The sequence below is a fragment of the Trichechus manatus genome, unplaced genomic scaffold, assembly GCF_000243295.1.
Source record: "Trichechus manatus latirostris isolate Lorelei unplaced genomic scaffold, TriManLat1.0 scaffold00100, whole genome shotgun sequence".
Taxonomy (NCBI): Eukaryota; Metazoa; Chordata; class Mammalia; order Sirenia; family Trichechidae; genus Trichechus; species Trichechus manatus.
In genome coordinates, this window is record NW_004444036.1 from 4,067,641 (window position 1) to 4,139,729 (window position 72,089).

The 72,089-nt window shown below is 39.7% G+C and overlaps 2 protein-coding genes across 9 annotated transcripts in view; both read right to left on the reverse strand.

The window, feature by feature from the left end:
- Nucleotides 1–14,483: 14,483 nt before the first annotated feature.
- Nucleotides 14,484–36,953, reverse strand: EIF1AX (eukaryotic translation initiation factor 1A X-linked). Of its 2 annotated transcripts, XM_004382836.2 has the most exons (7): nucleotides 36,730–36,953; nucleotides 29,115–29,198; nucleotides 26,099–26,202; nucleotides 24,146–24,196; nucleotides 22,705–22,786; nucleotides 21,466–21,557; nucleotides 14,484–19,403 (listed from the first exon to the last, which is right to left on the reverse strand). In XM_004382836.2, exons 1-7 carry the CDS (start codon nucleotides 36,743–36,745, stop codon nucleotides 19,398–19,400), a joined length of 435 nt encoding a protein of 144 aa, XP_004382893.1. In that variant the 5' UTR covers nucleotides 36,746–36,953; the 3' UTR covers nucleotides 14,484–19,397. The 2 variants fall into 2 exon arrangements, with proteins under 2 accessions (XP_004382893.1, XP_023593046.1); XM_023737278.1 differs by lacking the exons at nucleotides 29,115–29,198; nucleotides 36,730–36,953 and having other exon boundaries at nucleotides 26,099–26,597.
- Nucleotides 36,954–47,563: 10,610 nt separating this feature from the next.
- The window catches only part of RPS6KA3 (ribosomal protein S6 kinase A3), a 110,161-nt gene continuing 85,635 nt past the window's right edge, over nucleotides 47,564–72,089 (reverse strand). For 6 of the 7 annotated variants that reach the window (XM_004382840.3, XM_023737280.1, XM_023737281.1 and 3 more), the window contains 12 exons: nucleotides 68,008–68,096; nucleotides 67,791–67,855; nucleotides 67,610–67,712; nucleotides 65,394–65,518; nucleotides 63,150–63,275; nucleotides 60,884–60,973; nucleotides 58,854–59,012; nucleotides 58,306–58,467; nucleotides 55,629–55,705; nucleotides 54,970–55,087; nucleotides 51,634–51,774; nucleotides 47,564–50,771 (listed from right to left, as the gene is read on the reverse strand). In XM_004382840.3, coding sequence (XP_004382897.1) covers nucleotides 50,649–50,771; nucleotides 51,634–51,774; nucleotides 54,970–55,087; nucleotides 55,629–55,705; nucleotides 58,306–58,467; nucleotides 58,854–59,012; nucleotides 60,884–60,973; nucleotides 63,150–63,275; nucleotides 65,394–65,518; nucleotides 67,610–67,712; nucleotides 67,791–67,855; nucleotides 68,008–68,096 — 1,378 coding nt within the window. In that variant the 3' untranslated portion in view covers nucleotides 47,564–50,648. The remainder of the gene's footprint in view (nucleotides 50,772–51,633; nucleotides 51,775–54,969; nucleotides 55,088–55,628; nucleotides 55,706–58,305; nucleotides 58,468–58,853; nucleotides 59,013–60,883; nucleotides 60,974–63,149; nucleotides 63,276–65,393; nucleotides 65,519–67,609; nucleotides 67,713–67,790; nucleotides 67,856–68,007; nucleotides 68,097–72,089) is intronic. The other variant, XM_023737283.1, reaches the window with a different exon arrangement.

Here is a 72,089-nt window from a genome sequence, read left to right on the forward strand (position 1 = left end):
TGGTGGGATGGGGTCATGTGGTGAAGGAGGCAGAACCCAGGGCTTGGTGGCCAATTGGGGAAGGTGAGAAGGAGGCTGGTGAGTCCACTAACGAGAAGGGTGAGGACCAGACACACCCTTCCCTCCACTCCCTGGGCTGGCCATGCAGGATCACAGCATCTCAGTGTTAGAAGGCACCAGTAAGATTACCTAGTGCACCATCTGATTTTACAGAGGAACTGAGTTCTGATGAGCCAATGCCCGAGGCCACAGTTTGTGAGGAGCAAGCGGGGATGAGAAAGTTGAGGTTTATCTCCTTTGGAGAGCACATCCTAGAGAACAAGGAACATGACTAATTCAGCTGGGGTGCCCAGGACACCTGCCCCCAAATGCCCTCACCAACCTCACTTCCCACCACAAAGTTCTCTGGCCTAAACCCATGGTCTGGATCATCGCTGTCCCTGCCAACCTCTTGCCAGAAAAGTTTCCACCATTCACCTAAATCCTGGATATCTCATAGTTTTCTCTAATGATTTGGTAATGCCTCCTAAGTCAATGTGGATTCACCAATCAAGTTGCATAACCAAAGACCCTGGCTTCAGTCTTTACCTTTCAGTCGCGCCAACTTGACAAGCTGAGGCAGGGATGGCGGGGGGTTGGCTGACCACAGGCAACCCAGGAGTGCCAGGAACCAGAAATAAGCCTTGGCTACTGGGTTCCATCAATGCCCTGCAGACCTGATATGAACCACAGGAGCTAACTGCCAAGGAGCTAATTGCTGCTTCTGTTCTTAGCAAGCTGCATGCATCTGAGAGTGGTTGAATGACAACTGCCAAATACCAGAGCCTGTACAGTAGAAACCAAGAACGGATAGGTTTGAAGTGACTTGTTTGAGGCCTGAAACTCACTTCTTATTTCTAATTCTAACTTGGCAACGTTAGTCAACATCTAGTTAATTGCACTGTCCAATATGGGAGCCACTACCACATGCTTAAATGAGCCCTGGTGGTGCAACAGTTAAGCACTCAGCTGCTAACTGAAAGGTTGGCGGTTTGAACCCACCCAGCAGCTCCATGGGAGAAAGACCTGGTGATCTGCTCCTGTAAAGATTACAGCCTAGAAAACCCTACGAGACAGTTTTACTCTGTCACACAGGGTCACTATGACTCGAAATTGACTTGATGGCATACAACAACAACCACATGTTTAAATTTATTCAGCTAAATAATTTAAACTATTTAAAATTAGATAAAATTAAAATTTTAGTTCCTTAGTCACATTAGCCTCAGTGCTCAATAGTCACATGCGGCTACTGGCTACCATATGGGATAGCGTAGACTCAGAACATCTTCATCGTCGTGGAAAGTTCTATTGGTCAGCGCTGTACCTTCTGTGTGGTGTCTCCTACTTGAACTGGCCTGATTATAAGACCCGGAGGCATTCACTCTGAAATCATCTTTACACGCCAAAGTGGCAAGAATCTTTTCAATTTTTTAAGTAGTAAAGATAAAATTATGTAACACAAACAACATTGAACACTCCTCAGTAGAAAGGCACTGAGTCCCCTCAGTAAAAACTGAGAGAAACTAAGAGAGATTAAAGCTGAACAGGATACAGTGAAACAGTATTTCTCTCACTTATTTGTTCTTCTATAAAAAGGGTTAGCCTCATCCCAGAAGATTAGGGATATGTGGAAATTAATGGACCATTAATAAGAAGCAATTATTCTTTAGAAAATAATTTGTGACCGATAAAAACAAAATCAAGTGAAGCAGAAATCTGGCAGGGTGAGGAGGGGAGAAAAGGAGAGTGTGAACATGTTTTACAGTCAGAAAACCACAACTAAAAGAGAAGTTTTTTGCCCAAAGATGTACTAAAACAGCTTAAATAATATTGGCGCTCTAGCTAATGGAAATGATCACTGTTAAATTTTGTTCGTAACACATGTCTCTACGGGGGAAAAAATTACCCAAGTCAAGGAAAGCTTCCATCGAAGGCTGTCATAATATTTCACTACCAATTGTCACCCCTTACTGGTGCTCAAGTGAACCGAACACAGATAACTAATAAGGTAGAAAAGAGCAAAAATTCCTAAGAGGCGACACTACCCCCATGCACAGAGCCCTGCTGGCGCAGTGGTTAAGAGCTCAGCTGCTAACCAAAAGGTCAGCCGTTCGAATCCACCTGCTGCCCCACAGCTCTACTCTGTCCTATAGGGTCACTATGAGTTGGAATTGACTCGATGGCAACGGGTTGTTTTTTTTTTTTTTTTTCTCTAATAAGTGGAGTGCTAAAACTGCATGCCTAGGCGTTGGAGGAACAGAACACAGAGCAATCTTATGGGGGATATGTTTTTAAAAATAAGCACAGCATCAAATATAGAACTTGTTTTGCCCAGTTTACAATTCAGATGATTATTTCAAGTTAATGTCACATTGTAAGGTGTTGTTTTCAAACAGGGACACAGAGCACTGCTTAATAAAGGGCTTCGGGCACTTCGTGAGAGACCTGAGCTACAAGGGCATTTCCTGCTCAGGACTGATTAATTTCACGTATTCAAGTATGCTTGCCCTCCCTTTCTCCTCTCCCTCCTTCCAGAAGAGATTACGTAACTCTGCTTGTATAAAATACAGCAGAAACAAATATGAAATGCAAGTAAGAAAGAAAGAGAAAAAAAGGTCAGGATAGAAAAATGATGCTGAGAAGGAAGTTAATCCAATATATCTACCATAGTAACCGGGGTGCCATACTGGTTGACTTGCTAAACCAATAGTCAACTCTTAAGACCTCAGTGTCCAAAGGTAAAACCAGACCAAATGCTCTGGAGGGGGACAACTTGGTCCAGGCAGAGGCTTGTCCTGCAGGCCCTGAAAGTGGGTGCTGGGTAACTGACCTGGTCCAGTTAAGGCCCTCTATCCAAAAAAAAAAAAGAAGCAAACCCACTGCCATCAAGTCGATTTTAACTCATGGCAGCCCCATATGTTACAGAGTAGAACTGCTCCATAGGGTTTTCCTGGCTGTAATGTTTTAGGGAAGCAGATCGCCAGGCCTTTCTTCCATGGTACCACTGGGTGGGTTTGAACCACCAACCTTTAGGTTAGTAGTCAAGTGCAAACCATTTGCACCACCCAGGGACCTAAGGCCCTCTATGCCCAGCGCCAACTCTCTCATACAATCAAACACTGGACAAAGGAGGTGACACCAGCCTGTGAGTACACAGGAACTGCCCAATAAATAACATGATCCCCAGAGTTAAGGCGTCTGTCCTATCTGCCAACCAATCTTGTTGATACTTCTGTGAACATGTGCTAGGAAGCCACACACCAGTCCTGGGAGGAGATTACCAGACCCGACCTCACGGAGCCCATCACAACTGCTCAACAGACCCCACCCAGCAGAGGGGGTCCCCCACCAGACTCTAACACCAAACCTCATAGATACTGAGCTAGCCAATACTACTCTCTCCTCCCACTGGTACATCTTTTTTACACCACGTTTTTCCTCAATAACAGCTTAAGAACTACTTATGAAGTCAAGCCTCCACCCCTTCCACAGTCTGTCAAGGTCCCCAAGACAACAGTTTCCCCTTTCCCCAAGCTGTGCAAGGACCCCACTGAACACAATCCCAGAGCACTAAAGAAAAAGCAGCTTCTCCCCTTAAGAGTTGGGATCCAGGACTGCTTCATCTTATTGCAGGGGAGGCCATTTTATCAAAATGTCTTCCCAATTCCACTAACCAAATCCATGCAAAAGAGATCCAAGATGGATGCAATACCACTGCACACATAAACCAAAAACCAAACCTTCTGCCGCCGAGTTGATTCCTACTCATAGCAACCCTACAGGACAGAGCAGAACTGCCCCTTAGGGTTTCTAAGGAGCGGCTGGTGGATTCAAACTGCCTATCTTTTGGTTAGCAGCTGAGCTCTTAATCACCAAGCCACCAGGGCTCCATTGCACACATACTGCCCTTAATAACATACTTGATAGCTTAATACCATACTCGATAGCACAGTAACTCCACTTAATACTACAGTACACAAAGGGACCATGAGGCTCATTCTAGACCAACAGAACTTTCTGCCATGATGGAAATGCTCTACATCAGCACTGTCCAACATAGTAGCCTCTAGCCACAGGTGAGTATTGAGCACTTGAAATGTGAATAGTACAAATTGAGAAGTACTGGAAGTGTAAAATATACACTGGATTTCCAAGGCTTAATGTAAAGAAAAGAATGTAAAATATCTCATTCACAATATTTTATATTAATTACATGTTGAAATGATATTTTGGATATATTGGATTAAATAAATCATATTATTAAATTAATTTCACCTGTTTCTTTTTTTTGCCTTTTTTTTTAACGTGGATACAAGGACATTTAAAATTACACATGTGGCTAGTATTGTATTTGTATTAGCCAATATCAACCTAAACTATTATTTAGCAATTTTCTATAAATTGGCTTTATTTTCACTTTTTACTCGTTCTGATAATGTTCCTGAAATCACAGTTTGTACTAGTTATATTTTTATAATACAGTTAAAGAATCTACAGAACTATTAACATAAAATTAAAAAAATAATTTTACCCATGTGCAACCTAAAACCCTCTTGGGTGCCATCATCCTTTGGGAAATGCTGGCCCAGAGCAGACCTACTCAAAGTGTGGTCCATGGACCAGTGTAGCCTCCTAATTGTTCATTATCAATCTACAATAAGGACATAAACTGAGAGTAAGCCTTCAGAAATGTTCACAGCAATTTGACAGAGTGATTTGATATCAACTGATATCCTTGAATCTAATATTTAATCTAATTTTACATTTAAAAGTGTTAATTATGGTGTTGGTGAAGAATATTGAATATACCATGGATTGCCTAAAGAACTGCCCTACACGGTTTCCTAGGCTATAATCTTTACAGGAGCAGATCACCAGGTCTCTTCTCCCACAGAGTTGCCGGTAGGTTCGAACCACTTACCTTTAGGTTAGCAGCCGAGCGCTTAACCCTTGTGCCACCAGGACTCCTAATTTCCTCCTTACTAGGGAACAACGGGAAAATGTCTCTGACTCAGTAAAAAACAAGATTTACCTGCAGAATGCACTGGAAGACTCAACAGGCCTCAGGAAACATACTTTGTAGTTCCATTATCCCAAACCCCTCCACCCATACTTATTTAATCCAATTTGTACATATTTACTGAGCACTCAACCCAGTGTATCTACACCCAGCATAATACAATGGGCAAAACTGGTTATGGACCTATTGTGTTCAACAGTTCTGGGGAAAAAGGGTCGGATAAAGAGCCAGTCACCCTCTATACCTAAGGAGATCAGTTGGTGTCACCTGATATTCATCACCAGGTGGCCCTGAGCGAAGTACATATAACCTGGACCCAGGCCTTGCCCTCAAGCCAATGATCTAATGAAGGAGATGACACAAAACTAATAGTGGCTAACACTCCTTGAGCACTTTCTGTGTGTCAGGCACTGTTTTACAGATATTCATTCATTCATCTTCAAAACAATGCCACAAAAAAAAAAAAAAAAAAAGCCCCTGTCTCCCAGGGTTGTTCCTAAGCCCATTTTAGAGATGAGAAAACCAAAGCTCAGAGATGCCAAGTAACTTGCCCAAGGTTACACAGCAAGAAAGGGAGAGCTGACCTTCACATACAGGTAGTCTGGACCTCAAGCTACTCAGCTGTTTCACAACAGCAGCAGCCCAGAGTCTGGCTCACAGTAGGCACCTGTTGTGGACTGAACTGTATTCTCCCAAAATATGTGTCAACTTGGTAGGCCATGATTCCCAGTATTGTGTGGATGTCCTCCATTTTGGGATCTGATGTAATTGTCCTATGTTTGTAAATTTTGATCTCTGTCTGTGGTTAACGAGGCAAGACGAGGTTAGGTTAAAGAGGATTAGGGTGGGATACAACACTCTTCCTCAGGTCACAGCCCTGATCCAATGTAAGGGAGTTTCCCTGGGGTATGGTCTGCACCACCTTTTATCTTGCAAGAGATAAAAGGACAGAGAGGTGAGCAGAGAAAGGGGGATCTCCTACCATCAAGAAAGGAGGGTCGGGAGCAGAGCTGGTACCCTGAATTCAGACTTCTAGCCTCCTAAACTGTGAGAATAAATTTGTTTGTTAAAACCATCCACTTGTGGTATTTCTGTTTAGCAGCACTAGATAACTAAGACATAGCCGAATGAACGTCTGCTGGAATGAACTAGAACGTTAATGGAACTTGGCAAAATAAGACAAGTGCTTCTCTCAAGGTACTATGGGCACAGACAGAAAGAAGTTCTTTAATTCTGACTGACCGGCGCCTAAAGCAAAGGAAATCCTGAAGCAGGAGAGGCCTCTGTTGGTCACAGAAAGGGAAGAATGGGGCATTTCAAGCAGAGGGGAGCACAGGATCAGTTGAGATTTGGTGATTCTACCTACTGGCTAAAAGTAAGCAAATTGAAACAGGCTCGTGCTCCTCATTTGTTATATTGTGCATATAACACAAGCACTAAAAAGAACAGTGTATTTGGTAATTTTCATCCCAGGGACAACTAAACAGAAAGAAAAGAAGGCATCACTGGTGGGTAATGGAAATATGCACAGGATTTCAGTATCAGGAGAACCTGTTGCTGGAGGAAACCACCAGAGGTATCTGCTTGCTACAACAGTTCCCAGGAAAACCACTCACCAACTCATATCCCCCAACTGTGCGACATGAAACTGGATGAACCAACCTGAGATCCTAAACATCTCAGGCTTTTTTGTCTTCTGTGGCCTTCACCGCACTCAGCATAAGCTTAGGACCAATGGGCGGTTCTCACTAGGAATGGATCCCAGAAGGCCTCGAGCAACCAAGAATGATCAGTATCCAGGGCGGATTATAATAAAACCTCAAGAATTATGACTCTTCTGAGGATGACGTTTATTTTTCTAAGTACCTGGCCTCACTAACCCCTGAAAGAACAAACCATGGTACCACCTGGCACCTAAGTTGAACACTGATTCTTTCCATACCAACAGCAATGTACACAGATGTTTATTTAATACTTTCAACCTTCACTCAACGTGTCTTTCCATATTTCCAATTTCAAATGAAGAAAAACAGCTTTAAGCTAATCTTAGTATTAGTACAAAGCACGTTAAATGGTTCTATAATAAAGTTTTCAACAAGAACAACAGAATCCCCCTTATTAAGTTCCTTCAAATAAATTTAAATACCACAGATAAATTGAAGGCCCAACCACACAGCCCCTCACCTCTTCTTAGTACCACAAAACACTGAAATAACCCATTATTTAAACTCTCGACCAAATAAAAATATAAATTTCAAGAACCTCCCCTTTCCAATGCATTCCTCTTCTACTAAGTCACCCACCAGGGAGGGCCTGCTCGGGTGGGTGGGTTCTGGGTTCTTCCCTAGCAGATACAGCAAAGTTTTTCAAGCAAAAAGGATAAAAACAGAAGTACATATTTTAAATGTGTTTATATCACTACCCTATAATATTTGTTGAACTCTGCCTTTAAAAAAATACACGATGAAAAACACAAACTGGAAATTATTTAAACCGCCCCCTTCTTCTATAAATGAGGCAACTGGGAGTCCAGTCAGAAAATACTCATCCTCTGCCAATGAAAAGCATGTATTAAGTGACTAAAGAACATGCTCCTTGATTTTTTACCCTTTTCTTGGTCCACCTGATAGAAAATACCCGTATCCTCAGTATGTGATAATTCATCCAATGGAATACTTAAGATCTGTGTGCTTTTTTGGTACGCATGTTATACTGCAATAAAGAATGTTTTAAAAATAGCTCGCATTATTGACTTAAAAAAAAAAAGATGTTATCAAGAAAAAAACAGCATGAAATCGGTTTCCACGCTATTCACTCGCCCCCCTCCCCCAACTACCTGCAATCACTTTACATTACCTTAACACAACAAGACGCCAGACCTCCTCCCCTAAAATTCTGCCCAATGTCCTCAAAATCTCCCCCTACTTCCCTGGGTCCTGGGCAGCGAGTCCAAAGCTTCAGAAGGCAGCTGCAGCCACCGTAGCGGGGAGGCTCCCTCGCAGCGCTGACACGTGAGGGGGCCACCGCCGGTCTCTCGACACCCGGCCTGCCTGGCCTCGCGTCTCCTCGAGGTGCGCCTCCTTTGCAGGCCACCTAACCCTCTGTGAGCGCAGCCGTGTGGCGGGGCCACCCGGCCCAGGGCACGCGCCCGCCCATTCGGGACCCAGTCGCTCGCGGGCGCTCCCTCCGCCCTCAGACGGTGGTGACAGGCCAGTTCTACCCCCCCACCCCCACCCCAGAGCCGCCGCAAAGTGCGACGCCTGGCACCTTTTCCGCTCGCGTGCGGATCCCAGGACGTCCAGAGGTCGGACGCACAGGCCGGACGACCCCCAAGGGCCGCTCAGTCCACCCAGTGCCCCCCACCCAAGCCTCGACAAGGACAGGGGCCGACCTCAGGGGCCTTCTCTGGCGTCAAAAGTGGGCCCGGGCACCCCCACCCCAAACACACTTGTCACCCATCCGAAGCCACTCACCCAAGCCACCCCGGGAGGGGACCACGCAGCCGGCAGCGAGAAGGCGCGGGACCTAGCTCTCGCGCCACTCAGCCCCAGGCCGACGGAAGGCTGTTTCTCCACAGCCACCTCCGCCTGCTAGCCCCGGCCCCCACAGCAGCGGCCTGCGCAGCCGCCCCGCCCCCTCGCCTCACGACGCCCAGGGCCCCGCACGAGCGCCCAACGCGCTCCCCGCACCCAGGAGCCCTACCTGTAGGCCGGTTGTGAGGCGGCGAGTTCCGCGACGCGCCGGGGTCGGCCATCTTCCAGGAGAGCCGCACGCGCCCCACAGCCCCCTTGTCGCGCCCCGCAGCCGCCGCCGCGCTCCTTCGGGACGCGCGGGCCGCACAGGCGCACTCCCAGCCCACCGCGCCGCACCGGCTTTCGCGCTCCCGCCCGCCCGCGCACGCGTCCTCACTCAGCGCGCGCACACCTCAAGCACAGACGATGCGCACTCCAGGCCTCACGCAGCGCGCGAACACGCACAGGGCACACACGCGCGATCTCACACAGTGTCATATATACATAATGTGCACACACACAGCGTGCACACAACTCCTCATGCATGCAGTGCTTACCTGCAGCACGCATACACAACGTGCACACTCAGCTTCATCGCACCTCCTCATGCAGTGCACACTTTACTCAAGGCAAGTATATACATAGGGTCAGGGATGGATTAAGCAGTAAGCACGGTATGCACAGGTTTACAGTAAACAAGGTACGCACGGGCTTAGTGGTGTTTACTTACTAATCTGTAGTGCACAATTTTATATGGGTTTCACCACATCAAAGAAAATCGGGTGAAATTGTGCACTACAGGTAAGTAAATAAGCACAATTAAACCCGTGCGTACCTTGCTTATTGGGTAATCCCTTCCTGCGTAGGGTGCATTTTCTCACACACGACGAGCACACGCGCGCTCACTCAGCATGTCCGTGTTCTCACACACCGTGCACACACGTCCACCCCCCCACACCCACACACCCACACCTACCCACCCCCACACAGGGCCGTCTGCACGAGGACTCTACGCTGCAGCTCTGGAAACGGCTCCTGGCTGGGGACTCAGGAGCTCCTTGGGGCCAGTGCCACGTGTGCAGGAGCCGGGAGGGCGGCTCGGGAGACCGCGGGGGTCCACCCCTCCACGCCCAGTTAGGGTCGAGTCCTCGAGGCGCCCAAGTGGCTCACGCTTGGTCCCCTCCTCCCACGCCCTCGCAGGCGTGTGATCACCCAGGGCAGGACTCCAGCAGCCACTGGGGCCAGCCTTCCAGGAAGGGCACGGGCAAGTCGTCGGGCCGACCTCGGCCTCCCAGCCATGTCCCACTTCACCACGGATTCCGCCAGAAAGCACCTCGAAGATTCCGCTTCTCCCTGACACAAATAATAAGCCCTCCAGAAATCTCTGCAAGGAGGGCCTGCCTGGGAGGACACAGAAGAAACTGCTAAACGTGTCGCCTCGGGAGTGGAGATGGGGAAAGGTGACTTTCTTTCCCCTGGAAATCCTTTCACGCCTGCCATGTGCATTTATTACCTTTTAAAAAACATACATATCGAAAAAGGCATCTTTGCATAGCCTTCTTAAGCCTCCAGGTGTTTACACCCAGGCATAGCCTGCCAAGTGATAACCCGCCCTTGTCCAGCCTCCTTCCTTCCTGGGTCACCCCGGGCTGCACGTTTCTCTTTCGGATGGTAACTAGCTGCTTTTGAAGTTTTTATTCCCACCCTTGGGGGGCGAGGTGGGGGGGGGGAAATGCATGATTAAAAACGAAGCTGAACAATGGGTTCAAAGTTTCTTTTGGGAATGATGAAAATGTCCTAAAATAGCTTATGGTGATGGTTGCACAACTGAAAAAATATTCTAAAAACCATTGACTTGTACACTTTAACGGGTGAGCTTTATGGTATGTACATCTCAAAAAAAAAAAAAAAAAAAAGGCAGTAGCAGCTGAAACCCCCAAGAGTGTGTATCTAGATTCTTGGCCAAAAGTTTGGAAAGTATCTTTGCGACACAATAATGTTTCTGCGATGAACGTGTTCCTGATACGCCCAAAGGTGTGCCACGAGGAGGGCGCAAGTGTGGTGAGAAAGCCAGCGGGGGAGTTCAGACACCGATAAGCAGGAAAGCCGGCAAGTCAGGACTAGTGCCCTGGGCCCTGCCGAAAGCTGTTTCTAACTCAGTGAGATTGAGCCAAGTTAATAAAGACATGTGAGATATTTTCCTTTTATTTCTGTTTTCACTTTTTTCTTTCAGACCTTGTGAGTTTAATTCATCCAACTCGAGTTCACAGCCAAGTGACATCGTCAGTGTAGCACCCCTCTCTAGTTTTATTCTATTTTTTCCTCCCTTTACTGTCTATTCCCACTTCCATTCCTCCCCCTAGTCATGACACACCTCTGTTTAAAAACCCTTCCTTGACCCACAGGACATTTAGTACACACCTACATTTTCCAGCTCTCAGGTTATTGGGACCTGTATAACTGATTAAAACGGAAGAAATGGGCATGTACCACAAATTAGTTTTTACAGGGTACTGTATGAGGTAGCGCATCCTGTAGTGGCATGTGTCCCAACAACCTGCACCAGAGTCCACAGGAACATATGTGTTCCAGAGTCCAATAGGACATATGCATCCCACCAATTCTCCCCTCCCGAGTCCAGAGGGACATATGCATCCCAGCAGTCCTACCCCCAGAGTCCACAGGGACACACTCAATGATTCAGCATGCATTCCATTAATGAAAAAAATTTTTATCAACAAAAAAATTTAAACCAAAAAAATAATTCAGTCATGAGAGGGTTTTAATACACTTTTGTAGCTCTGCATTTATTCTTGAAATATACCGTTATGAAGATATGCACGCATTTTAAATTTATACACTTATTTTTCCTTGCTTGACATTGTTTTCAACATCTATCCGTTGCAGCTGTATACAAATATCAGAAATGAACTAGCCATCCAATCTGAGTTACCCTTCTGTAAATTGGCTATCCAATCCTTGTTTCTATTGAGCTTGTCATTTTCTTGTTGATTTCAGGAGTTTCTTGTATTATAGATAACTCCTTGTGGGTTTAAGTGTTGCAAATATTTTACCTTAGCCTGCCGCCCTTTCCTAAGATGAGCAAAACTTATTTTTTATGCCCAAATCCATCAATTAAAATTTTTTTCTATATGGGAATAATTTCAAACTTACAGAAGTTGAAAGAGTAAAAGTTTACAAAGAACTTTTATCCAGATCCTTTACCCACATTCACCTATTGTTAGCATTTTACCCCATTTGCTTTGTCATTTGCACTCATTTATATCTATTTTTTATTTTCAACCGTTTGAAAGTTGCATACATACGCATGGCCCTTTACCCCTACATACTTCAGTGTGTATTTCCTAAGAATAACAATATTCTCTTACAAAACCACACCAGTTATCAACTTCAGTAAATTTTACATGGATACAATAATTTTATCTAATTGAGTCTTAGTATTCCAATGTTGTCAATTAACCCAATAATTTCCTTTATGGCACCTTTACCCCCTCCAGAACAGGATCCAGCCTAGGATCAGGTATTCCATTTAGTTGCCGTATTTCTCAAGTCTCCATAGCCTTTTTTAGGAAATTAACACTTCTGAAGAATACTTTTGTCTGAGGTCTCCTCATCATGAGATTCAGGTTACGCATTCTCAGCGCGAATGCTGCACAGGTGAGGTTGTGTCCTTCTCAGAGTATCCCATCTGGAGGCCTATGTCCACCTGCCCTTCATCAGTGATTTTTTTTTTTTTTTTGACAACCCAGTGAAGGTGTTGTCCAACTTCTCCATTGTAGTAACTGATTTTCTCTTACAACTGATAGGCAGTCTTTGGGAAGGCACTTTAATGCCCTGCAAATATCCTACTCATCAAAACTCCCGTTGACGACTCTTGCCTAATCGTTTCCATGATGGTTACAAAATAAAATCAATTTTACAGCTTATGCTTTAGAGGTCTTGTTTAATGTATACTTCCCTACCACCGAGATAGTCTATTTTTCCCTCATTAGCTTAGATTTACCTTTATTGTCAAGCAACTTATCTGTATAAGGTGTGAATTTTTTCTCTGTACTTCTCCTAGCACCATTAAAACAATCCATCGTTTTCTCAATGTTTGAAGTCACTTTCATCATATACAAACCCCCATATATTCATGGGTTTGATTCTGAGCTCTCTATTCTGATCTTTTTGTCTATTACTGCATCTGTGTCTTATTATGACTATGGCTTGTGGTGTAACTTATTATGATGGAGTTCCCATTTGTTCTTTTTCTAATTCCCCCCAACCCTGCCAAAATCCTATTGGGATTTTAACTGGAATTATATAGGTCAGAGGCTAACTTGGGAGAATTGACATTTTTGTAATGTTATGTGATACCACCCATAAATAGTGTCTTTTTCCTTAAGCCTTTTTTAAAAAATGACATTCAAATAACAGTTTCCTGGGTTTTCGTTAGGTTCAATTCCTAAATGTTAGACTTTGCGTAGTATCTTAAAATCGGTTATATTTTCTATTTGGTCAGTTAAGTCTAGTGCAGCAGTTCTGAAATGTTTTGGTGTCAAACCCCTTTACAGCAGGCATCGGTAAACTATGGTCCGTGGGCCTATTTTTGTTAAAAGTTTTATTGAAATATAGCCACGCTTTACTTGCTTGTGTGTTGTCTATGGCTAATTTTGTGCTACGACAGCAGAAATGAGTAGTTGTAACAGGGATCATATAACCTCCAAAGTCTGAAACATTTACTATCTGGTCCTTTGCACAAAAAGTTTGCCAGCCCCCGCTTACACTTAAAAATAATTGAGGATGCCAAAGTTTTTGTATCCACTAATGGTGGTGGATGCAAGTTTTCCAGAACTCTAATTTTTAGTTGAAAACTAATTTATCATGGGCAACAAATAGCATCAGTTATCATCCTTGGAATGACAAGTTCACTTGTGGTTTACATCTATCAATATTGACCATATTAAAAATGAAAACTGAGAAATATTTTTAAAATATTTATTAATTCAATAGACCCAATGTGTAAACATAAATAACATATTTTTAATGAAAAATAACTATATTTTCCAAAACATTTATCGAGTGGCATTATTTGACATTTTTGCAAATCTCTTTACTATGTGGCGGAATAGAAGAGTCTCCTATGTGCTTTTGTATTCAGCACATTACGTTGAGGTTAAAGCAAATGAAAATCTGGCCTCACAGAGTTATGTAGTTGAAACAGGGAGGAGTATTTTGACAGTCTTTTCACAATTGTGTATGTCTTTGATACTACACCCAATCTTGACAAGTGGTAATTCCTTAAAAGTTAGCTACGATGTGGAATCTAAAACCAAATCAATGAACTTTTGGTACTATTATAATCCGTTGGTCTATGTTGAACTTTGAATGGATTTTGTAACATCATGCATTGTTCATTTGGAAAATTCTGGTTGACCTAGCTATGAAGTTCTTACAAACATTGACACATTTTATTCTACAACATTAAAAGGTCACATTCAGAAGTATCATCACTGATCTCTTCAGGAAAATCATTCTATTATGATGCTGTCAAGCTAATGGTAGTGGATACTAGTTTTCTAAAAAGCTCAAATTTTATCATCAGCCAACAAATATTGTCTTCCTTGAAAGTGACAGGCTCATTTTCTTCGTTTTTGAGAAAATGTTAACCATAAACCCATGTTTTTATAACCAGTTTGTCCGTTGTCCTTAGAAGTAAAATCGTGTTCCATGAAAAAAAAGCAGCCAGTTCAGCTCTCAACTCAAACAACCACACAAGTACTTCTCCTTGAGACAACCAGTACTTTGGTCTGCAGTGGAAATCTTTCCATTCTGTCACACAAAATATTTAAAAACATGTATAGCCAAGGGTTGGGATTAATACTTTTAACTGCTCCATCAGGGACATTCTTAAGTTAAACTTTTTTTTTTTTTTTTTTTTGTTAAACTGAATTGTTTCTGTTTGCTTTCAGTAGATAACCTTTATCAAGTTAAGAAAATTCCTTCTGTTCCTAGACTTTTAAAGATTTAAAAAAAGAAATCCACAAAACCCAGGTCATCCTATACCTGACAGCCCAGTGGGTTAAATCAGCAATGGGAATTTTTTTACTCAGATTTTGTTTCCACGCTTTGATCTACCACTATAAGGTTGTGAATGGAAAAGATGAATTGGAACACAAAAGACTGGCCTTTTAAAGTTACCAAGTTGGCCAGATGTATAAATATCTATTATCTACTTCACCTATACATCTCTGCATAATATGATAAAACCTGCAAAAGCCAGAACCTGTGTAAGGCCCAAGTTTGAGAAGGAAAACTCAAATATTTCCACAAAAATAAGTGATAGAAAAGTGGTAAGACTGCACTCTGTCAAAAGTGGAAAACTTATGAGACCTGGAAAAAACAAGGCAGTCCCGTCGAGTTCTGGCTCTCAAGGGTTTCTCTGTATAAGGTGTCCTGGGTGTGATTTTGGCAATGTGAGGTCATTTCTGACAACTGGATTCACCATTAGAAAATGTTTTCTCCAGCACAGGTTTGTGGCCAAGTTCACTCACCCAGAAAATGCAACCCCATACTTGGAGTATGAAATGGGTTCATTCGAACAACCAAACACAAAAATAAAACACAGATAAAGCACATATTTTCCTCATGTATCAGAATTAAGCCTTAAAAAAAAAAAAAATTATATTTTCAGAAAAGAATCACCACTAATAAAAGTTTAGTTTCTAAAAATATTATAAACAGTTTGAAAAGAAACCTCTAAATTAGTCAGTGATAATTAGCTGTCATGGATCTGTAATAAAAGGATGTAAAAGAACTTATTAAAGACTTAAGAATGAAATATGACCAGAGCTATCAATAACTATAAACTTTCTCTAAGAGGAGCTGGTATTTTGCAAAGTACCCTCAAGCAACTTAGAGATCTTCTATCTGGAAGTTAATCTTATGTTAAATGAAATGAAGTTGGCGGCAATTATTTTAAATATTGTGTTAACATGGATATACAAATATATATCCTACATGTTCTTTCTATTACAGGAATCAAAGACTGAGTAAAAGAAATGCCAAATATAGAATATAAAAGATGTGCACATTCTCTATTACATAGTCCTAAGCAGCAAGTGCTGCCCTACGTGCATTACACGTGGGGCTTATTGAATCCCCCCTCCAATTTTTTTAGGCTGCTTCTATTCTCCTCAACCCCATCTTACACGGGAGGAGCCTGAAGCTGAGACAAGTTGAAGGTCCTGTGGTCACCTGCCAGTAGAGGACAGAGTGGGGGTTAAGGTACAGGCCACCTGACTCCAGGGCCCATGGTCTTCACCTCTCCATCACACTGCCTCTTAATTACCTCGCAGCTGGCGGGGAAGAGAAGGCAAAGTCCAATACACTATCCAAATTCCTCAGTTCATTCTATACCTGATAGTCTAGTGTCTTATCAAATTTGTAATAAGACTTAATTCAGATTCTGTTCTTTTCTGAATAGGAAGCAAAAAGCATAGATAAAATGAATGATGGTTAAAAGTAAATCAAAAACACAAAGTCGTGGGAGTTATTGCTTTAAGGGGTACCGAGTTTCTGTTGCAGGGAAAAGAAACACTTCTGGAAATGAATAGTGGTGATGGTTACACATGGTGAATGTAACGCCACTGAACTGTACACTTAAAAACGGTTAAAAGGGCAGAAAAGAAAAAAAGAAAAAAAAAAAAAACACGACACAAAGTGGTGTGCAATAGTTCATGGGACCCCAAACAGCATAAATGAAACTTACCCTTACCAAGCAGGATAAACATCTCATGCCAATACAAATCTTTTAATCTTTATGACAGGTAACATAAACAACCCCACTTTTACTAGGATACTGTCAAGCCACAGTTAATGGTGGATGTCATTAAATCTGTATGCAATACAAATATCAGTTATAAATCTAGCTAGGTATTTTATTTTATTGAAAACATGCTTTTACCTATTAGAGTTGCTCTGAAGTCAATACTGACGTTTTCTACCTATCAGAGATGTTACTAAACATCATATAGTATTTACACAACAGAGAGATTAAACTACCAATCACAAGGAGTTTTGTAAGCATCTAGATTTATAGCCATGATTCCACAGATGTGGTGAGGAAAACCAATGGCCATTCCTTAATAAAATACAGGATTTTACATCATGCATAGTTTACAGGCTCAAGAGATGGTCTCTTCAGAGGCTGGATGTTCAAGAAAGATTCAACAAACATCTGAATGTTGGTAGGTCGTTTTACAACAAATGCTTACTTAGTTTGGTTATTTAGCCACCTCAGTAATACAACATTTTTATACTCTAACTGGAAGTAGAATAAACACTGCATGAAAAATGCAACCCTATCAAATTCATTAGTAATTAACTATTACACACTCTTAGTATTAAGTATCATTATTGGATTTCTTTCATTTTATTTTCTTTCTGGGCACAGCTTATGTCATTGTATTATAGGAATCAAAGAATATCACACACACAAAAAAACCTTTTCTTGAAGACCACTTCCACTCTGTAGTTGAAATATCCAATCAATGAAACTGTACAGTTTCCATATGAAATATAAGTTAGTAAAATAACTCCTCCGAGTAGTGTTGCATAGAAGCTACAACTATGTCCTAACTATAATTAATCATCACAATTTGAGATCTTCCAGGATATAATAGTACTAGACTGGGCTGTAACTACCTAGCAAGGGAAAAAAATTAAAAAAAAAAAAAAAAAAAAAAAAAACCCACCAGCAAACACACAAATTGCGGTCATAGCTATAATTTGTAGACTTGAGACAAACCATGTTTGTTAGAGGAGGTAAGTAGAAAAACGAATGTTTAGTTGCACTGTCCCTCCCATGACCTGTATCACGTGTGCAGATCACACATTCTTAGGAAAATAATGCGGAAGGACATGTACTATACATTCAGCACAACACTTTTATGTACAGAAGCCTAAATATCTCAGGAGGTTGATTCTGATAAAGACAATCATTCAGTCCACTCTTCAAGGCTGGTTTCTCACAAATATTATAAACCAGTCCTTGGTCTCAGGTACGTTCCATCTATTAAAGCGTCCAGGAATTCCACAGAATAAGAAACAGAAACCACATTTTTGTGCATTCTTAATTCCTATTCTTCAATTTAATGTTTTATTAGTATATATTCTGACCTCCGATTTTTCACTTTTAGGAAAGGAAATTAGAGAGGGATTAGGGAAGATTCGTTAGTTTTTTGAAGCCATGTGAAGGTTTATTTCCCCTTTATATTACTTCTCATCACTGAAAAGTTCTCTGGAGATCGATTCACAAGCTACATGACAGATCTCTTCTTTTAAAGTTGCATAAGATTTAAATATGGCCAGTGAGGTCTAACTAGCCCAGCCCTTATTTTCATCTTAGAGTTGGTAACTTTAAAAACTAAAAAAGGGTTAACTTAAATCCCAATAAAATACGAAGAGAAAATGTACACACAATAAAATACATCCTTAATACAAAGTAAGGATATAATATACTCTGTAGTACGATATTTTCTTTATTAGCTGTAGCTTTTCCATTCAGAAACCAAAGCCTTGTCTTTTCGTTAAGCTGTGATTCCCTCCTCTTTCTCTAGCTTAGGGATAGTTTGAAAAAGACTTAATATGTACAAGGAGCCCCAGTGCGCAGTGGTTAGGCGCTCAGCTGCTAAGTGAAAGACTGGCGGCTCGAACCCATCAGAGGCTCTATGGGAAAAAGATGTGGCAGTCTGCTCTCGTAAAGATGACAGCCTTGGAAACCCTATGGGGGCAGTTCTACTTTGTCCTATAGGGTCACTATGTGTCAGAACTGACTCAACAGCAGTGATGGGTTATGAAATTAGATTTTCATTTATACATAATTTAAGTGTTTATAAAGCACTCAAAATAGCTTATGATGTTTGACTTTCGAAAATAAAATGACACTCTTAACACAACATAAACTTCTTCTGAAAAAATATTCTACGTACATGCATACCATCAAGACATAAATCTGTTTGGGAAATTTCCTATGCATGTGAAAAACTGTCACAATTATATCAATATTTCCAATGTTAAGATAACTGGGTGCCACCTAGCGTTCAACTTCTGCAACTACTAACTTTGCAAATTCAAAACTGCTATTAAAACCCAGGTTCTAAAAACTGCGTTTTGGAAATGTTTTTTCATTGATATGTCTATGGTGGCAACACAAGATCATGAAAAGAATTATATGATATCAAAATTAGTATAAAAATAGCCACATGCTACTTAAATAGGAAAAACAGACCTACTCATTTTGACTTCAAATGCAGACTTTTGTCTCTTTTTAAACTGTATCAAAATCTCAAGGGAGTATCTAGGTAACTGGAATATACAGAAAGACTCTGTACAGTCAACAGACTAATCAAAACTACAGTCAACAGACTAATCAAAACTAGGGCTTAATCCGAATCCATAATGAGTATAGGGCAAATGATTCATTCAAAATATCCATTTCCTGGAAGTGGTCAAAGTAGGAAAGGCAGTATTGCATATTTCTTCCCCCCACTTTAAAAAAAAAAAAAAAAAAGTAGATGTTGTGGTCTTTTATCCATAAGCTCCATTACATCAAAAGAATAAACTGGGTTTAACATTTCATTTAAGATTCAGCATTATCAGTTTTTAAAGAAACACAAATACCTTAACAATAAATCAGTCTGCTTTAACAATCCGCAGTCATGCTAATGAAATTTTAATCTTCTACAACGAGTCAGAGCCAAAATCCAAATTGTACGACAATCCTCAGAAAAAATGGAATGTAAAACGTTGGGTTCAATTTAGATCTGAAAGCGAAAAGAACATCAGGTCAAACAAAAAAATATTCTTATATTATGACAGTCTACTACATATAAGGAAGACCTTTGCCCTCTTAGGCAATCTGGGAAACAAATCTGTTGGAAGAGGAAATTCTGGACACCAGATTTTTCTCAATTCCAGACTACTGCGGTAAACCTTTATGATCTCCTCCTGAACATTCTATGTTATGTAGAATATTCTTAATAAAGTTTAGCACCTCCTTCCTTCCTGCCTTCCTTCTGTGCTAGTGATTAGATTTGTCTTTCGGGGCTGGGAGCAGACATGGGGGAGCATGATTTCTTCAAGAATGGGACAAGTGTGGTATGGCCAAATTCTCCTCCTCTGAGTCAATTTGGTTATAGTTGTTAAGGCCAGAACAGCTGTAAACCACCTGGAGCAATGTCTCAAGGAAGAGGTAGGGTTCTCAGGTGGTTAACACCACAAAATGTTCAAGGTAATCAAATTCTTTTCATTGTCTGTATCATCTCTTCCCCTGCCAGCCTACTGGGCCCAGGTCCTAGGAAGTGTTGGCTCAGATCCAGAAATGTGTGTCAAGACCCTCAGCCTATCCCCTCTGTATATGTGGCTCTGTGTTCATGCACATGAAAAGGTTAGCCTCCTTCATCTTCTAAAGAGGCTTTTGATTCCAATTCAGATGTCAAAATGTTTGGATCTGCCCTTAGCCAAACATTTTGCTGCATGTCAGGTTCTTGCCACAGAATATAACCGGTAACTCTATTGCCAAGTATTATTAACAGTTTAGTCATATGAATTTTCTGGCTCAGGGACTCCAAAGGGAGGTACATTAAGAAAATAACAGAACAATAATTACTTTTTCTCAATCCTTTTCATTTTCTATCTCCGGGTATGTTTTTAAATGTACATAACATTAGCTGAGTGGTATTTTATGTTTAAAAAATTCATAAATGCATATATACCTTGGTGGTATGTACTCAATTTTTAACTCATAGTGTGAGTACTCTAAATGGTTTGGAGATACATTAGAATATAAGATGGACTAATGGATGAATAAATATATGACAAATCAAGTACAGAAACATGTTAATTATAGAATCTCGGTGTGGGTATCACTTGTGATGGCCAACTTCAGGCTTTGCCAAGACCTGCCTTGGTATTTCTGAAAAGCTCTGGTAATTCTGTTGCACAATCCTGGTCGGGAATAACTGCTCTAGGTATTTTAACATTTCATCTTCAAATCAAAACACTCATCAATTTATTATTTCTCAATTTGTATACACAGGGGGCTTCTGAACTACATTTTTATTAAACGAGGTTTAAAAGAAAAGGGTAGATCAGATTTAAGAGTAACCTATCATACCACCCCAGTCATTCAATAAATTTATATTGCAAAAAAAAAAAAAACAAAAAAAAAAAAACAGTATATTGAATTTCATTCAAATACAGTTAACAGCAGAAGGGCAATGAGGCATTTACTCTTGTGGGCATCACTGCTTTATTATAAGGAAAACCAACACATTTTCCTCAAAATAAACACACCAACTCCAAATCAAGAGTTGGCCAATAGAGGCTACCCAACAAATAAAATAACATCACCCGTTGGCAACAGGCCTCCATTTTAATAAGGCTTTTAATGTTGTAATTCCAACGCTTATCAAGCTGGTTCAATCCTTTTTTTTTTTTTAAACATACTAATGATTCAATTAAGAAAAGGCAGGTTCCTTTGAGATCTTGTATTTCTCACAATTCTCTGCTAATGTCTTAATAGCTACCTCTTTAGACACTCTTAAGTAAACATGTTATGATGACAGAGTGCCTAGCACTCATATTGCCAAAGCAAATATTAATCTTTTCAGGAAATGTTTAAAAGAATTATAAGAATTGTCAGAGTATAAACAGTTTGGCCAGCTGGCTTCAAAATAACAGTGTATTTTAATTAAATCCAAGTCTCAAAATACACCCTTATTTAAGTGTTCAGTATTCTCAGATTAAAGGGAGCTAGGGGAGGAGCTGATTTTTCTGTGGAAAATTCACAAACAAAATCGGACAACTCAAGGTTTGTCTACTTACATCATCAATGTCCTCATCATCATCTCCAATGTCATCAAACTGGATTTCATCATCATCTCCAGGACCAAACGTATCCGTTTCATTGATTTTAGCTAAAGACACAATAACAAATATACTCACATACGATAACCAAGATATTATTAAAATGAGTAATCGTCTACTAAAAGTGGATCTGAGATCAAATGTTAAACTATAAAAGGGGATTCTTACAAGTCAAACTTTAATTCAACCAAAGTTTCATGACAAGAAAAATCCTCCCAACTTCTACCTAACAACCCTACTATGCAGAGCAATACTGTTTTTTTTGCTCAAAACGGTAGTTTTGGTAAGAAGGCTTGAATTACACTAATTCTGAAGCTACTACAACTTCTAAGTGCATGCTAACAACTCCTCCTCCTGAGCTAGGAACAGCTGGTTCACCAGTCATCAGACTCATCAAATCATCAGAAAGATTTGCTCAAATCATGCTTAGCCCTAAGCAGTAAAAGCGCACCAGGAAGTTCGAGGCCTAGTCCCAGATATATTAGCACGTCCTGGATTGGAAATGCCAAGTAAATAATCTCAGTAGGATTTTCATGCTTAAATCAAATTATGCTGTTTTCATGAAAAAATGCAACAGAGCCAAAAAACCAAAAAGCTCCCCAAAACTGCAAAGTAAAAAATGTAGACTTACAAAGTAGTATGTATATGTATAATAGTATGTATACTACATTTTCCCTTTGATGAGGTTATGAGGGACTTAATTTTTGTTTTATTCAAGCTTTTTGTATTAAGAATGCATTGCTTTTTATTTAAGGGGGGAAGAACATTAGTTTAAAAAAATCTTATGGGATACTAAAATACTAGGGGTAAAGATGGACTGAAAACTGGCTTTTTAAAAATAAAAATCAACAACGGCATCTAATTATTGTCTTTGCTTCATGTTTAACTCAGATGAACACTGAGAGTCTCTTGATAGAGGATTTTTTTTTTTAAACGTGTTAACAAAATTATTGCTTTGACTGGTATTATACTGAAGTCCAGGGCTTATAAAGCATAACTGTTCACCAAGTGTATTAGAAACAGATTCCAGTTACTTCTATTTTATACTGTCTAGTATCATAAAGTGTAGGCAGGTATACTTAAAACTAATCATGTAACCACACGCACAAACAAATATGCAAAAAAATACCAAAATCCTTCATCCAAACCCCAACAATTATATCACATGACAGGTTAATATAACAATGCAGACATTACCATGCTCTGGAAGCTCGCCATATGCCTTCAGACTTCTAGCTTCATCTGCATTGTATTTTAAAATTACATCAGCTTTGTTATCCTTAAAAAATAGATGAATAACTTTTAGAACTGATGGTGCCAAATTATTATCGGTTATTTCATAAATTATTTTCAAACTGAATAAGAAATTAAATCTCACCATTCTGCTAGAAACACTTTTCCTTTTCTAAATTTTAAAAGTTTCCTCCCACACTTTAAAAAACATCCTTGGGTTTAAACCAGGAGGAAGAAGCTTGCATGCATGACCGAATGATGAAGAGCTTAGGAAAGACTCTTACAGATTTCACTTTAAAAAGAGCAGAACCACGCAGACCCAATCTTTTAGATTATTTAGTACTACCCTTTGAATAGAAGTCTTTTGAAATACAAAAATTCCCTGGGAGCATATTTTGAAGGGCGATCAAACACTGCAATCCAAAAATTGACACTGGTATAATGATTCAAGGAAATTAATATACTTTTCCATCTATCAGTGGTTCTAAAGGTATGTATCAATCAGAACCTCCAGTTGCACTTTTATAGACTACAGATAGATCTGGGGTGAAGCCTAAGAACTTGTTATTTTAAAAAACTCTTTGGGTGTTTCTCATGCAAACATCCAACAGAGAACCAGGGCCTTAGAACGTCCATACTTCCCCATGTGAAAAGAATCTGACTCAGTTAAGGAGGAAAAAGGGGTGTAAGTTGATTGTTCAAAATGAATTTAATGAGCAAAAGCAGGCCCAAAGAAAGGCAATTAAAACCATCACAGTCATGCAAGGGCAGTGTGATTTCAGACCAAACCCAAAACCAAAATCAACCCCACTGTCATCAAGTCGATTCTGACTCATAGCGACCTTACAGGAAAGAGCAGAACTGCCCCATAGGGTTTCCAAGGAATGGCTGGAGGATTTGCACTGCTGACCTTTTGGTTAGCAGCTAAGTGCTTTAACCACTGCACCACAGGTCTCCTGTGATTCAGACCAGCACTTCTGAAACTGCAGTGTGTATGAAAAGTCCATGGGCATTGTGTTAAAACACACATGGAGATTTAAGAGGCCTGGGGTGGGGCCCAAGAATATGCACTTCTAACAAGTTCCCAGGGGATAGTGATGCCACGGATCTCTGGACCACCCTTCAAGTAGCAGGAGCACAGAAGGATCACAGGAGATGAAGAATCAGAAGTGTTGGGCTTGGCTGTCACTTTATAGTAGGGATGTTACTTCTTTCAGAGCCTTATCTGTCAAACAGGGAGTTAATAACTTTCCCTTCTCCTGAGGTTATTGTTATGATCAAAGAAGAAAATGGACATGAAAATGGCGTGAATTCAAAAGTTATATGGTTATGACTTATGTTCTAAACACTAATGGTTCATCAAATTCAAGCAAGTAAACAAAAAAAATTGAAACGCGATTTTTACCTGATAGTCTCGGAGACCAACCAATATGATGTCTGAGGTATTTATCCAGACCTAGAAAGGAAAATTCACTGCACATTATTCTTAAAATAAAAGGATCAAGAGCAACGCTGAATCAGTCTTCCCATAAAATATACATACTATTCACTCACCTTTGGAGGAAATATCTATTTAGAATTAGGAGAAAATAACTATAGTAAGCAGCTGAGCCTGTTTTAAATTTTCTATAATCTGGAGCCCTGGTGGCAAATTGGTTAAGAGCTCGGCTGCTAACCAAAAGGTTGGCAGTTTGAATCCACCGGTCGCTCCTTGGAAAGCCTATGGGGCAGTTCTACCCTGTCCTGTAGGGTCGCTATGAGTCGGAATTGACTCGACAGCAATGGGTTTGGTTTTTTTGTTTTTTGGGATGTTAAAAATATAACAATCTTACTTAAACTACCTGGCAGTTTAATAATTCCAGAGTAACGATTATTAGTTTAGAAATTAAGAGATTTTTAATCATGAACCACCCCGACATGGGGAGTTATCCCTCCCTCCTTCAGTCTATCTGCCTGCCCACCCGCCCACATATACACAGCTTCCCAAAACCTCTTTAGTTTGGTAAGGATTACCAAACCAAATCTCTAGTTAGGATTAACAAGCCAAAATGTTTAAAAATCATAAAATCGAGTTGGAAAGGACTTTCAACCAACCTGATCAGTCTACCTGAACACCTACCTTGATGGTGAATTAATAATTACTCTCCAAGGCAGCCTATTCATTATCACACTCAGGAAGTTTAACGTGAATAAACACTTATCTAATTTAGTTCACATTCAAATTCTGTTAACACCCTTTACTACTGTTCCCACCACCCCACTCCCAAACCAGATCCAATCAGAGCTTGACTGCTAACCAAAAGGTTGGCAGTTCAAACCCACCAGCCGCTCCCTGGGAGAAAGATGTGGCAGTCTGTTTCCGTAAAGTTTTCCAGCCTTGGAAACCCTATGGGGCAGTTCTACTCTGTCCTACAGGGTCACTATGAGTCGGAATCGACTCAATGGCAACAGGTTTATCAGGTCTCATCAGTCTCCTTTAAACTGCGGCAGTTCCCAGCGTTTTTTTTTCCTTCTTTCTCAACCCTAACATTTGATTAAGAGGTAGGCCATCTGTTTCGCAGAATGCCCTCAATTTGGATTTGTCGACTGTTTCCCCATGATCAGATTCAGGTTACACAATCTTCGCAGGAATACAACATAGATAATGCAAATGCTTTTTTATATAATAGAATGTGCATAAAATTATCATCAAAGATCTTGCTGTTTGACTCATCATAGGAAAATCTTATTCCACTGAAATCTCTGGGAATTTACCTGTCATGGATTGAATTGTGTCCCCCAAAAATACCTGTTAACTTGGCTAGGCCATGATTCCCAGTATTGTGTGACTGTCCACCATTTTGTCATCTGATGGGATTTTCCTGTGTCTTGTAAACCCTCTCTCTATGATGTGGACGAGGTGGGATTAGTGGCAATTATGTTAACGAGGCAGGACTCAATCTACAAGATTAGATTGTCTTATGCCAATCTCCTTTGAGATATAAAAGAGAGAAAGGAGCAGAGAGACACGGGGACCTAATACCACCAAGAAACAAGACCCAGGAGACTATTGTGTTTTTTGGACCCGGGCTCCCTGCGCTAAGAAAATCCTTGACCAGGGGAAGAGAGATGACAAGGACCTTTCCCCAGAGCTGACAGAGAAAGCCTTCCCCTGGTGCTGGTGCCCTGAATTCAGAATTCTAGCCTCCTAGACTGTGAGAGAATAAACTTCTGTTTATTAAAGCCATCCACTTGTGGTATTTCTGTTGTAGCAGCACTAGATAACCAAGACATTACCCTTGGCCCATAAAAACTGAATATAGAGACAATATTTCCCCGACCAATTTTATATTAAAGTAAAACAAATCTCCATACCTACCTTTTTTCTCAACTTTCCTCTGATATGACATAACCTCTTTACACCATCAAAACACATTGCTTCTAATCGTCCATTTCCCAACATTTTGATTACCTGTGCATACTCTGGGGGGAGGGAAAGAAGAAGAGGGTAAGAGATATTGTTCAACTTTTGATAAAAGCAAATTAAAATGACAAGTCCACACAAAATTGACAAGTGAGAACACACTGCTGTACTGGTTAGGAATAAACACATGCAGTAAAAGTATAATAAAAAATCAGTAAAAGCATAAATAAATATAAATTCAGGAGAGGGATTGCTTTAGGGACAAAAAGGAAGAAGAGAAATAATCTGGGAGAGATACAAAGCTGGTAATGTTTCATTTCTTACTGAGTACTAGGGAACAGGCATTTGTTACCCTTTATATTTTATTGTGAGGAATCCTGGTGGCTCAGTGGTCAAAGCGATTGACTGCTAACTGAAAGGTTTGAAACCACCAGTGGATCTGCAGAAGAAAGATGTGGCAGTCTGCTTCCGTAAAGATTTACAGCGTTGAAAACCCTATGGGGTTGCCATGTGTCAGAATCATCTTGATGGCAGTGGGGTTTTTTTTGGTTTGTATATCTTACTGTACATCTCATATATTTCATAATAAATTTATTAAAACATAACGATGTGTAAATTGGTTTAGCCTATTGATGATGAACTGTTTTTACTGCTAAATTAGATCAAACTGTGTGTCTTTTTTTTTTTTTTAAGGACATTACTTGAACAGCAAAAAAGGGTAAATATTCTACCCTGAGATCCCTTTCAAGGTGACACACATTCTAATTTTACCCAGGGAAACCAGAGAAGTCTTTGTTGCCTGTCAATTTCTAAAGCCTTTCCCAGCTATGTGTATCTATGCCAACCCTCTCATTTAATAGAGTAAACAGAAGCCTACAGAGGCCAAGTGATTTGTCTAAGGTCACAAGCTAGTTCAGGGCAGAGCAAGAACCAACACTTTGTAATGCCATTTCCACAAGCTGTCTCTGCTATTATAAATGTTTTAATTATCTACTCATTTTGGGCAAGTAGATTGACTACTGTCTTCACAACCGTATGCTCTACTTTCGGATCTCAAGGTGGCTTGTCAATCTCACACGTTCAAATCCGAGTCCCAGTTTGGCTCTCCTTTCCCTCAGAACCTTAAGAGGCAAATCTCATACAATTTTAATACACTTGGCAAATAAAAGTAGCTTAAACATTAATAATGCCTCTGTTAAGTTAGAATATTTTAGTGATTATTCTAAAGTTCTCGTAAAATCAGAAACATGTTCCCATGTATAATGCCAAACTTTTAGTCAAAACCTTTCTCAAAGGTTACCCAGGAAGCCACCTAATTTAACTGCCATTTGAAAAGTTCTCTGAGAAGGAGATTATGCCTTTAGCTTGCACATGGGCCTGTTTCTTCTGCCACTAAAGACATGAGGCGGGGCATCACTTCAGAGTCTTTAGATTACAGAAGTTGTATGTATGCTAAATCTGTAAATATACTGAGGCATAAATTGGAAAGGCTCAAGTGAGAGGTTGACATGTAGAAGTGAGTTCCTCAGACTACAGTGACTGAGCCTAACGTACCACCTTGTGCCTCAAAAGTAGCTGGTCAACACAGGAGGCAGTCTCTCTTCCAAACTGGGGAAAATATATGAAAAAGAAGAAAAGTGACTGTCCAAATACAGTCAACTGCTAACAGGCAAGAATGACTAAGGCTCAGAAACAGGAGGTTTTTTAGCCAGAAAACATTTTCTTTTTAGTGGCTTATATGCAGAGTATAAACAAATTCACCAAAAATTCTATTCAAAAAATAAAGTATTTTTTTGTTAAGAAGTGCTGGAAATTATTGAGACAATTGAAGAAATTTGAATATGGACTATATACTAGATATTATTATGTTAGTGTTAAACTACCTGAGCATGATAATTCTATTGTAGAGCAGAATTATAATGCTACAATTCTACTGTAGAATATACTTGTTTTTAGAAGCTACATAATGAAATAATAAGGGAAAAGTATCATGGTGTCTGCAATCAACTTTCAAATGGTTTAGAAAAAAACATTACTAATAAAGTAGATGAAGGGCTTAAGGGAGTTCATTGTACTAATATTGCAACTTTTCTGTAGGTTTGAAATTGTTCAAAATAAAAACATGGGGAAAAGGGAAAGTGCTCCAGTCAGAATTAATTTTACGAGCTTCATGTACCTTGGTCTAGCACATACAAAATCTTGATTCAGTCAATTGTTCTCTTCTGGTTTATCATATTTTATGCAGTAATATACTAACAGCAGTGGAGAACTGAGGCGCCTACAAAGGCTTCACATCCAAGGTCTACTAAACACACTGTGTAGGACCACCTACTACAGGTAGTCCCCGACAAGTTTATGTATTCAATTTACGACGAACCGCTCTTACGACTGGCTGGTTTTTGGTACACCTTATTGTTAGTAATACGTACTACATACAATGTTGCAGCATGCAATTTGCTGATGTTATCATTCTCAGGTGTTTACTCACAGATGTTCAACGTTATGATTTATAAAGATACGGGTAATAAAAGGCAATAATATTGAAAAGTTAAAAAAAAAAAAGAGGTATTCAGCTTATGTCAGAACCGACTTAACGATGAAGTCGTCAGTACAGAATCCTGTCCTAAGTCGGGGACTACCTGTATTAAAAAAAGGCCCACTAAATCATGGAATTGCCAACCATGGCTCCAAGGTTTAATCCTCTCTGAACTCTACTATTCATTCTTAGTTTGAACCTGAGTGTCTGCAAAACAAGGAAATGCCTATGTTTACAGAAATGCCACCAGCCTTCAACACAGACTGAGTATATCAAGAAATGATTATCAAAAGGCTTGGAGAAGTGTAGAGGATGAGAAATGGAGAAGAGCAAACAGGGACATGAGAATTATTGCTCAGGATTATGTCAGAGATTGAAATTCTGTATTTAAAAAAGAAATGTTACTAGAAGAAGCCTAACTTCTGAAATGCTTACCTTGCCCATCCTCTTTGAACACTAGCTCTCTTTTTTCAGATTCATTCTCATTCTTACCTCTGCGTCTGTTTTTACCTCCTTTACCTAATGATTTAAAAAAAAAAAAAGTACAAGAAAGATATTAATCATCTGTAAACCAGTATGGAGAAACAAACTAAATTAAGGCTTACAAAGCTTTAAAAAAAGTAACTCAAGAAAATTCAATCATAATAAACATATACATATTACCATCCCTCTACCCTTCTTAGAAGGAGCCCTGGTGGTGCAGTGGTTAAAGCACTTAGCTGCTAACAGAAAGGTCAGCGGTTCGAATCCACCAGCTGTTTGCGGGAGAAAGATATGGCAGTCTGCTTCTGTAAAGATTACAGCCTTGAAAACCCTATGGCACAGTTCTACTCTGTCCTACCGAGTCGTATGAGTCAATCGACTCAACCGCAGTGGGCTTTTGGACCCTTCTTAGAAACTCCTTTTGGGATTTTTTCCTGGCATAAAGTACAAACCAAAAAAAAGCACACATTATTTAAAAGTTATAGAAAAACATTTCACTTTAGCATCCATCCTTTCCAAATAAAAATGGAATCCCACACATATTCTTCTGAACTGAAATCTTGTGTGCCTTCTGAAGCCAGGCCTTATGAAAGGAACCTGATCTAAGTTTCCAAAAGGAAGTGAGAGAAGAGTGGTTGGATCAAGAACTGTGGTTTTTCACACTTTCAGTAGCAGAGCACCATGAATATTGAAAGTCTCAATTTCATGGCACAAACAAGGAATAGTTGTGCTTACCAAAAGCATGTAATATGTATGACATGTAAAATTACACTCATGAGTAAGCACATTCCTGTACATATCTGTCCATGACCCCAACTTAGTCACCTGCTTCTGGATTTTTCTCTTGGTATTTGCTACTGTTCATTCATTTTGCCATCTGTAATTTTTACTATCAGGCTAAGTGGTAAGTGCCAAAGGTCTAAGAAAATTTTATTTCAGAAACTTAAATTTAGACATTATTTTTTGCAAATCAGAGAGTGATATGCACTTTAGCAGCTTTGTCTCTCTTAGGTAATACCAGTTTCAAGAACCACTGGCAGAGAATTCTTAACAGTGCCAGCTGAGTGAGACTAAGGGAAGATGGGATGGGATGGATTTGGCCAAAAAAGCCAATTCAGGGGGAAATGCCATTTACTGTTAACTTCGGGTAGCAGGAATCAGAAGCAGGGAAGGTAAGGTAGGGTATAAGCATTTTTCATTATAATATGTAAGTCTTGTATTACATGACTCTTTAAACTATGTACACATAGTCTGATACAAAAAGATTGCAATTTTATAAATGTGGGCAAGGGTACCTGAGACTAGCTATCTCGAAGCTGATGGGAAGCAGTAAAATTCAGAGGGAAAAACACAGGCTTTGGAATCAAATTCAAATCCTGGCTTCACCTCTATGGAAGGCTTGTTACTTAACCTAACTCTTATATAAAAATGGAAATAATTACAATTATCACCTTCCTTATAGATAATAGTGAAGATTATACAAGTAACAAATGTTTGGTGCCTACTACAGCACCTGTCACAATCTATCAATAAATGATGGCTAACATTAACAACAAACTGGTACCACCTTTCTAGAAAAACAATTCAACAATATTTATCAAGAGCCTGAAAAACATGCAGATTCTTTTTCCTAATAATCTTATTTCTAGCAATATATATGGACATGTAAGAGAAAAATCATTGAAATATAGTAAATATTCAAGTCAACCTAGCAAATGTTTGAATGCCTAACTTCTGAAATGCTTACCTTGCCCATCCTCTTTGAACACTAGCTCTCTTTTTTCAGATTCACTTTGCTAGATGCTGGAGAGTGTCGGGTGAGGCAGTCTGCTAGGGGCCCCTAGCATCCCTGCACATTCTTGCCACATGTGCCAGATTTCAAAGCTTATCGTCTCCTGAGCAGTTTCTATAGACAGTCACACAGGCAAGTAAGTAGGTCAAACTGACCACCACCATGGGGGTGGGGACATGTCTGACTGGTGTTTGCTGCTAGCTCAAGAACTGCTGGGCCCCTGGCCCTGAGTTCCTCTCCTGTAATATAACCCACTACTGTGACTGTGTAATAAAGTCCTTTGTCTCTGACCCAAGAGTTTTATATCTTCTGCCAGTATCCATGAAACAGTAACAGGCTAACCTCTTGACAGTTCTGGCGATGAGGATGGGATGCTGACAGAGACATGGCTTTCTAAAAGGAGGAGGATGAGGCCCAGGGGGTTGGGTTTGTGAACATGAAAACCCACCCTGGCATCCAGTAGCAAATACTCTGACCCAAGTTGTGGGAGAGGGAGAGAAGTAAGGGTCCCCTCACTGTTCTTTAATGTTCAGAGGCCAAGTGGAGAGAAGTAGAATTGAAACAAGCTGCCCAAATGGTGCCTTGGTTGTTGCTGACTCTCCTCCAGGTGGACCAAAAAGAGACGTTATCTTGACAACAGGGCAGTGAGGCAATGTGGCTGTGGCTGCTAAGATAGTTTCCAAAGCTGAAATAAATTGTGTAAGCAATGAAGATCTTGCTACTAGACAGAAAGTGTTGGGTGGACTGAAAACTTTACAAGTTCATTTGCTTGAGCTGCAAGAGTGAAGCCACTCAAAAGTGAAAGTGAATGCAAAGCCTTGCCTAAGAGTGCAGAGCTAGGTGAGCTCTTGGGCCTGGCCCCTGCCACAGTCAGGCTTGGCCAGCACTGAAGATGAAGTCCTGGGCTCAGAGGCAGCCCACAGGCACTGAGGACTGGGGGGTAGAGCACGGCAGCATGCACAGGAGCAGAGAAAAAGGAGTCCCTTGGCCCAGGCACTTGCCTGAGGCCAGGAGGTACTACTACCACTGACTTCTGGCACCAACCCTGGAACAAGGAACCAAGGGAAGGAAAAGGGCAACAATTAAGGTTCCTGCTGTGCCCAATGGGACAATTTACAGTCTAACAATGATAGGCCAATAAGGTACTTGATGGACATTTCATGCCCTTTATCACCTTCCGGCTGCTGGCATCATCAAGAGATTGAATGGACTTCAAAAACATCAACTCAAAAAGATTTCTGACTCCACCTCCCTCATCTCCTCCTGGTCCACACACCATGGTAAGACAGTTTGGTCACTGAATGCAGATGTCCTCAGAAAGGGATTATCGCTTCCTGGCTGCCTCCTACGTAATGACGAGGATGTAATAAGTGGATCACTCAGGGCATGATGCTTCTTTCTTTTCCCAAAGAGCAACCGCAGGCCAGCCTGGCTGGTACACTCACTGTATGATAGCTTAGCCAAAAGAAGGAGACCTAAGGAATGTGAACTTAATTCTAGGTCAGCCACCTGGATTCTCCTGTTAGAGTGATGTAGTCCTAGATCATAAAGATAATGACCATTTGGTTGAGTACACTGCTCACTGAGTCTCCCCTAAAGAGGCCCACAGGGGCCAAGGTAGGAGATATTAAAAAAAAAGACTTACCGGCCTGACAGAGACTGGAGAAAACCCCAGAGTACGGCCCCCGGACACCCTTTTAGCTCAATAATGAAGTCACTCCCGAGGTTCACCCTTCAGCCAAAGACGAGACAGGCCCGTAAAACAAAACGCAACTAATGGGGCACAACAGTCCAGGACAAGGACTAGAAGGCAGGAGGGGACAGGAAAGCTGGTAATAGGGAACCCAAGGCTGAGATGGGACAGTATTGACATGTCATGGGGTTGTTAACCATTGTCATAAAACAATATAAGGAAAATGAAGCACAGAGAAGTAGCTTGCCCAACATGTCACAGCTAGTGAATGGAAGTGACAGATTTGAGTCAAGATAGTCTACGTTTTATAAAAATGTCCCTGTCCCTCTCACACTTGCCAAACTCTGGAAGGTCTGTGAGAGCAGGAGACGATTGGGGAAAAAGGTGAAGTGATAGCTACTGGAATTGGACACACTGATTTTGTGGTGGTGGAGGGAAAGCAATGACTCAGCACCTGGGGAGGAAACACTTGTGAGTTTGGATTTTATCCTATAAGCAGTAGGGTCCACTGAGCAAGGTATCTGAAGTTAAAAAAGCAAGGTACAATGAGAGTGCAATCTCTAAAAACCAGACTGTGGGGGGAAATTCTGTAAGACAAACAATCTGGTTTCTTGATTAGATAAAATGCAAAGAAAATGGGGGGCGGGATCAGATGGAAGGGAAACCTACAGATTAAAAGAGACTCAAAAGACGTATCAGCCAATCGCAATATGCAGACCATATTTGGGTCCTGATTCAGACTAGCCACAAACTGATGGCGTTTGGGGCTGGCAGATGGGTCCAAGGAGGTTCATTTACTAATCTACTTTTGTATATATTCAAAATTCTTCACAATAGAAGTTAAAAAAAATAAACAAAAAAGCAAGGTGAACAGTAAAAAGCCACCATTTCTATAAAAAAGGAAATATATAGTCGTATTGCTTTACAGATGCATTAAAGGTCTCTGGAAGGACACGTACGTGATTGCCTGTGAGAAGGAGCATTAGGTGGCAATGGAGAGATTTAGGAAGGCGATTTCACTTTTTATACTTTTCGAAATTTGAATCATGTCAAGATATTTACTATTTAAGAATTTCAAATAAAAGATACTTTAATAAAAAGCAGGGGTATGACATGATCCTCTGGGTGGGAGAGCGGTGAGGCCACTGTCCTTATTAAAGGTAGAATGGTTTTTATTACAGGTAGAATGAAGAAGGCCTAGCCTAGAGCACACGAAGAGAAGAGGAAGAGGAGGGACAAATAGGTAGAGCACTACTGAGATAGAAACAAGACAATGTGACCAGATGTGGAGGGCAAGGGGGAGGGCAGAAAGGATGCAGAGCTTTTAATCTCTCAGGAGCTCAGTGCCAGCCTCTGTAAACGAGCGGGTTAGAAACAGAGGACCCAAACACCTCTAGATTCTTCCTACCAGTTAGGGTTCTAGAATTCTTTCTCATTAATGTCCTTAAAAATTTCCCCCTTATTCTTTATACATTAAATAATGACATTGCTGATTACTTCCTTTCTCAAACTTTCCTTTTCTGACTTTTAAAGGGCACTATTCTTGATCACTTCAATGTTAATCTTACATCTTCAGTCCCACTATTTCCACCAAGTGTTGGCCTCATACTCCTAATGGCTCACTACATTTCCATTTGAGTGTGCTGTCATCTCAAACAATTTCATTCAAAACTCAACTTAGTTTTACAAAGTGGCTCCTTAATCAACATCCTTGTTTCTATTGGAGCCCTGGTGGCACAGTGGTTAAGAGTTCGGCTGCTAACCAAAAGGTCAGCAGTTTGAATCCACCAGCCACTCCTTGGAAACCCTATGGGGCAGTTCTACTCTGTCCGATAGGGTCACTATGAGTATGAAGTAAGAACAGTCATTTATTCCCAAATTACCAATAAGTTCACTGTATCTCAGAAAAATTAAGTAACTCATTAAGGTCAAAGTGCCAAAGAGTGAGGGTGGGCAGACTCAAATCTATTTTTTTCCTCCTACCCCCTACATTAGGGTACCTCTCCACAGCATTTTGTTCCCACTCTAGAACCTAGATCACATCGGTAGCCATTTCCAAAAAGGTGGGAGAAAGGCTCTAAGTGGTAATGACAATAAGGGACTCATGAGAAGAGTTTGGAGGCAATAAAAGGTTCACAACCCAAACAATAATTTCCTGACTCACCCAAATTCGTTAGTCTCCAGGAAGAGGAAAAAGAGGGATAGGGATTGGGGAGGGGTACACTGAGGGCTTAACCGATCTGTTGTAATTCTTAAGTTCACAGTAACGGACTCTCAGGCATTCATTATACTGCGTATACTTTTCTGTATGCCTCAAAATGTTATATATAAAAAAAGATTCAATGCTTGTCAATTTACCAGAATTAACCATACCCTGATCACCTCCTTCTCTATTTTATTGTGCTGTGATGGAATGTACTGTAAATTCTCTTTTGAAAGAGTGAGACCAGAACTGAGCATACAATAATTAAAGCAGCAGCTTATTCTAACTTTTTCCCTTGCTTTCTTTCTAAAAGAACAGCTAGCTAGTAACTAAACTAAATCAAAACTCTCAAATTCCCTCCTTAAACCAATCAGATGTGTTTGGGGAGAAATTCCCAGTTGATCTTTCTTAAGCAAGACACGGGGCTAGTGAACTAGATATCATTTAGTACAGACATCCTGCCCCCTTGGAACCAAAGGGGAACCTACTATTCACCTAAAGGTGGAGTCAACAGAGCGGAGGTGATTTAATCCAACAAATATTTATTGAGCATCTACTAAATGCCAAGTGCTAGTGATCCAATGTGACTAAGACAGACACTATTCCTGTCCTTTAGAGCTTACAGCCTAAGTGAGTGAAAGAGAAGTCTCATCACTAGAAAAAGCTGAGAATTAGACACTTATGGAAGCAATCCAGTTACCATCTCAGAGGGAATCAGAGATTAGAGAGGTCAGAAAAAAACTAAAAGATTTTTAAAACCTTTTTATCACCCTCAGTCTTTCCGAGAAAAACTAGCAGTAAAACCTTTGCTACAAAAAGGACCTGTGAGTTTCGTTTTGGAGACAGCAAGGTGGAGTGTCCTAAGAGGACTGCCACCAAATACCCCAAGGGATAAAGTGAGTGGTTACAGCTATGAAGAGGAAATAAGGCAGAATCCCTAGAGCCAGCTGTCAAGTAGAAGTGAACACCAGTATGTCTATAAGCTCCTTCCTGTTTAAAAAAAAGAAGTTTTCCCTGTTCCTACCTGCACAATTTTCTATGAGAGGTTATAAGGATATTAAAAATGACAGAAACACCTTACATCTATAAAAAGGAGTATTTATTCAGAATTGATTGTGCAAGTTGTCTGCTTTTACCTATGTTAGGCCTTCCATTTTGGAGGTTTCAAATACACTTATTCTCAAATCTGATAATTTGTGAACGTTTAGCCGAAGAATACACAGAACTTAAAGATCTTTACTCCCACCACAGTAAATACAGAAGCAAAAGCAGAAAACTTTGCTAAACTGTAACAAGTCTTATGGAAAAAAAGAAATAGGTTAAACCCTTTTACAAAAGGATGTGAGAGAATACACCTAGACATGACCCTAAAAATGCATCAAGGGGTTTTGCCCACTGTTTACGAGGGAGAGGGAGTATCCTCAACAATACAGAACTGTTTAGAAAGAAACCCATGCAGAAGTATCCGATGGTGACTGAACTTTAAGAACTGCTTCCAGGGCTTAAACTCCGTGCCCAGGAAGGGCAAAGGGCCTGATTTGCGAAGCCCAGGCCGCCCGGGGGGTCTCCCCACAGGTCCCCGTCACGGGCGGGAAGCTCGCCGTCAGTCTGGCGCGAATTAGGAGCAAAAGCCCACATTCTCCCGCAGAAGGCCCTACAAAAATGGCGTCGGCTCCACCCCAATGTGACCAAACTGGGAGACGGAGTAACTTCCCTGCTCTTCTTCTGAGCTCAGAGTCGCGTGCGGGGCCCCCAGGAGCGTGCACGTGGGGCAGAAAGGATGGAAGATCACTGCAGCCCGGGCAACCCGGAGGCCGCTGGCAGGGCCGGGGAGACCGGGCCGAGCAGAGCTGAGGTACCGGGGTTCGGGCGGCATTACCTTTATTCTTAGGCATGGCGGTGACGGCGGCCTCGTGGCGTCTCCGACTCCTTTCCGGGTGGCGGCGGCGACTCTAGGAGGGGAGCGAGGGGTGACGAGAGGGAGCACGCGGGACGAAGCAGGCGTGAGAAGCCGGATCGCGTGCGAGACAGAGCCTCACGATCTTCCGAAATCCGCTTGCGCCTACGTTCGGCGGCAGCAAATGGCGTCGCGGCTGCATGCGTCACTCTTCCCCGCCTACCGCCGCAGGCTCGGCCCTCCCCCCCGGACCCCACAGCGCAGGCGTGGCTGACAGACACCTCTTCTTGGAACTGAAGGAGACGCGCGGGTCCGCCAGGTTCTCAGCGGGCGGGATGAGACGGGCGGGGGGCGAGGCTGTAGGCAGAGAGAGGGCGGAGTGATAAACAGAGTGGGCGGGACCACGGGTGGTGCGTCATAGCTAAGGGCGGACTGAGGCGCGCCCACTGCTGGTCCTCTGCTGCTTTGTGACAAAACCACGTCTCCCAGTTTGACAAGTTGCTGACTCATTAACTTTAACCTCATAGTTAGCTCAGTTTTAACACAGCCCTTTCTCCCACCCAGCCAGACTAGGAGTCTAGGGGAAGGGCAAGTCCTCCCTGTAATCCATTACCAAAGCATAATATCTGCAAGACGCTTATTACTTTGATAGCGCAGTGGTTAAGAGCTCTGCTGCTAACTGAAAGGTTGGCAGTTCGAGCCCACCTGCCGCTCCTTGGGGAAAGCTGTGGCAGTCGGCGTCCGTTACAGCCTTGGAAACCCTACGGGGCTATTCTACTCTATGAGTCCGACTCAACGGCAACGGGTTTGGCTCTTCCCTACAGGGTCCCTGGGTGGTGCAAACAGCTTGCTTGCTGTTACTCGCTGTTAACTGAAAGGTTGGTGGCTGAAGTCCACCTAGCAATCTACTGCTGAAAAACCCTGTGGAGCACAGTTCTACTCTGACACACATGGGGTCCGCGGCAACTGGTCTTTCCTACCTCACTGTAAACCTTATCAGGCAGAGACCATGTCTGTGCTGGTAATGGTAATTATTACCAGCACTTAGCAGAATGTTTGGAACACACGCAGTAGGTGCTCAATACACACAGGAAGTAAGGGAGATAGTAAAGAAGACTTAAGCTCATTTCAGCCCCTGTGAATCCTTTATGAAATGTTAACCAGTGCTTCTCATGGGCTAGTTATGCTGGGCCAATGGGTTTACTTCTAAGTAAACTTATTTTAAATAAATCACCTTTCTGCAAACACTAGGGTTTTCACATCATCTCTCTAGGGAAATGGACATGCCTAGATGACAGAAATAAATTACAATAATCTAACACAGTAGTTCTCAAACCAGGGACATTTGGCAGTAATCTGGAGACATTTCTGGTTGTTACAACTGGGGAGTGGGTGCTACTGGCATCTAGTGGGTAGAGGTCAGTGATGCTGCTAAATATCCTACAATGCACAAGTCAGCCCTCCACAAAAAAAGTATTACCTGGCCCAAAATGTCAATAGTGCCAAGGCTGAGAAACCCCACAGCAGTTGCACTTCTTGGAGGGAAACTGAAGGATGATGGGGGACTTAAATTCTAGGTTTCTCTTTCCATTTGCAATATTTTGCAATTTACACAATTGAGAATGAAAGAATACCTTTATGAAAATTTTGCTTCAAGGCCAAATGATTATGAACTTGGGCTTTGGAGTTAGACAGACCTAGATTCAAATCCAGATTCTGTAGCAACTTATTACTCTATGATCTTGGACAAATTACTTGATCTCCTTATAAGCCTAAGTTTTCTCATCTGTAAATTGGGTATAGGAACAGTACCTACCACATTGCGTGGTTGTGGAACTATAATGCATTCAGTGTTTAGCAATTGTGCCTAGCACATGCTAAGTAATTGGTTTAGACTCCAAGTATCTGAAAGTCCGAATGATTAAAAATCAGAAATAGACATCTGTCAATTACCCAATAGCAGATACAAAAGGAGAAAAAAAATCAGTCTTCATTTCTCTACTATAGAATGGTTTCCACATCTAACTGATCATCAGAATCATTTGGAAGGAGGTGAGTCAGGTGGAAATCTAGGGGAAGAGTGTATGAGGCAGAGAGACTAGCAAGGACAAAGACCCTGATCGGGAGCATGCTTGGCATGTTCAAGAAACAGCAAGAGAGCCAGTATGGCTAGAAGGCCATGATCCAGGGGAAGAGTTTGGGGAGATGAGATCAGAGAGGTAAGGAGACCAGGTCACTTGTAATCCTTATTGGGTTTTGAACAGATAATTTTGGCTTCTGCCTTAAGAATAGACTGTAGAGCAGCAAGGAAAGGAGCCCTGATGGTGCGGTGCTTCAGCGCTTGGCTGCTAACCAGAAGATTGGTGGTTTGAACCCACCAGTCACTCCTTGAGAGAAAAGCCCTGGAGATATGCTTCCATAAAGATTCACAGTCTGGGAGACACTATGGGGCAGTTCTGTTCTTCCCTATAAGGTCACTATGAATCGGAGTCAATTCAACGGCAATGGGTTATTAAGGGGCAAGGGTGGAAACAGAGACCACTCAGAAAGCTACTGCAATAATCCAATCAAAAGATGATAGGATACAAGGTTTCATTTCCGGTTGATGAAAATGTTCTGGAATAAGATTATGATGACGGTTGTACAACTCTGTTTGCAACCATATACTAAAAAATTGAATTGTACATTTTAAATGGGTGAACTTTATGGTATGTAAATTGTATGACAATAAAGCTATTACAAAATGGAAGAATGTATCTGACCAAGGACAAATGGTACTGAGAGCTTAGCTGAGATTAGAAGACATAAACTTGTATCAATTTGCATAATTATATGATTTCTTCCAACATATCAGAAGCATACATACAGAAGTAAATAAAATGATCTGCGGTTGGAGTTTTGCTCACTGGGTGCAATATAAAGGCAAAGATGGAAGGAATTTCAGGGTGCTGTGAGGGGGGAGTTCAGGTGATCAATTATGGGGCCATAGGGTTCAGTCTGGATAGCAAAGGAAATCAGAGTAAAATGAAAACTGACTGGGGAAAAAAACAATGGATAAAATTTGAATTCCTTAATATAACTGATTACGCTTTTTAGGATCTAACCCCTGCCTATCTCTTGAGCCTTATCTCTTGCTTCTTACATTTTACCTTGCATCATACAGAATTTTTTATTTTCTCAAATGCCTCTAACTCTCTCTGAGCCTCTGTACATTCGATGCTACCCTTCCCGCTTTTACTTTTTGGTCTCTGCTTAATCATTGTTTCCTTAGAAGGTCTTCCCTGATCCCTAGGAAACCCTACTACGTAGTCCTACAACACCTTGCACTTCATTTACCTAAATGCTTTCTTTGAAACAAAAGCGATCGCTCACTACCAATAAAATTATTGTAGGCCCTGCTAAAAATTCCAAAAAGTGGTTGAAAAATATTTCTTCCAAGATATCACTCCCGTTTTATTTGAATATGAAGTCAGAGGACAATATTTGGACCTATATTTATCTACTCTCCATTTCATCTTACTAGTTTTAACCATTTTGTAGTTGTAATAATTTTTCCATCTCACTAGTTGTAAAAGTTTTCACAAATATGTGCCCACAACTAGATGATGTCACTATTAGTGTGCTTTTTTTTTAGATTAAAAAAAATCTAATATTTCATTTTCAAGATTCAAAATTTTAATAGTCTTCCATTTATTTTTAAAAATTTTATTTGCAAATGAAAATTTCCGGTATAATAATTGACATTTAAATTATATAAATTGACATTTTACATGTTTTTTTTATACATTTATAGATTTTGTATTTGAAAGGTATTAACCTTTATAGTGGTATTTCTGTTATAGCAGCACTAGATAACTAAGACATCTGTATGTAGACCAAGAGACAGTTGTTCAAACAGAACAAAGGGATACTGCGTGGTTTATAGTCATGAAAGGTGTGCTTCAGGGTTGTATTCTTTCACCACACTTATTCAATATGTATGTTGAGCAAATAATCTGAGAAGCTGGACTATATGAAGAAGAACGCAGCATCAGGATTGGAGGAAGACTTACTAACAACCTGCGATATGCAGAGAACGCAAACTTGCTTTCTGAAAGTGAAGAGGACTTGAAGCCCTCACTGATGAAGATCAAAGACTACAGCCTTCAGCATGGATTACACTTTAACATAAAGAAAACAAAAATCCTCACAACTGGACCAATAAGCAACATCATGATAAATGGAGAAAAGATTGGAGTTGTCACAGATTTCATTTTACTTGAATCCACAATCCACACTCATGAAAACAGCAGTCAAGAAATCAAAAGACGCATTGCATTGGGCAAATCTGCTGCAAAAGACCTCTTTCAAGTGTTGAAAAGCAAAGATATCACGTTGAAGACTAAAGTGTGCCTGACCCAAGCCACGGTGTTTTCAGTTGCCTCATATACCTGCAAAAGCTGGCAATGAATAAGGAAGATCGAAGAAGAATTAACACCTTTGAATTATGGTGCTGGCGAAGAATATTGAATATACCATGGACTGCCGAAATAATAAGTCTATCTTGGAAGAAGTACAGCCAGAATGCTCCTTAGAAGCGAGGATGGTGAGACTTCGTCTCACATGTTTTGGACATGTTATCAGGATTGACCAGTCCTTGGAGAAGGACATCATGCCTGGTAAAATAGAGGGTCAGCCAAAAAGAGATAGACCTTCAATGAGATGAATTGATACAGTGGTGCAACAATGGGCTTAAGCATAGTAACGATTGTGAGGAAGGCTCAGGACTGGGCAGTGTTTTGTTCTGTTGTACATAGGGTCTCTATGAGTCGGAACCAACTCAACGGCACCTAACAAAAACAACCACCTTTATATTTCACTGATTTTTATTTGATCAATTTTGAACTTTCGTGAAATACTGAAAGACTAGTTTGCTCATTTTGCTCTGGTATTGCAGTCACTGGACACAAACTAGCATGAGTATTCTGCCATGAGAAAGTTACTTTCTGTTGAAGCCCAGAATGAAAGTATATCCTTCGTCCTTTGTTCCAATGTCATGTTTGCTAAGAAAGTTTCTGATTGATAATTTGGATTTCCAGGGAACTTGAAACAAGAAAGGTGTATTCTCGGTGGCAAAAGAGAGAACGCTTTGTTTGCTGTAAAAGTTTATTTCTCTGTTTTGGTTTATGTATTAAATCTTTTGCAAGCTGTTTTAGTGACTTAGGGTGCATTAAAGAAATTTGATACCTGGATCTGCAAGGCTGCAGAAGAGTGACCATGGCAAATGCTCACACTCCGTGTTGGCCTGACAGAGGAGCCAGGTGTTTTTCTAGGTAACTGTGGGAGGCAGAATAATGGACCCCAAAGATGTCCATGTCCTAATCCTTGGACCTTGTAAATATGTTACCTTGCATGGCAAAAGGCAATTAAGGTTGCAGATGCAGTTAAGGTTGCTAACCAGCTGACTGGAGCCCTGGTGGCACAGTGCTTAAGTGTTCAGCTGCTAACCAAAAAGTCAGCAGTTTGAATCCACCAGCCGCTCCTTGGAAACCCTATGGGGCAGTTCTACTCTGTCCTATAGAGCCACTATGAGTTGGAATTGACTCAATGGCAACAGGTTCTTTTTTTTTGTTTTTTATTGTACTTTACATGAAGGTTTACAGAACAAACTAGTTTCTCAGTCAACAGTTAGTACACATACTGTTTTATGGCATTGGTTAACAACCCCACGACATGTCAACACTTTCCCTTCTCGACCTCGGGTTCCCTATTACCGGCTTTCCTGCCCCCTCCTGCCTTCTAGTCCTTGTCCCTGGGCTGTTGTGCCTCTTTAGTCTCGTTTTGTTTTATGGGCCTGTCTACTCTTTGGCTGAGGGTAAACCTCGGGAGTGACTTCATTACTGAGCTAAAAGGGTGTCCGGGGGCCATACTCTGGGGGTTTCTCCAGTCTCTGTCAGGTCAGTAAGTCTGGTCTTTTTTTGTGAGTTAGAATTTTGTTCTACATTTTCTCCAGCTCTGTCCGTGACCCTCTATTGTGATCCCTGTCAGAGTAGTCAGTGGTGGTAGCCGGGCACCATCTAGTTGTACTGGACTCAGTCTGGTGGAGGCCGTGGTAGATGTGGTCCATTCATCCTTTGGACTAATCTTTCCCTTGTATCTGGTTCTCTTCATTCTCCCTTGCTCCAGATGGGGTGGGACCAGTGGAGTATCTTAGATGGCTGCTCACAGGCTTTTAAGACCCCAGACACTACTCACCAAAACAGAATGTAGAATATTTTCTTTATTAACTGTGTCATGCCAGTTGAGCTAGATGTTCCCCCAGGTTCAGTTTTTTGGTTTGATCAGCTGAACTTGACATGAGGAGAGTTTCCTGGGTTATCCAGGTGGGCCCAATCTAACCACAAGAGTCATTAAAAGTGGAAGAAGAGGCAGAAGAGAGGGGTCAGAGAGATGCATGTGAAAAGGACTCAATTCACTGTTGCTGGTTTTGCAGACAGATGAAGGGGGCCATGAGCCAAGGAATATGAGTGGCCTTTAGAAGGTGGAAATGCAAGGAAACAAATTCTTCCCTGAGCCCCAGAGAGGAATGCCGCCCTGCTGACACCTTGATTTGAGTCCGTGGAGACCTGCGAAGGACTTCTGACCTCCAGAACTGTAAGATAATAAATGTGAGTTGTTTTAACCCACTACATTTGTGATAATTTCTCACGGCAGCAGTAGAAAACAAATATAGTAACTTTTCTTCATTGCTGCAGTATGTCAAGTAGATCTTGAAACTCTCCATCTTATCCAGAATACCCAAATTAATCCAAGTGGATAGCTCCTAAACCACCATAATATAAAACTAAAACTGTCAAGTGGGCAGGAAAGGACTAACTGCAGGCCTGTGACCCATTTCCTCTCTACCAGGAATGAAAGACCTTAATCAAATTTTCTTTTAAGTGTGCTAATGGTATTTTAATGAATGGGGCATCAGGATTGGAGGAAGACTCCTTAACAACCTGCAATGTGCAGATGACACAATCTTGCTTGCTGAATGTGAAGAGGACTTGAAGCACTTACTGATAAAGATCAAAGAACACAGCCTTCAATATGGATTACACCTTAACGTAAAGAAAACAAAAATCCTCACAACTGGACCAATAAGCAACATCATGATAAATGGAGAAAAGTTTAAGTTGTCGAAGATTTCATTTTACTTGGAACCACAATCAATGCTCATGGAAACAGCAGTCAAGAAAACAAACAACACGTTGCATTGGGCAAATCTGTTGCAAAAGACTTCTTTAAAGTGTTAAAAAGCAAAGATGTCACTTAAGGACCAAGGTGCCCCTGACCCAAGCCATGGTGTTTTCAATCACCTCATATGCCTGTGAAAGCTGGACAATGAATAAGGAAGACCGAAGAAGAACTGATGCCTTTGAATTATGGTGTTGGCAAAGGATATTGAATATACCATGGACTGCCAAAAGAATGAACGAATCTGTCTTGGAAGAAGTACAGCCAGAATGTGCCTTATAGAAGCGAGGACGGCGAGACTTCATCTCACATACTTTGGACATGTTATCAGGAGGGACCAGTCCCTGGAGAAGGACATCATGCTTAGTAAAGTAGAGGGTTAGCAAAAAAGAGGAAGACCCTCAATGAGATGGATTGACACAGTGGCTGCAACAATGGGCTCAAGCACAATAATTGTGAGGATGGCTCAGTACCAGGCAGTGTTTTGTTCTGTTGTACATAGGGTGCCTATGAGTCGGAATCGACACAGCAGCACCTAACAACAACAATGGTATTTTCAGAGTCCCTGGGTAGTGCAATGGTTAACGCACTTGGCTGCTAACCAAAATGTTGACGGTTTGAGTCCACCCAGAGGCGCCTTGGAAGAAGGGCCTGGTGATATACTTCTGAAAAATCAACCATCGAAAACCTTATGAGGCACAGTTCTTCTGTTGACACATATGGGGTCATCACGAGTCAGAGTTGACTCGATTGCAATTGGTTTAATGGTATTTTCGAGCAAAAAGAAAATGGCAAGGCCTCTCTAAAATGCTTTTGGCAGGATACACTTGGTCTATCTAAATGGCTTATTGTAAAACCTGTTATTTATGGATTTATGAGGCATGGCTGGCTGGAGAACGGGGGCTAGTCATTAAACTTGGCTAATTAAGTACAAAAGGGGGATGTTGCAGAACTGAAATGACTGCCTTTGTTTAAACATCTCCACATACATTACTCAGAAGGAAACTTGTGCTTTAAATCTGAATCCAAAAAGCATCCTAGTGAGGGAGAAAAAAGGTATTTTTGGAGCTGAGCTGGCAGTCTTGGATTCTCCAAGAAAAGAATGCTTCATCTCTGCCTAGTGAGTACCCATATGCTTTGAATCATTAATCAAATTTAGTTTTAGGTAAGATCTATGATTTATGTGAATCTGATCTGACAAATCCTTGGGCTAATCAAGACTATGCATAGAATATTATTTTGCACTTGTTGACTTGGAAACATTCCTGTTTTAAATTCTAATAATCCAGTTTCATAAACTTATACTTTGGGAGTAGAATAATTTGATATTATAAAGTATTACCCATCATACAACTGAAATAATCTGATAAAAGGAACATACATGCATTTATCTGAAACTTTATTATATAAACTTTCATTTCTTTTAAAGATTATAAAACCTGTTCTAGGACAGGAATACAAGCAATATTGTTCCAGGATGGTTCATGGATAAATCAGAAAAAGCTTAGATTACACATTTATAGTATGATTTGAAAACTTCCCAGATTAGACTCTTAAGTAAAACAATTGAAAGTATTCAGTGATATTTGATCCTTTACAAGCATTTCATAATTATGGCAGTAGTGCCAAGCATCTGATGCAATTTAACCACCAATAAAAGGTACAATACATATGAACTCATGATATGGTACCTTGGGCTTCTGGCATGCCTTACTAGAGAGAAACTAGTATAAAGAAAGATCATATATAATAGTAGAAAAATATTTGTGATTTTTCTTTTTTAAAAACTGTTTAAGTAGATACCACCCGATTCCCACCCATGGCAAAAAATGCAAAATAATCACATCCCTCAGGTGTACACTTCCCTTTTCTTTAGGGTTAGAGTTAAGACGAACCTAATTAATGTACATAATTTTGAGTAAAAACTCATCAACCATAGTCATTAAGGATGCTAAGGAATGACAATACCTTGAAGCTTTTAAAAAATTTTTTATTTAAAAAGTAAAGCTTTAGATGGTAAACTACACTTAGAGAAACACAAACCAAATTCTTTATCCTTATGCCCTTGTTTTGCATTTAAAACTTTTTATTTTTAATACTTCAGTTTCAAAAACTCAGTATATGGTTCAATCAGAACTATAGTGATAATAGGAGTAAAGATCTTCACTTCCATTAGCTACTGAACTAACCTACTTAGAGAGGACTATTAGACTCTCTTCTCATATACGTTTACATAGACTGTACTCAAATGGTATGTGCTCTAAAGACGTTTTCCGGAGGTTCACACCTCTGAACGGTCTATAAAATCTCCTTTCTACTAATCTCTATTCAATGTCATATACTTTGCTAGTTGCTCTGGGAGAAGTCATGGAATTTGAAACAGCTTATCATGCACTTAAAGGTTATATAGCAAAATAATGAGAAAAGTGCCTTAAGAGGTAGGAGGTAGGCTCTCATCCCAACCCTTGGTATGCCCTGTTATGAACAGTTAAAAGACTGGAATCAAAGTGGTAAATGTGAGACTGATAGGAATATCAGGCTTAAGAAAATTAAGTCAACTTAGTTACTAGAATACTTTGAGAACACTCAGTCACATTGGAACCAGTTACAAGTCACTAAATCACACAGAATACATCAGTGTCAAAAATACGTAAAACACTGTAGATACAAATTCTTCTTGGCCATCCTTATTTGGGTATTATTGTGTAGACTCTTCACTGGAAAAAGTGGTTAAGTGTGGCTCTGCAGAATACTACAGTTCCAACAGAGCTAATTTCATTCCTTCATTAATTGGTCTCCACCAATGGTCACTTGGGGAGACCAGCAAATGTAAGCATTCTGGAGATAAAGAGAACTATTTTCCTTAATGGAAATAAACAGAGATAAGTCAACTTAGTATCTGTGAATTAAATAAGGATCAAAGTATACATCCAGTTTAAGGTTAGTCACATGGAGTTGGATCTTTCAAAGGGACAGACTCTAGGACTAGATTCAAACCTCCTGGTTTGAGCACCAAGGGTCAGCCATGAAACCCATTGTATTTGTTAACCACATAAAATAGATCTTTTCTGATCGTTTACATTCCTGAGGCATCTGTCCCAAGATCTTCATGAATCTCAAATGCTCAATGCCACCTCATCAGTTACGACAGTCTCTATATAGTGAAGCAAGCTGAAAACTTTAGGTCATGATTTTTAAAAAGCCAGGAAGTACACAACATCAAAGCCATGCTGAGTTTTGCCAGCCTCCGTGGTGATTAAGCAGCAGAATGCTCTTCTGCTCTCAGCCTAAGCTGAGTCTACCCCAGCCCCTTTCCTACTCAACCCATGGTGCCCACTCTTGAAGCCTTTGCACCACCAAGCCCCCTTCAAGTCTTTCTTGGGTTGGAGGTGCAGAACACAGCTAACTGGTCGGCTCCACCTCCGATGATGTCCCCTGGCCGCAAGAGATGGGAAATGGTTGACCCAACCCCACTCTTTGGAGTGCACTGCATGTGAAATGTAGAATCTCTGCTGTATACACTCGCTTACTGACTTTTCCCACATGCCAACCTTACGGCATCTCAATTTTTTGTGCCTTGTCAAAATTATCTTTGGACTTTTGCAGCTGCTTGTGAATGAGTCCACATCAAAACTGTTAAAAGGGTCTATTATACTTAGAAAGAAGACACTACTATAAAACAAAGGAGCTGAAATGATTTATATGAAACCCCCCCAAAACACTTACCTTAATTTAGCATCATCACTTGAAAGAGAAGATACAAAACTAATGGTAGTGTAATTAGTAAATTCCAGTATGTGCCTTGGGCAATGTTAAATGCTATCTATCATTTTGGATTTTAAGCTAAGAGAAGTTAGTAAAAGAGGCGTGGTAGTTTAGTTCTTTCTTTCACGGTGAAAGATCTTTAAGATAGCACTGAAACCTCCTAGGAGAAGTCCCAGTAGTAACGGCAGTGCCAACTGATGAAGGGTGGAAGTCTGCAAGGGCCTCAATACCACAACTATATGGGCTTGGAATGATTGGCCTTTGAGAGATTAATGGAAAGCTTAACCCATCACAAGCACTACATTTGGAGCACATTGTTGGCCAAGTCTGATCCACTGTAAGCTAAAAGCAACAGGACCACCAGAACCACAGATGAAATATATTATGTTCATCAACTGCTTTTTATACAGCAAGCCTTCAGTTTTGTGAACATATAAATTGTTTTGCCCAATAAAACTGACAGCTTGACTATGTAAAGTAGGCAATATCTTTGAAACAATAAATTTGAGATTATTTTAGCAGTAGAGGATTGCCCCAAGAAATATGTAGTTTTGAACTCAAGCTACTGGTCAGGTGGCAATATGAAGGGAAGGCAGAGCGGTGTTATAAGAAAAAAAAAAAATGAATGGGGAGAAGTTAAGGATTATAGTCTTTGCATTGGGTCTTAGGTACTTTACATGCAATGAGAAAGCTGGACCAGGTAATTTTATAAGGATTAGTACATTTACTGGAGCCCTGGTGGTGCAGTGGTTAAGACCTTGGCTGCTAACCAAAAAGGTCAGCAGTTCGAATCCACCAGCTGCTCCTTGGAAACCCTAGGGGGCAGGTCTACTCTATCCTACAGGGTTGCTATGAGTAGGAATTAACTTGATGGCAATGGGTTTGGGTTTGATTTAGTATATTTACTCCTAGTTTTAAAAGATTATGATTGACGATATGTCTGAACACTCATGGAGTAGCATCAGTGTCATTAAATATCTGAGAATCTATCTTTTTTTCTGCCCAGAGTTATGTTAGCATTTTAAAAGTGACAACAATTTGGGATGACCATGGTTTGAGACACTGAATAAAGGGGATAGGGGGCAATGAAAAGCAGCTCTAACAGTCAGCATCCATACACTCAGGAACTTTAAAAACCTTTGTCTAGATCTCCTGAGAGCCATCTTTCTATACACTTTTAATCTAGAAGACAAACTTACATTTGATTTCTCTGTAATAATTCTTTTGTGTCGCTTGGGCAAAAGGAACATTGTAGACTTTCCTCTTCTCTTTAATTGTATACAGGAGAAATTAAGGAATGACAAGTGGCTTCCAAGACACTTAGATAAACCACCCTCTTTTGGCTTTGAATTCTTGTGGGATGACTTAAAGCTTCTGGCAGGAAAAAAGGTGTCTGGTGTAAATGGTTTAAGTGCAGGACTAAGAAAAGATCTGTTTGAGCACATTCCTGATGAGGTAAGTGAAATCCATTTTTCCTTGCTCATATGTCCTTCACCTGACATACTTATGTATGTATGCTAGGCAGCTTGGCAAAGATACAGGTACTAATGGGTACAGAGTTTTCTTTAATCAAAGTTGTGGCAACTACCAAATTATATTTAGATAATGAATATTTTCATTTAAGCAGACCCAGTGACCATAATGAAAACTGATAATTCTGAAGTCAGAAGAAGGATCATATGGCTTTAAGACATTAGGAAGGATTCAGAAAGCACTCAATGATGAATGTTCATTTAGCCTACCTGAGCTATGATTTCAGGTTAGAACAGATACTGTTCGATCAAGAATGTTTTATTCCCTAGAATAATGAAGTTTAAATCCAATTTAATATAGAGGCGTGTGGCATTTATTACATTCAAATTAATGTTTAATATAGAATATCTATTTGAACATGAAATATTCAATGGCACCTCAATTACCTGCTGCTAAATTTTTCATTGCCAATCTCTTTCTTCACCATGACTCTTATAGGCCCTTGGTATATACTGGCAAAATTTCAAATTTTATGCCAAATACTAAGTAGGGATACTACTTAAGATTAAAAGTGAAAGGACTACTTCCTTTAATTAAGGAAAAAAGCCTAAAGAGATAAAAAGTATATGGACTAACTTCACAGGTGTACTCTTGACATCATGCCACACACATATGATAACTCTCCTTCCCCTATAGCTCTCTTAGTCAGTCTGACAGAGCACCTGACTTTAAGAAACAAACACACACACAAACCAGTGAAACAGACATGGGGAAAGATATGTACATTTTGAAAGTATTACATTCAACAGCTGTTCCACAATCTGGCCATTTTTAGGGCTGTCCAACAATACTGTTAATCCAGGTGAACTATTTAACCAGATTTAATAGTCAATTGATTAATAATAATAGATTCCAAGTTAAACAAGGCATGTATACATTAAAGAAAGCAGTACAGAAATGTACTGTATATGAACTGTTTACAAAAACATACAAAATGTTGGATGGCACAAAGGATACAGTGCTAATATAAACAGATTGTTTAAGCTAAGTGCTTAACATAAACTGTCCATCCCTATAACTAACAAAGAATATTTAAGGGACATGAAATATTTCCTATAAAAATAATGCTATATGGTGTAGAGTACTTTATTCAGTGTATTTTTAGGTGGTATTCATGTGTTCATTTTTCTTCTTACTGATTCAGTGAATACATCTCCGTCATGTTTCCATTTTCATTCCATCCGAAGCTCCAGGAAAATCTAACTTGCTAACAATCATTTAAAGCGAGAAGAGACGAAAGCAGGAGCAGCAGCAGGAGCAGCAGCATTATGGGTACCAGCTGGGACAGTGTGTGCTTGCAGGTGTCTCTCAGATATGTGCTACCTGTCGCCAGAACTTGTGCTATCAGCTTACACCATGGTACCAAATAACTCAATGAGGTCACTTCACAGAGCTGTTGAGGTGATTTTTTTAATACCTCTCCGCTGAGCAAGAGTAGAGCGGCCTACTGGTTCCAAAACTGGTGACTGGTTACGGTTTAAAGCAGAGTATGTAGCTGCCATGGCACCCTAAAACCAGGAAAGAGAGGCAACAACAAAAATGACATGGGGTAGTCACATGTACCCAAAACACAAAATGCAGATCCTCAGACAATCTCTTCATATGCAATTTTATATAGATTAGGCTCAGAGGGAAAATCATCACACTGGTCAAACCCCTGGATTGTGCTAAATTGCAGAGGCCAATGTGGGAGGTTGAAATGATGTAGGAGAGAGGACAGAGTGGGCTCGTAACAAGCAGTTCCCCCTTTTCTCAGGACTCTTTTTTTTTTCCTTCTTTGCAACCCTTTAGTATGAGAGGCAGCAAGCCTTGCTCTTTTGGAACCTGTGCTCTGTCACTGTTGATGACCTCAAGGAGGTTGCTTTGTGGTATCCATAAGCAAGAAGAGCGTAAAGAAAAGCGAGGAAATCCATAAGCTTCTCTGTCTTTGTTTATAGTGAATACCTACTTCTATAAAACCAAAAATCAAACCCGTTGCTGTCTAGTTGATTCCAACTCACAGCAACCCTATAGGTGGAACTGCCCCCTAGGGTTTCCATAGCTGTAAATCTTTATGGAAGCAGACTGTCACATCTTTCTCCCATGGAACGGCAGGTGGATTTGAACCACCAACCTTTTGGTTAGCGGCCGAGTGCTGAACCACTGTGCCAACAGGGCTCCTTTTTCTCACTTCTATAGACTGAAATAAATTCAGAGATCCCTTTTAAGCTAGTCCTACTACTGGTACTTTGGCATCCATTGGCCTTTTCTAAATCACCCACTGTAAAGAGAAGCCCCCAAGAGAACTGCACAGAAGATGACAGGGCATGGAAGGCTGACTCTGTCTCTCCTGGAGCATTTGGCCAATACTGACTTAATGAGACCACGTACCTTTACTAGGTGGGGTGCGTCCTGTCTGTTGAGTTGGTACTGTGGCAATTGGTCCCAGTGGACGATCCAGGGATGTCTGAGCACATGGGCAGCAGTCAGCCTCTGATGAGGATCTACATGAAGCATCTTTGACACCAGGTCCTGTAATGGTGACAGTAATAAAATACAACTTAAATATTTTTGTCTGCCCGTTTTTCTGTGGCACTAGATACTTCTGGGAGCCCTGGTGGCGCAGGGGTTATGAGCTCAGCTGCTAACCAAAAGGCTGGCAGCTCAAATACACCAGCCACTCCTTGGAAACCCTATGGGCCAAGTTCTACTCTGTTCTATAGGGTTGCTATAAGTCAGAATTGACTTGATGGCAAAGCATTTGTGATTTTTTTGGTTCGATACTGCAACGCACACTTTCTTAGCTTCTATAATGCTATTTTTTCCTGGTAACAAACCTTTTGGCTCAAAGCAATTTGGTTAACATGACAATCTGATAAAAATTAATACTTCAGTCTCTGTTTTCTCCCCTCCGAGTAACAGTAATTTTGGTGCATTACAAATGGTAGATTTCCACATTTTATGTACCTTTAAGTACACTGGCTCTTTTTTGTTCTGTTTGTCAATACTGAAAAGCAGAACATAAATGTCCAAAAATAGGAATTTAATTGGAGGGCTCTAAATGCCCACCCCCCTGACTGTAGAGTTCTTTAAAAAATTTTTCTACTTCAAAAACAATTCATAGGCATTATATAAAAATCAGAAAAATATAGAAAAGCAAAAGAACATGACGAACACCCATAATCCCATCCCTCCAATCACTGTTAGCATGGCCTATCTATCCAAGTATTCTTCTATGCATGTAACATATATCCACATAATCACTACAGTTTTACTTTCTCTAAAATGGTAACATAATTGTGATACAGTATCACAAAAAAGCTACCCACACCAAAAGCCACCTACCACTTCTTTAATTTTTCATTCAAAATATATCTATTGAGTATCCATTAAAGGCCAAGCATCCTGCTAGGCACTGGGTATTCAGAGATGAACAATACAGAAATGAACTCCGACCTCATGGAGCTTCCAGTCCAGTGAGGGTAAAACAAAGGAGCCATTACAAAGCAAATACTAAATTCTTTGATGGGATGAATAAGTAAGAAGTGTAGTTGGAGGAACACAGAGAGCCACCTGACCTGAACTGGGTGAGGTGGCTTAGAAGTGACTTCTTGAGAGGAAGGTGAACTCTGAAGGGTAAGCAGGAGCTAGATTAGAGAAAGGAAGCGGGAAACAGTGTTTCAGGTAGAAAGAACAGTGTCTGGAGGAAAGCTGGCAGGTATGAGAGAACATGTCACAATTAAGGACCTGAAAGGAGTGTAATGTGGCAGCAGCATTAATTGTAAAGGAGAATGAGGCAACAGATGAAGTGGATAAGCTGAGAAGAGAGCAGACCACGAAGGCCCTTGAAAGCCGTATGAGTAAATCTGGAATTGTTCTGGAGGCAATAAAGCATTTAAAGCAATACGAGTTTGTATTTTGGAGAGATCACACTCACAAGGTTGGGAGGAAAATGGACTGGAGGGCGCAAGCCTGGAGACTTCAATTAGGAGACTGGGAGAGATGATCGCATCAGGGAAGGGTATTAGAGAAAAATGGGTGGAACTGAGGTATTCAGGAGAAAGAACCAACAGAACCTGGTGGATGACTGGATATTGGGGACGGGGAAATGTTGTTCCAAGCACTCGTCTCCTATGAGACATTTATGGTTTCTTAGTTTTAGTCAGGACTAACAGCAAGAAGAATAATCTACTGAATAGAATTATAAATAAAAAGCAAAAAAATCAGGAATCTCCCCTTCCAAATTCTGAAAGTGGACAAGTGTTTAAAATGTATAAAAGGTTGCAAAACTGCTCAGGGGCACAAAAAACCTATGTGTTAACCAACATTCTTCTGGCCAAGTCACTTAGAACCACTTCTCCTCCTGCTGCTACCCCTTCAATGGCTACTCTTCCTGTGCTTTGTCTTTAAATGGCAGCACTCCCCAGACTTTTCTCCTTGGCTCTCTTATCACTCTACCAAGATAATCTCATTCATGTTCATGGCTCTAGCTACTACAGACGATGAAAACCCCTAAATTCAATTTCCGCCCCAGACTTCTCACCTAAGAAGATTTCCTAATGGACATCTCTTAATTATTCATCACCTAAGCATTTTGAATTCACAATGTCCAAATCTGCAATCATCACTCCTCTCAAAACTATTTCTTGTGTATTCAACATCTTGGTGAATGGCACCACAACCTACACTTTTACCAAAGGCAGAAATGTGAACTGCACACTTGGTATCTGTTTCTCCCTCATTTTCATGTCCAATAAACTTTCAAGTCTATTCTGACACCTACATTTCTCTGCCATTTGGCTTGATCCCACTACAACTGCTCTAGCTTAGGTCCTCATCATTATGACCTGGAATACTGCAAAATCTTACAAGTAATGCCCCTAATATTAGGTCAAAGAGGACTGAATAAAGTAATGGAAGTAAAAGCGTTAGCACAGTACCTGGCACGTAAGTGCTCAGTAAATGGTAGCTAGGGTCCTGTTCTTCTCCAAGCCACATTATAATACATGTGGCTTGTTTCACTGATGACATTCACATATGCATCATGCTCTTGTGAGGACACACAGAGCCCCTCCCTCCCAATTTTGTGGATAATCATATTATATCATGCTTGTAATCACAAGTCTTAACTTTATGTAGTAGCAAAAGTTACTGGCAGTAACTGTAGAATTTATGACAGGCTGTGAGTTGGATACAGTTTCTTGTGCTCTATTTGTGTCTCTATCCTCACCTAATTCTTTCTCTCTCACTCAAATAAGCATAGTGAAATGCAAGTGAACGAGAACAAAACTACAGATAGCATGGTGTAGTTATTCCAGGGAACAAGGGCTTTGGAAGCAGATACTTAGTTTGAAGTGCCACGGGCGAATTGTCACTAAAATTCTGGTCGCTGGTTTCCTTATATGACATGGAGATACTGCCACCTATCTTACAGTGTTGTTATGAGGATTAAATGGGGGTAATTTAGGTAAAGTTCGAAGACTGCCACCATTAATATTAATCCTGTTTGTCAGTAAGAAATAGCTTTAGATCTATAGACAATAAGGCCAAATCAACATCTTCTGAGAAAGAAACAAAACACCTGGTCTATTTTTGAGTTCAAGTTATTTGGTAACATCACTTCAAAATACTTCTTTATAAACAAAAATTCCTAACTAATTTATTCTTTTCACTAGGGATTACAGAAAATTATTTTCTCAAAAGCTTGTAACAGGAAGTCATACCCACCTTTGCTGTATCTGAAACAGAATTCCAGTAACCACCACTGAGGGAGAATTTTCCACTACCTATTCGTGCCAATATTTCCTCTGGGGTATCATCAGGGCCATTTGCAAATGGAGTGTAACTAATATAATAAAATTAAAATGTTAATGAGTAAAATTTTTTTTGGTTGGTAATCTTTATATTTATTTCCAGTGCCTAAAAGTACTCTGAGTAATTAGAGCATTACTAAATTATTAATTACTAAGATATACAAAAATAATTAATTAATAATTACCAAATCTACCAAAGTGAAAAAATCCACAAAATGAAGATCCGTAAAGGATGAGGTCAAGTTGTAAGTTAGGAAGTATTACTTAGACTAAAGATGCAATAATATAAATATTTTAAGATATGGCATATTACAGAATATTTTAAAACAGTATATGTTTTTGATATAACAAATAAGAGTATAAAAAAGTATAGAAAAAGCCAATTTAAGATTTTAAGACATTAATAAATAATACATTTTAGAAATTCAATAATGATACAGGTATAATTGTATGTATTAGATAACATGAGAAAAAAATGGAAAGAAAGATATAACAACATAGGGACTAAAAGATCTAGATAATTTAAACAAAATACTGATGAATAAATGCTTACAACATATGCTATACACTCACCCGGTAAGCATTGTATAGAGGAGGACACCAAGACTCCATATATCACAAGCAGCATCATAGCCTTGTCGTTTTAAAACCTAGAAAAAGGAAAAATCAGTATTCTCACAATGCTGCTTATTATCTAGATTTGGACAGGCTGTGAATGGAATTATATCTCCCAAATGAATGTGCATAAGAAAAACTTCAACAAAACATGGTTAACAAATAAGGCAATTTATTAATCCTATTCCTGAACCTCTACTACTATGAACTAAGATAGATACAAAAGTTGCATTTTGCTATGCAAATTAACATTTATTGAGTGTCACCACGAGTACACAGAGGAATATAAAACAAACTGAAGCTAAGCTTCTTATTTTAATGAATTTACGTTTTATATGGGGCCACTGAAATTGTTACATAAAACAATACTTTTAAGAACACACATAACCTAATAAAAATGATATAGTGCAAAATAGTACATATATATATGTAATTTGATTCACTCAACCATTTTATAATCACCAGGCATGAACTGTGACAAATACAAAAAAACTCTGTCCTGCCCTTAAGAAAATCAGGCTGTGGCAGGGGAAATAAACATATAAATAGTTAACAATTTGATGTGATATATATTGTAATAAAATTATATCTAAAGTGCTATGGGTATAAAGATGAGGAAGCAATTTCTTCTTGATATAGGGAGAGAGGGAAGGCTAGAGGGCAGCCTGCTCATACTGGACCTGTAAGAAAGAATTCAGTAGGCAAAAGGGAGGAAGTAGAAAGGGCAAAGGACATTCAAAGGGTAGCGGCATACTTAGCGCTAGGCAAGAAGTTCAGTGGGGCCAGAGCTCCAGGCAGGGGATATTAGCAGTAGACAGACTGAAGGGCTTTGACAGGTATTTTGTTGAGAATTTAGATTTTGTTCCTGTAGGCAATCAGATGTCACTGAAGCATTAAGCAGGGAAATGAAAGATACTCAAGGTATAGAAGAAATGCTGGAAAGAAGAGAGACTGGAGACAAGGGCACCCAATAGGAGGCACTTTGTAGCAAACTACACGAAAGGCTGTGAGGATCTGCACTATGCAGGACGTTAGGAAGAGGAAAAAATATCTATAGATAAAACTGGAAGGACTTGGCATAGACTGGTGACAGACTGGCCGTGGAGAGATGATGGAGAAGGAGAATTACAAGAGGTCTTCAAAGTTGTAACTTGGATGACAAAATGGCAAATGGGAGACAAAGAGTTGAAATGAAGGTTAAGTCTAAGAAGAGTTCAATCATGGCTGATTTCCCAAAGTAGATGAATTTAGAGGCAGGTTTTGAAATGAAAACATTCTAGGGAGGGAATGTACAAAGGCATAACAGCTACATGGTAATTTCAAGAAGCAGGCTGCTTGTATGAAGCAGGAAATGCATATGTGGAAAACGAGATGGCTAGATTAATTGACCATGCTTGCCCATCATTGTGTGCCAGAGACTGGATACATGGACAAACAAGCAAAAAACCTGTCCCTCGTTAGTTCCACTAACACGGGGAAGAGTAGACTCAAGTAGACTTTTAAAAGAAATAGCATCTTACATATAAAAAGTAATAAAATCACAAAAAATTTGGAAAACAGCAGAAACAACTCAACTCTATAATCCAACTATCATAACATAACCGATTCTCATTTTTGTGAAATATCTAGCTCACGGTAAAAGCACAGACTTTGGAGCCAGACTGCCTGGGTGCAAATCTAGATCTGACTTCAGGCAAGTTATATAACCTCTCACAAAAAACCTCATGTCCTGTGAAATGCAAATAAAAGTATTTACCTCATATAGTCACACTGAGAATAAATTACTATATGTAAACTAGATCATTGTGACAACGAAATCAGGTAATATACGTGCCTGGCACATAGGCCCTATATTAGGGTTAATGATTATTTTTATTATATATTTTTCATAGTTACATTTTTGTTGTTGTTTGTTTTACACAGTGATAATACAGGCAAGAAATCTTGAGGGCAAAGCAAAGGATTTTAGATTTGCTACTATGGGAAACTATACTTTTTTAGAAAAAGAAGGAACTTGATCAAAGCAGTGCTTGAAGAAGACTTTAGTAGCTTTGTACCTATTATGTCAGGAATGATCACAGAATGAAAAGGGGCAGGAAGCCTGCACCTAGCTTACAGCAGTCACCTGTGGGCTGGGGACGAAAGCATGGGCTAGGATGGCAGTTCTGTGAACAGAAGAATGCAGAGCAATTGGCAGAACTGGTTTTAGGAGATGATGAGATGGTAGCTAGTTATGTAGCTGAACACAAGAAATGACCTTGAAGTTTCAGCCTAGGAAAAAACAGGAAGATGGTGCCAAAAACAGGGAAACAAAAAAAGGTATTAGGAAAGGAGAAGAATTAGCTAGTTTCCATTTAATTGTATGTACTGACAGGCACAAAACTGCTAGTAATAGCAGACAGCTACAGAAGTGTGATTGCATATGCAGAGACAGAGGTCAGGGCAAGAGACGAATTACAGGTAGTGGTGGACTGGTGACAGAATAAATTACAAACACAAGAAGAAAAGGGGCTGGCATTTTCTTCTAATAATTTGTTCAGAAAGTCTTCAATCAAATAATATTAACTGTTATATTGAACATAGCAAATTTTTTTTTTCATATACTGAAATATTGCAAGCAAACTCTCACAATTACCTCTGGTGCAACAAAATTTGCAGTATAACAAGGAGTCATGAGAAGACCATTTTCAGCTCTGAGCTGTTTTGCAAAACCAAAATCACAAATTCGAATAGATTCTGGATTACCAGATTCATCCACATAAAGAATGTTGCTAGGTTTCAAGTCTCTGTGAACCACCTAATGGAAACACATTAAAGAGTTACAATAACAATACATTTCCATCACCAAACATTCTTCAACAACACTCTTAAACAAGATGATGAGTGCTATCTTTAAATTATCCCAACATTATAAAATGCTGATAATGAAAACAAAATGCTGCTCATGTAGACATAACTCTATCACAGAACAGGAGCAAGGAGGAGGAGGAAGAACAGTATTTACCTCCCGCTCTTTGTCCAACTGAGTAACTGGTTTAAAGAGAAATACAAATAGCAATAATATCTAGCCCCAGGTATTCATTCATTCAGCAAATATTTACTGAGTGCCCATCACAGGCCAGGACCTTAGAGAAGGAGCTAAAGACAACCATGGTGAGCATACATAAAATGTGAAAGACTTACCCCTTGTGCGTGAAGATATTCAACAGTTTTGGTTATAGTAAACAGGACAGCACTGGCTTCTCGTTCAGAGAAAAATTTCTGTCTAAGAATTTTATCCAGTAATTCACCCCCTTTCATAAGTTCTGTTACTACATACACGTATTTTCCATCATCATAAACCTACAAAATTCAACATTAAAACGTGAAAAATTATTTGCACTTTTATGTTTTCAAAACAAAGTCTGCATATTAGAGAGAAATTAAAACTCATTTTATATTCATGGAATATTTTAGTTATCACAATCAATGGCAGATATGAAACTTGCAAGCAATGTTATACACACAAGAACATTAAAATAGAAATTGATGGGATTGTCTAGAAATACATCCTGTAATTTCTGTGAAACTTAATTCAAGGCAATCAAAGTAACTATGAAGGCGGACTGAACTTTTTGTTTTAGGGCTCATTCCTATTCTTGATCTCTTTTCTGTCTACTAATGACAGCAGGAACTGGTACAAACACACTCCTGTGCTTTTCCTGGAACATCTGCATTTGCAGAACTTTGAATTTATATACACAGTACTAATGAATTATTCTGGTTTTGCTCAAACTGAAAGACAAGTTGTGGCCTACCACTAAGTAGGAATATAAAGTAGCAAATTTCCACCCAATCACATAGAAACACCCGTAAACTCATAATGAAGAAGCAGAAAGCTCACTGTAATTTTGGATTTGTTACTCTAGGCAATCCCTAACTGAAGTAACCCTTTCATTACACTTCAGTCTCTTTTTACCAGTCATTGTAGAGTTACTGGAACCTTTATTAAGCTCCATAATAAGTACCAGGTACTGTACCAGGTGTTGGGGCCCCAAGTATAGAGAAAATCAGGTGCCTGCCCTCGAAGAGTTTATACTCCAGTAGGGAGAAACAAACTTATAAATAAGAGTAATAAAATGTCAGAAATGCTGTAAAAAAAAGTCTGGGGAAAATTTCAGAGACTTTGGAATTTGAAATGAAGAAAGCAATACAGATGTTTAAAAAAAAAAACAAACAAACAGTGACAGCTTGAGTTTCCAAGGCAAGGCTGAGAGACAATATTTTCTACACTTCGTTTTTAATTTACTTGGTTGGTTTCTTTGAGGTTCTGTTAATTAAAGGGACACTTAAGTTAAACAGCTTCACATTTTAATAGGACTAAGTTTAACATCTTCCTTCTAATATAGCCCTGGTGGCACAATGGTTAAGAGCTTGGCTGCTAACCAAAAGGTCGGCAGTTTAAATCCACCAGTTGCTCCTTAGAAACCCTACGGGGCAGTTCTACTCTGTCCTACAGAGTTGTTATAAGTCAGAATCGACTCGACAGCAATCTAATATTGAGTGGTGATAAATTAATCTGAGGAAATTTGAGTTTTCACTTCACAAAATCTCAGAGGTGAAAGGTACCTAGAAATCCTACGTCTTAGTTACTATGTGACACATCTGGTCTACGACCCTCAGACTTTCCACATATGTGACTACCATCAGCAAGTGAGGACTTCACGCTACCTGGGGAGCTCACTTCTTTTGCCCACAGCTCAGTTACAGTAAAAGCCACGAGGGACACAGGTAGCTGGGAATAATGCCAGACCAGGAAAAGGATACCTCGCTTGTACTAGGGGTGGTGATGGGCAGGGCAGGCTTCCTTGAAGAAGTAGTGGTAGTTGGCCAGGCAAAGAAGGAAACAGTATTCCATATCAATAGGACCATAAATTCAAAGACACAGTAGCATGAAAATACAAGGCATGCTAAAAAAACTGCACATATTACAGCATGGCTGGAGCATAGGGTGTGTGAGGAAGTTTGAAAATGAATACAGAGGAAGCAGGGACGTGAGGTTATGGGAGTATGAATTTGAGGCAGGGAAGTAACATGATTAGATGAGAGTGTTAGATCTCTCTGGCAGTACTGTGGAAGGCAGATTGGGGAGCTCATGCAGAGTGAAACTAGTGAATCCTGAATGTTAATTAATCCCCAAATGTTCAAGTAAACACATTAGAGAATCCACTTACATCCTTTAGAGTAATAATGTTTGGATGCTGTCCATAACGAAGAAGTATTTCAATTTCTTCTGTTGGGTCTCTCTTGCTTTTATCAATAATCTAAAGGGAAATATTTATAACAAAATCTCATAAACAATAGTTATAAACCTTAAGAATTTACAGTTACAGACCTAAGGTATTATCTTATGTAAATACAGTATATGTAAGCCATTTATCAACCAGTTTTACTCTAGTTCCTGGCCAGACTGTTTAATCAAAATTGGAAAACCAGTGCTGATATAGCTTGCAAGGCTGTAACATTAATTCTATCATCACATTCCTACCAGGTCTCTCTGATGTTAAGTTTGTAGGAAGTTTAGGACTTCCCACGAATTAAAAAGCCTAAAGAAAAGGTACCAAGAACACAGTTAACCTATCTTTCTTCCATCATTCAATGTCTTAAACATTTAGGAAGTCAGTTACCTTCTAACTCAATACAAATAATTAAGGGCTAGATGGGTCTCTAACACCACCAGTAGCATCTGTTTACTGAATTAACTTCACTTCCTTTAATAAAATGCTTCCATGGAATATCCCATTAGTTGTAAGCTACTTATAAAAATTAATTAACATTTAAGTAGAACAAGCTTATTTTTGAACCTAGTCAGAGAGCTATGTAGAAAACCATACCTACAATTTTACTTGGTTGGAATTAAGTTTAATTATCATAATAAAGCCCTTTAAAATACTAATAGAGTTTTCTCTTTTATGTCAGCTGTTTCTTAAAAAATATTTCTCCTTAATGTTTTAATCTGTTAAAGTAATACTATATATAAAAAAAGATAACTCAAGTTTTGCTTTCACTTTATCCAAAGGGTAGTTCGAAACAAATGTTGTGACCTTTGTATTTTCAATTTTAAAAGAGCTTAGTAATTAATATGTGCAACGAATACCCAAACACTCTAGCAACCTAGGAAAGAGCTTCCAACTCTCAATATCAGCCCAATCTCCTATCTGAGATGGATTCAGTCGTAAAACAGTTCTATATTTGCAGAACAGGGAAGACAAACCTAGGTGTCCACTGTGATGCAGAGAGATGGTCTGGGGCTAGTCTTTTGAAAACCAGAACACACTAGAGGTGCTATTTTTAGCAACATTTCCCCTGATCTGAACCCTTTATAAATTATATCTACACTCGTGCCCGTGGAACACAGATTGTAGTCATTTCAGTAGAATCTAGTTGTGCTGGGATTGGTTTTGTGCATCTATTTCAAGTCACAAGGATCCACAATAGTTGGAAGATACTCTCATGGCTTTGGGCATACTCCTAGTTTCTGAAATTCAAAGGGGACCTCAGGGCATTTCTCCTTTATGATGTGTTTAAAGAGGTGAGGTACATCTTTAAACTGCCTACTCAAGCATGTTATATCTCTTCTCTTTTCCTGTGGACAATCTGAAAATTTCTATGTACCTCCAATTTCAATAAGAGCATTGAACAGATTAAAAAATTAATTGTATTTCTATGATTCATCCTTATACCTAACAGAAAGGTTTATGGAAATTGATGACTTTTTGAGCAATAGGTTCAGGTCAGATTAATAATAATAATGTCATTTTCCTAAAAACTAAACATGAGCTACCCATATCTATATAAACTAGTTCTCAGGTTCGAGATACATTGAAAGCTTTAGACATAACTTGAATTGCTTGAGATAGAAGAGCAGAGGCTGCTAACCCAGGAAGTGAAAAGGCAGAGACCTGAATATAGTATTTGTTCATGTACAGCTAAAGGTTTGAAACTTAACCTGTATCACAGAGCTATGTGCCTTGGTTTCTTTGCTTAGAAAATTCTTACTGTCTTAAGATACCTGATGAAATTAAAACGGTTAATGATAATAGATTTTATGACAGTGGCTATTATTCTTTTTGAGGGTCACAGTTCTTTTTAAATGTGAAGGAAGAGATGAACATTTTTGCCAGGAAAATGAAAACAAACAAAAATGTGCACATAATTTTGAGGAATTCCCTGACCAGATTATGGGGTAACTCTTTTGAGAAGAAAAGAGATGTATTAAAAATCACTATAAGGGTAAACTGGATGTATGGTCACCTTCACTTTAGTCCACAGGGAAATCCATGTGGATTAAGATCCTGGAAAGTAACTAGCCAGATATTTACCTTAACTTTTTATAACAAAAGGCACACTTACTAAAGAGGAAGAGTGTAATTTTTAACTGGCACTGACTTGCATGAGTAAGAACTGTTAGAATTGCATTTTAAATCTAAAAATATTTACCTTCACTGCAAACTCCATGTTTGTGGCTTTATGTATACATCTCTTGCAAACAGAGTAGGAGCCAACTCCGATATCTTCTTTTACTTCATATCCATCAGTAAACTGAATACTGTTCCTGTGCAACTGCTGCAAACAAAATGACAGATTGATGAAATCCTTCCGTAATGACTTCGGTGCATTTCATAATAGGGGAATAGGTTACTCAGCATGCATTGTTGAGGTTAAGTATAAATATAAATGCATATCAGTAAAAAGAAAAAGGAATCTTTATAGCATTTATTCTTCTACAACTGCATATTTAGGTGATACAATGTAGAGCAGGAAATAGGCTTTAAAAAAGCTATGTTAAAAAAGAAAAAACTGAATATGTACAACAGAAAAAGCAAAGCTACTTGGGGGCCCGTAGCCTTGTCTGTAATTCGGTTCCATTCCACTCCCCAACAGGCTAGCGGTCTTTGAAGCATCTCTGACAAAGGGGAGAAGTTTGAAAATCTCTGGTACAGAAGAAATTTACGAGGATTCAGAATGGAAACATCTGGATTCTGGTCTCAGATACACTACTTACAAGACCATGTAAATCTTGACCCTGTGTTTTCTCAGAGGGAAATGGTGAGGATTAAATACAACAACGTATTGGAAAGTGAAAACTGTTATCAACATTTTGGACTATCAGTAGCCACGTCCTTATTTCTTTACCCTTGAGTAGCTTTAAGATAACTTCTACTGAAAGCTGTTAGTGGGTTAAGAACTAATAATATGTGGTAGGAGGATGAACAGCAAATTACTGGCTATGTAGACAGGCTGAGGGAAGCTGAACCTCCATGCCTCTGAGCCTCGCATAGGTTACAACTTGAATTCTGTAAAGTTTGCAGTTTCCATGTTAGGTATAGAAGTTATAATTTAAAAAACTTTCAACACATTCCTATACTTGTCATAGTAAAAGGGACACACTATTTCAACATGAACTTTGTTTTCAAAAAATGTTTAAATTGATTTTCTAGGAAGTGGAAAGCAGGATGACCCGAATCGGGAAAAGAACTTCAGCACAAAAACAACTTAATAATCAAGCAAATCCAAGCACTTATTACACCATAAAACCAATTCAATGCATCAAGAGAAATATCTGTTTTCTCTATGATTAGGAAGATGAATTTATCGTTGAATGATGCTAGGATGGGAAGAAATAACAAATCTAATGGGTTGCGCCACTTGTGTTCCTCTAATATTTAATTTACTAGTACAGTCTCCTGTTACAAACACACATACACCTACCTAGAAACCTGCCTTTACTCACTTTTTTCTTCAATTCTGATAAACAGATGGGATAATGAAGTAGAGGGCACCCATAACCATTTCTTCCTAATGATAATGGGGGCTCCAAAAGAACAAGAACACAAAACTTGAATTTTAAGTTCATGTTTATTTATTATATCTTTATAAGGCAGGAGAACCCTGGTGGCATAGTGGTTAAGAGCTTGGCAGCTAATCAAAACATCAACAGTTCGAATCCACCAGCCGCTCCTTGGAAATCCTATGGAGTAGTTCTACTCTGTCCTATAGGGTCGCTATGAGTCGCAACAGACTCACGGCAACGGGTTTGGTTTTTTGTTTGTTTGTTTGTTTATAAGGCAAGGGTTGGCAAACTCTGTCCTGAGGGCAAAATCTGGCCCTTGGCCTGATTTTGCAAACAAAGTGTTACTGGCACACAGCCATGCTCATTTGTTTATGTATTGTCTACGTCTGCTTTTGTACTACAATGGCAGAAGTTGAGTAGTCGAGTTGAATAGCTTTGACAGAGATCCTATAGCCCACAAAGCCTAAAATATTTATACTCTGGCTCTTTACAGAAAAAGTCTGCTGACCCCTGTTCTAAGGCATGAGGGAATCAGGAAACTGTAATCCATCATAGCTGACCTGACTGAGGCACACAACAAAACAAACTAGGCCTGATAAACATTTTGAAGCACAGAAGAGGGACGAGACAAGATGGTGATGTTTATCTCAACTCTCTTAGAATTTCACTTTCGGGTCAGATAGGTATCCAGGGTTTTAGGTCATGCGAGCTTTCCTTCCAATGACAAATAAAAGGAATTTCTAAGAGTAAAGTTTATTTCCATTCTAACGATATAACATGCATTTTAAGTTGCTCCCTTAAAAAGTCAGCAGAGAAAGTCTAATGATTCACGCAATGAACGATTTATTATCTGTTAACACTGCAAATTTACAATTAAGACGTTCACTCACCTGAACAATTGAATGTACACCAACTGTCTGCATAGCTTGGCTTTCATCATCTGAAGTGATTGCAACAAAACTAAATCCCCGAAAGAGCTGATGTGCATTAGCACTAGGTGGAATGCCAGGTGAATCTGAAAAGAATGAGAAGTACTAAGAAGATTCCTTTGAAAGGTAATGAAGGGAAGAACTGTTGGCATTATGACCTTTCTCCCTTGTCCGGAATTCTACTTCTCAGGCACCCAGTATATACCTCTTGTTGCCTGGGATACCCGATCTCTTAATGCCATTGCAAGTCTTAACACCCTCGTCCCTCAGAGCCTAGAAAAAAGCTAATTAGTTTGAAGAATATAAGAAATTGATGCATTACTGGTTACTGTTATTGTAAATTAGTGCTGCCCAATAGAACTTTCTGCAATGACTGAGTCATCAGCCACATGAGAAACTGAATTTTTAATTAATTTAAAATTAAACAGCACAGTTCTAAATGACAACCTAAAAATGCTATGGCTCCTAGTTAGGGAGGAAATACAAGTAGAAAGGCATTTAGTCCAATGCTCTCAATATTTAATGTTGGAATTGAAAAATCTAAATCACAAGTTAAAAATTACTATCTTTAAGAAAAGTAATTTCAAGGACAATTATGATGTATAGCCCTTAAAATATATTTTAGGACATGATGTGTATGTACTGTTATTCAAATTATCTATGTGGACTCTATCAGCAGTCACAAAAATGGAAAAATACTTGTACAACATAATACTATAAAAACAATAAAAGCATAGTAACTGTGCTATTCATAAAGATAAACACACTTAGGCAAACTAATATTTATAAACATACTATCAAGGCTGAGGGCAAGCAAAAACCAAATACACAACTCTATTTAAACACCAACTCAACATAAAGTTCTTTTTAAAAATCAGGTTGGTATTCTCAGTATGTATATTGTTCAGTGGATTTTAAATCAATGTGACAGTTATTATATTGAAGACTTCTGCCAAGGGGAACTATCAGGACAGAATGCAATAGAAAACTGTTCTATTCTGAGGATTTTCCAGGACAAACTGTATTGAGAAAGCAAAGTAAAACACCACCATAGATCTTTAACTCTACGTATATGAGTTGAAAAAATAGTTTTGTTCATGTATTGGTCTAAATTTCTAAGATTGTCTTATAAGCATAATAACCACCCAGCAATGCTTCATGTAGATGGTGAGGATTTTAGCTGGAAAGCTTTATAGCTAGTTTTGAATGATGTACTCAAGTATCATTCAAGTATATGCAAGTATACTTTCCATTTATTTGCTTGTGAATGATAAACCTGGGGTTTGGTACACGTAAATGAGAGCATATTAGAGTGCAAAACACAGTATATACATGCATACACCATTATGTATACACACCAATTAATGAAATACAGGTTACCATTTCAAAGATAACTTTCCTATAAGTCACTGTTTATGCAATTTTAGGATCAAGCATGACACAGGAAGTGAATCATTTAAGTTATCACATCTCATATAAAGTTTAAGTTACATCTGGGATTTGAACTTCACAAGTATTTCAAGAATACCACCTGTAATTAGAGTTTTAAAGAGCACTATTTATACTGAAGAGTATTTCATGTAAAAATAGCTACAGGTAAATAAATGCACAATTAAACAAGTAATTTTTTCCACATAAATAGTATCAAAGTTTAAGAATATCTACTCAATCTATGGAGCCCTGGTAACACACTGTGTAAGAAGAACTCGGCTGCTAACCAAAAGGTAAGCAGTTCGAATCCACCAGGCACTCCCTGGAAACCCCATGGGGCAGTTTTACTCTGTCCTATAAGGCCGCTATGAGTGGGAATTGACTTGATGGCAACGGGTCTGGTTTGGTTTTTGGTATTCAACTTACAAGTAAGAGTGAAAACATGGAATCTAAAACACCACAGATCAACACGCAGAAACGCAGAAACGCAGAAAGGTATCTTCATACTATTATAATAAGGTTATGAACACAAACAGACTTATAATTTGTAAAAGACTTAATAAGCATCTTAACTGCTATACAACACTGAAAAGGATTTGCTAACGATCTAATTACTGTGGCACAGATATGGTGTTTAATGATTTTAAATTTGCAAGGATAACATAAATGGCTTTATTGGAAAAGATTTTCTGACTAAACACACACAAATATATACATTGTCTTACATTTCCTTAATTTCTCTTTACCTTTGGGAGTTTTTGCAGTAAATTCGGGATCAAAATAGAATGTGTCTTCAGGCCTGCCAGTTGCAGGTTTAAAAGGTGGATGAATTTCTCTTCTGTACAATTTCTGGAAAGAAAAAGAGAGACTTGTACATGTGTTAACTATAAAAAAAGTATTTGGAGCAAGTTTTCAGACTATACTTACATTCCAGTCTATCGTTGAGAAAAATGAATGTCTTTTGATTTCTTCAACTCCATCTGGTCCTGCGCCTATCAAAAGTTAAGTAGTTGTGACTAAATGGTAATTTTATTTTAATATTTTATAATCCTACCACAAAAACGAACATCCATCCCCTTCGCCTCCAAATAACAAACATTCACTAACAAACACACAAAAGAATCAAAGTAATTAAAATTATTACCTAGTCTGTTAGCAGGATTTCGTTTGAAAAGCATTCGTAAAAGACTCTGGGCTTCAGGACTCAAAAACTGTGGCATCCCAAGTTTGGCCCTAAATAACAAACCCACATAATACAATTTTAATTTCTGGAGGCGTCTATGTTTTTACTTTTAAAATTAAACTTTTTATTTTTGAGATAATTGTAGATTCACACCCACTTGTATGAAATAATACACAGAGAACCTCCATGCCCCTTACCCAGTTTCCCCCCAATAGTAAATGGCTTACAAAACTATAGCACAATATTACAACCAAGATACTGATGTTGATAATCCACTGATCTCATTCAGATGTCCCCAGTTTTTCTTCCACTTCTCTGTGTGTGTTTAGTTCTACGCCATTTTACCACATGTATAGGTTCCTGTATCCACCACCACAGTTAAGATACTGAACAGTTCACCACGAGCATCCCTCATGTTAGCCCCTCTTCCCTACTGTTCTTGTTAGGTGTCCTATGTTAGCGACCCTATGTACAAGAGAACGAAATACTGCCTGGTCCTGTGCCATCCTCACAATTGTTGCTATCTTTGAGCTCGTTGTTGCAGCCACTGTGTCAATCCATGTTGTTGAGGGTCTTCCTCTTTTTCTCTGACCCTCTACTTTACCAAGCATGATGTCCTTCTCCAGGGACTAATCCCTCCTGATAACATGTCCAAAGTATGCGAGACGAAGTCGCACCATCTTCGCTTCTAAGGAGTATCCTGGCTGTACTTCTTCAAGGACAGACTTGTTCGTTCTTCTGGCAGTCCATGTTATATTCAATATTCTTTGCCAGTACCATAAAGGCATCAATTCTTCTTCAATCTTCCTTACTCACTGTCCAGCTTTTGCACGCGTATGAGACGACTGAAAATATCATGGCTTGGGTCAGGTGCAACTTAGTCCTTAAAGTGACATCTTTGTTTTTTAATACTTTAAAGAAGTCTTAAGCCCTGGCAACCACTAATCTGTTCTCCATTTCTGTAATTTTGTCATTGCAAGAAAGTTTCATAATAATGGAATCATATAGTATGTAATCTTTTGGGGATTGGATTTTTTCACTCAGCATAATTCATTCCCTGGAGATTCATCCAAGTTGTTGTCATTAGTTCAACCCCTCTTCTTGCACAGTAGTATTCCATGGCATGGAAATACCATAGTTTGTTTATCCATTTACCCATTAAAGAACATCTGAACTGTTACAGTTTTGGGCTAGTACAAATAAAGCTGTTGTGAACATTAATGTACAGGTTTTTGTGTGAACACATAATAGAATTTTAGTCCATAATCTAGTGAACTTTTTCATTTTTCAGAATTTTCTAAAGAGTACTTCAAGAATAAGATCATCCGAATCCTGGTTCTGGCTGTTACTTAGAACTCTGTGATTTGGGAAAGTCAATCCCTTTGGGCCTGCTACCACTTCTTCACAAGTAAAGGGATTGGGTGTTAGGCTCCCAAACTATATATATATATAGCCTTGTGACTCCTTTCTCAAAGAGAGTTTATGAAGTTCAACATTGAAAACTGTCAAAAGTACATATGCTTCATATTCCTATTTTTCCTCCTATTCCCATTAATAGCCTGTGAGGGGATGAGGAGCTGGTGGGAAAGGGGTCTGTGGAACATCTAAGACTCTGTGGCACACAGTCTGAAAACCATGGCCTGGATGAGCTTGAAGGTTGGGTGCTGCTTTCTATATATTTTAATTCTTTTTCCCAAACTACAAATTAAGGAAACCAATTATCCTGTAAGTATGAAAATAATAACAGAGCTGGGAAAAATGGCTAGCAGAAAAACTTTTATTTCAGAAACACATCCATTCATTACTCAGGGAGCTATTACTGAGCTGCTGCATGCCCGACACTACTCAGTGCGGAGGATACAAAGATAAAGATAGACCCCATGGTTCAGTAAGGAAGACGGATAAGCATATACATAATCCTAGTACATTAAGAGACAAATTCAGAAAGACATATGGAAAGAGTGCTAAAGGAACAGTCCCACTGCTGTAGAGTCAATTCTGACTCACAGCGACCCTACGGGACAGAGCAGAACTGCCCTGTATGGGCTTCCAAGGCTGCAATCTTTATGGAAGCTGACTGGAGAGTGGCTGGTGGGTTCGAATCACCAGCCTTTTAGTTAGCAGTCAAGCGCTTAACCATTGCACCACCAGGGCTCATTAAGGGAAGAGCAGGGAATATCTACTTTAACATGGGAGAGTCAACAAAGGATTCACTGCTTTGTGAACACTTGCAACAATTTTCCTAAATGTCAGCATGTCTCGGGACTCTCTCTGGGCCCATCTCGTCACTTTCATGGCTTCATTTGGCATTGATATGCTACTACTCCAAATTCCTCTCTCCAATCAAGACCTCACCTTTAAGTAAAAGAGTCACAGATCTAACTTGATCCACCTGGCTATTTTGCAGGTATCTTAAAATCAAGGCACTTATTATTGAGCTCATGTTCCCAGCTCAAATCTGGCCTTCCAAAGCTGCCTAGCTCAGTAAATGGCGCTACAATCCATCTAATTTCTCAAGGCAGAAAAGCATATGTCATCCTACATTCACTTTTTTTTCACTTACTCCCAAACATCCAAGCAATTACTATCCTATCCCTATATTTCATCTATTGTAAGACACACATTTTACCATTTTTGAAAGTGTTATGAATCTCAACAGTTGATAATATGTCATAGTTTAATTGGAAGTGTCTGGGTGATTGGTATATGTGTGTTCAATGTGTTATTCTATTTTTGAAAATATACATTTGACAGTTTTCATAACTAAAAAAAAAAAAAGTTAGGCAGAGAAGTAAAGGTCAAGCAAAACAGACCATAAAAGGAATGGTTCCAGAGGAAGGAGAATCAGCTGAGTGCAGGAAAAATTAAGGAGGGAGATGTTGCCAACAGTGTTAAGTACTCCTTGAGAGGTCTTCCTTAAATGTCCCATCTAAAATGGTTCCTTCCAATTCTAGTAAAAAGACCAGACTTAATGGTCTGAGACTGGAGGAACCTCAGAAAGCATGGCCCCTGGACTCTCTGTCAATCAGAACTAAACAATTCCCGAGGCCAGCTCTTCAGACAAAGATTGAACTGGACTGTGGGACATAAAATGACACTCGTGAAGAGTGTGCTTCTTAGCTCAAGTAGATACATGAGACTAAATGGGCAGCTCCCATCCAGAGGTGAGATGAGAAGGCAGACAGAGTCAGGAGCTGGTTGAATGGACATGGGAAATCAGGGGTGGAAAGGAGGAAAGTGTTGTCACAGTATAGGGAGAGCAACTAGGGTCACATAACAATGTATGTATAAATTTTTGTATGAGAGACTGACTTGAATTGTAAACTTTCACTTAAACTACAACAATAAATAAATAAAATGGCTCCTTCCTCCTGCCTCTTCCCTCATACAAGGGGTCACTATCAGAGTAGTCTGGATTATTATTACTCTATTATTTATTATTAGTAGTAGCAGTACTAGCAGCTTGGGAATTATCATTAGCTCCTATTACTACCTGAAATTATCATATCTGTTTAAACGTTAATTCCCTGTCTTCCTCAAACTTTTTCCCCATTTCCAATAATGCTACTATGAACATCTTTGTACTTGTTTCTTTGTGTACAAGTACTTCGTTGCATATTAACTGGGTGCATGCCTAGGAGTGGGACTGTTGGATTAAGAGGGTATACCTATCTTTTGGCAAATCTGCTGCAAAAGACCTCTTTAAAATGTTAAAAAAGCAAACATGTCACTTTGCAGACTAAGGTGCGTCTGACCCAAGCTATGATATTTTCAACTGCCTCATATGCAAGCGAAAGCGAGACAATGAATAAGAAAGACTGAAGAAGAATCGATTCCTTTGAATTACAGTGTTGGTGAAGAATACTGAATATACCATGGACTGCCAAAAGAATGATCAAATCTGTCTTGGAAGAAGTACAGCCAGAATGTGCCTTATAGGAGCGAGGATGGCGAGACTTCATCTCACATACTTTGGACATGTTATCAGGAGCAACCAGTCCCTGGAGAAGGAGATCATGCTTAGTAAAGTAGAGGGTCAGCAA

What these genes read in the sequence shown, in the direction of transcription:
- EIF1AX (XM_023737278.1), bottom strand. Translation starts at nt 26,332, where the DNA reads ATGTGTTTATTCCTAACCAGTACAGCAGTGTGTTCTCACTTGTCAATT. An exon ending in TTGGTCTCCGAGACTATCAG is followed by an intron (nt 22,787 to 24,145) that starts GTAAAAATCGCG and finishes CTATTTTTTAAG; the next exon opens with GATAACAAAGCTGATGTAAT. An exon ending in TGGCGAGCTTCCAGAGCATG is followed by an intron (nt 21,558 to 22,704) that starts GTAATGTCTGCA and finishes TTGTGTCTTTAG; the next exon opens with CTAAAATCAATGAAACGGAT.